The sequence below is a fragment of the Pinus tabuliformis genome, chromosome 2_1 (assembly GCF_031772625.1).
Source record: "Pinus tabuliformis cultivar Carrire ecotype Pingquan chromosome 2_1, CPIR1, whole genome shotgun sequence".
NCBI lineage: Eukaryota > Viridiplantae > Streptophyta > Pinopsida > Pinales > Pinaceae > Pinus > Pinus tabuliformis.
Window position 1 is genome coordinate 974,605,533 of NC_142299.1, and position 72,089 is coordinate 974,677,621.

The following is a 72,089-nucleotide window of genomic DNA, read 5'->3' on the forward strand; positions in this document are numbered from 1 at the left end:
CCAAAATGACATAAAATCCAGATTTCTCCACAAACCAGATGCCACAAAGGAATGAAAAAACAATACACAAGTACATTCATTCCAACCCAAACATCTTTTAACTGTACATTTGTTCTAACCCAAACATTAAGTGCAATTACATCTTTTAATTGTAAGTGTTATAGAACAACGAATCGGAAAATGAATTTCACAAATTAATGCAGTCATTGCATTTAAAGTATCTATCTAAGAAGTTCAAATGTGAAATATCTACATATTATCGCAGACTCTATTCCAAAAAATACATAAATTGTAGTCCTTCTACTGGCCACTACATATACCAAGCTCGGCCAATCGGATATACCAATTCAAGTCCTTCCCCACCTTGCCAGGAAAAAGAAAAAAAAAAGGTGGATAACCACAAGTATTTTCCATTTACCCAGGTTCATTGACGAATAAGCATGCAGCTCTGCGAACATGTTTATATCGGACCTGCTAGGTGTCTCAGACCCTTCGCTCTCGAAGAATAGTAGGCATTATCATACGGTTCACTATCGAGATGTGTGAATTGGGTCGCGGAAGGAAAGTATCTTATAGTAGGGTGGTTATTCTTCTGGCTTGTATGAGATAACGTGGCTTAGAGAAGCATGGGAGTGACTTACGAAAGGGTACGTATTCATTCCCTCTGAAGATGAGCAGGTCATTTATGTGCTCTATTTATGAGGTTGTTGAGGGATAGGAGTGACGGTATCATTTCAGTCCACACCCCGAAATGTTCTCTGTTTAGCTGGCAGGCGCGCATCAAATTACTACCTATCTCGTCTCGCCCACACCTCCCTAAGACAATCTCCTTGTCGTTTGGGGAAGCTTTTTTTACGGGAAGAAAGAAATCGGAAGGATGTCTTTGTCTCTTCTCCCCTCTATTATGTTCCACTTCGCTAACGAACTAAGATGCTGATAGGTATGACTGATAGGGGCCTGCTGCTGAACCTGTGTATGCCTGCTGAGAGGTCCCCGCTGCTGACCCGCCTTTCCCATGACTGAGGGAGGCACGCGCATACCCATAACTCCGCTACGCCTAGGTATATCTATGTCATTACTGATTCATTCATGCGCATACCAAAGGCGAAGCTACATAAGGTTGGTCGAGCGATGGCGGCCTTTTCCTTCTCGACCCAAGGAAAGAAATAAGCGAACCTGAGCTCGCCCCGGCAGATCGGCCTTCCCTTCCTTTTCGACTTGCCTCCATTCTTCGAACTGCTAATATACCCGAAGGTACGGGCAGTCTGGCAAGCGGGCGTGGGATTACCCTTTCTTTGGTGCAGAAAGAGAAAACATAACTCCATAGAGCATTAGACAAAGTGTTTATTTAACGTATTAACTCATACGATTTCGGTCATTAGCCAGGTATCTAAGCTGCGGGTGAATCTACTGCATCCGGGCCTCTAACACTGATGCCGGGTGATCAATTAGATCATTCACTGATTTCATATAAAAACCATACTTCGCCTTCCAACCCGTCAATAGGAGTGGGTGTGAGGCCAGGCTTCGCCTTCCAACCCGGTAAGTAAGGGTGTTAATATCCATCCTTACTCTCCCTTTGGTCGAGCAACGATATCTGTCTCTCCCGACTCTCCCTTTGGTTGGATTGTGTCTTAGGACCCATAGCCCAAAAGAGAGTAGCTTCTCGCTTCCTCACGAATGGATTGAAGGCCAAGTCCGACAAGTACGGCCGGGGCTTATGAGCAAACTGCCAAGTACGGTCGGGGATTATGCCTTACAAAATGCCTAAGACAAACCCCACTTCCACGTTGCCTGGCTTTCTTCCTTACACGTTACCTATCTGGCTTCCAGACTGTTACGCGTACCCTGGCTTTTATACTGTCTGCTTCCCTACTTACGTTCCCTCTACTTCCCTGGCTGGGGCTGTCTGGCTTTATCTCCCATTCCCCTGGCTTTGGCTCCCATTTCCCTCGGATGGCTATACCTCGGATGGCTATACCTTACGCCTGGCTGGCTTGCTTTACCTTCCCGAGTGAGGTAAGTTAGTGGCTTGTTCCTGACTGCGGACTGCTTACTTACACATTTATAGAACGTTGCCTTACACGTTGCCTGGCTCACCCTCTTCCATGTTCTTACTTCCAACCTATTCCAACCCTCTTACACCCTATTACTTCCACGTTACCCGGTTGGCCTCCTTACACGCTATCTTACACGTTACCTGGACGGCGGTATTTACCATCATACCCCGGAGAGCGGTCCTTCCCATTGTTACTCAGATGGCGGGATTTCACTGTCTTATCCGGCTGTCTTTCCCATTGTTTCCCGGATTGATCGATCGAGCGATGGATTTAGTTATGGATTTATTGATGGCGGGAAGGGAAATGCCGGGCGGGATCGAACAGTCTTGGCTGGATGGCGGTAGTGCCCAGTAGTCACCGGCTGTATTGACCATTGTTCCCCGGATGGATGGCGGTAGTGCCCAGTAGTCACCGGATTGATGCATGGATGGATCGATGGAGCGATGGAGCGATGGAGGTCCTTCCCATCGTTGTTACCCGGATGGCGGGATGCGATTGAACAGTCACCCGGCTGGCGGATCGATGCATGGATGGAGCAATGGCAATGAAAGGAATCTCAAAAGCCTATGAATGAACGAATTAGTGAATGAATCAGCGATGCTCTAATATCGTAAGTGAATGAATCAGCGATGGTGGTATAATCTCATATATAATGAATGACCAACGGATACGGCTAAAGTCGAGGGGTTGAACGTCAAGTGCCTTAGCGAACACGCCGCCCACAAGTGTTGTACGGCTAGTATGACTCTGGATGGGCAACGCCAGGTTTCATTAGTGAAATTCCCACTTTTAAGCCAGCCATTGAAGTTCCTGTCAGTCAGTTAGTCAGCCAGAAAGAAAGCTAGAAAGAAAGCCAGCCATCCAGCCAGGGCTAAAAGGTCTAGGTCGTATGGTAAGTAACTACTATCAGGTGTAGGCAGTCAATAGCTGAATCTCGGATCATGCTTCAGACCAATCATTCTTGCACTATTTGTGGTGTTTATGGGCTAATTGCTCTCTTCTCCCAGAATTGCTTCAGTTAAAGGAAGCAACTGACCAAGCTAGGGCCCGATAGGGTCAACCTGGTACCCAACCGGCTCCCCCACCTGTAAACCAACTAACTGTTTTAATAAACCCTTTTCCATCACAAGGCCTAGTGAGTACGTCCGAGAACCAATCTTCAGGCCAATCGTCCAATAATCATCCTCCTGGACATTCCAATCAAATTTGATGTTTGGACTCCACCAAAGTGAACCTTGTGACTCACAGTCGACAATATGGGCTAATAGCTGAGCTAATGCCAACTGATACCAACAACTCTCCACCCATTAGTAGTGGCCCCTTGAAGATACCGTGACCTAAGGTTGATCTACCCCCTAAGGTACCGAAGATCCCTTTACGTCATACCGCTCAGAATTCGCATGCAAGAGCCACTCATCAATACAGCATAGTAGATGATCTAGCTCAGTCCCCTACCGCTATGTCATCCTTAGAGGTCCTTCAAACCTGCCCATCACAGAGGAAGGCCTTACTATCTTCTTTGGGGTTTGTCGATCCTTCGGATGACAGAATGATTACCTTTTATATCGATAACACAACACCTCACCTTCCACCTTCTGTTGCATTCCAAATTCTGGTCACAATAAAGAACGTCATTGTTCATCGGTGCATCATTGATGAGGGAGCATCCACATGTGTTATGTCTGCCAATGTTTGGAAAACACTTTGATCTCCTGAGTTAGTGCCATCTACAATTACCCTTCGAGCGTATGATGGCCATCCCTCTCAACCATAGGGACTATATCAAAATGTCCCCATCGAACGGTAAGACCATTCTTGTCGATGTTGAGGTCATAGATGCCCCATTGGACTACAACATCCTCCTCGGACGTAGTTACATGTATGCTATGCAGGCGGTTGATTCCTCAGTCTTCTGCATGATTCTTTTTCCACATAACGGGAAGATCACAACCGTTGATCAGATGACTTATTATTACCCGAAGTATCATCTCAATCCAAACAACGTCTTGCCTACTATTGAGGGAAGCCAACCCATTTCCTCTCTTACAGGAATAGGCCCTAGAGTCTTCAAAGACTCCACTTTACTTCGCACATATTATGGTCCTCCTCTTGTAGTGTCGATACCGAGCACATCCAACATGTGTATGGTGATATCATCCCAGAAACTGGTAGATCCTGTGCCTACCTCAATAGGTGCATCATCATCTCAACCATCAGGAATGCCCACCGCTCCAGTTTCATCCATCCCATCATGGGGAGGTGTTCCAGTTCTAGGGTCTCCCTCTTCTCAAATCCCGTTCTATTTGATTTAGAAGTGAGTGGGTGGGCCGTTCCGAACTACCGGTGCTAAAGCGTAATTACATATATAGAAAGAATGACAAGCAGCATTGTCGATAGCCTCTTTTCTTTCCTCAATCCCATCCATAAATAAAGGCCAACTCTTCCCAAATCAATAAGGCCTTTATCACAACCCTAGTTTTCAGGAGTGGGCGTATTTTGGGTTTTAGGAGGCTTTCAAGACGCTTTCTTCAATCCTCGAGGGAAGAAATAGAAGGCTTTCCTTGGCCTGGCTAGTTACTTTGAATACGAGCATGTCATTAGTGACTTTGAGGGGAAGAAATATAGGGCCGGAAAGCCCGTCACTGAAGCGCTATTTTGCCCCCGTCCCGTCACAAGAGCGAGCTCGGTGTGGTGTTGTAAAACCGAAATCGCGTATATAATATAACACCGTAACATCTATCTGGGTTCTCCATCCCCTCCATCAGGCAAGCCGGAGAGGACCCTTCAAGCCCTTCATTCAATGCCTTAGTTCACGAAGTATTATCCCGGATTACTGAACTAGAGCCTTACTGTAAGTATTTACCCCCAACGCCCAATAGGGCCTTTCAAGGCCTTATTTATCGATTCATCCCTGACGGCAAAGCCTTACTTAAACGTGAACCCCTTATTCCCCTCAAACTAACCCCGCCCGACGGGGGACTTAATAATCTGGGTTTATTCGTCTCTAAAACCAATAAAACCAATTTGTTTGGTAGGTAAGATAGGGAACTTGCTTGTGATGCTGAGTGCCAAACTCGAAACTTTACAAGCTTAGAGCGGGTGGAGCATGATATAGAGGAGCTACCCCTGCGGCCCAACCTGCACAAACACATATGCTGTCGATCCAGCTCTTCCTATTGAACACCGAGTGGGAAAGGGGTAACCGGCATGCCCTACAACCTATATCAATTTACTAGTATCCCATACTCCTATCTGTCCCAACCATTCTATACTTTACCGAAATGCAACTTTGGCGATTCACTCATATAAGTTCATTTTGGTGAGGCGGAGTAACGTGAAAAAGTCGAATGCAACCGGTCGAAAACTAGAAAGGAGAAGGGGGTCCGCTCCCTCGCCTTGAATGCGGCCAAAGCCTACTCATGATATTCTTTGAATAGAGATGAATAAAATGGGGTTGGCTGGAAGTGTATCAGCTCGGGGAAAGGAGGCCAGGGGATAGAAAGGAATAGATAGTATATGTTAGCCCGGGAAAATAGATGGATAGTGGATACCACTTAGTGGGTGGGGCTAATGATCCGATTTCCAGTCCGTCTCTTTCTGTTGGTCGGGCTCTCCCCCTAGCTCGTTGGTTCCCAGGGAGCCAGGGAGCCGTAGCAGGGAAGCAGCAAATGGAATAGAATGAGTAAGCGAATGAGCTAGAGCATAATAACGTATATTCTCTTTTATATATGGTGACATCATAACAGAGACGCCCAAGGTTACTTATTTGGTAAGGGGGTCGAACCGAAACAAAGAAGGGTCTCTTGAAGCCCAATTATTTCATACGTACAGAAGTTATTCCCTCTTGTAAAAGGCATAGTTAGTTGGCTGAATCGAAAGGGATAAATAGGCGGTCTAAATATTGTATCTACCTCAATCTTACGGGCAGCTATCGTTATTGAAGTTAGGGTGTAGAGCCAAGGTAGAACCATTGAACTATTGAACCAACAACCGGAAGAGCATAAGAATGAGAAAAGCAACGGTACACCCGGGAAAATATTACCGATCTTAGTGCCGGAGTGGAACATCATATCTCCGCGGTTAGATCCTCCAAGCTTTATTCCTCAATTGCTATACCGATACTTAGCTTTGAGATCATAGTGCCCGACCACTAGAATAAAGCTCCTTATGTTCTCCGTTTATCCTCCCAATGCATCCCAGGATTTCCTCCCGATCGGCACTTAACCATCCCATCCCGTTTGACCCCTAACCAAGCCTAACAGAGAGCATTTACTACACCTTAGAGTACGCTCATCAAAGTGACTGCTTCCAATCATTAGTGCATGCTTCCTCCATAGCTGGGATAGGATGAGGGGAGAAAGCCAAAGTTGAAGGTTGTTGTTTCATGCCATCCAATCCCAATCCCAATGCCGGGTCTCTAGTTGTACCTCCAAAGCGCTTCATGAAGGTAAGTGTCATAAACGAAGCATATCCTGGGTGGCTCTGTCTGGCTGAGCATATCTCCTTCCTAGCAGTCTGAAGCCTGTCCATCCAACCAACGTTTTCTAATGGACCATAATTCAAGAAAGCCATCCCGCAGTTCAACGATTCAACAATCTAAGCTAAAGGTAACCCCTCCCCTCTTGGTTGGCTACTCAACTATCCCGTAGGAGCATGGGAAGCTCCGATAAGTCCTCGGCTAATCCATCCATCAATCTGGTGCTTATAAGAGAAGGTCATGTAATATAAGTTCATGAGTTGGGCAGCATTCCTCCATCCATCATCCATCCATTATTCAAGATCAGGCGGATGTAGTGAATGGATAGAATAAGACAAGGTAGTCAGCAGTGAAAACGATCAAAGAGTGAGCTGTCTGTCAAACTTCCTTTCATAAAGTAAGCTTATAAAGGTAATATGACTGATCTCAAAGTGCAAGTGCAAAACCCCAAATAGTGTATACTGAGAAACGACTGGTCATAGTGCCAACCCGAGCTCATGAATGCTCCGTATGGAGGGAGGCATGCTAGTCTTAATGATTACAATGATCATGGAGAAAATGAAAAAATTAACAAAGAGGAATCTACTCCAACAAGCTCAAAAACCTTGTAATATAATTAAAATAGGCATTGAACATCTTAGGAATAATTTTTATAATATGGAAGAAATGGTTATACCAACTTGTGGATTTTTCTCTTTTTATAAATTGTAGCACTTCAAATTCATTAATATAGAAAAGTTACATAGCTATTAGTTTCATATTCAAAAAGAACCTAGCATTCCATACATCAACAAATATGGAGATAGAGCAATAAAGAAGCTCCTCAAGATGGCAAGTTACAAAAGGACAACTTGGATCCATATGATATAAAATCAAGAAGACAACAGACTAAACCTGACCACAACCAAAACCATTTCCAAAATGACATAAAATCCAAATTTCTCCACAAACCAGATGCCACAAAAGAATGAAACAGCAATACACAAGTACATTCGTTCCAACCCAAACATATTTTAATTGTACATTGTTTCCAACCCAAACATATTTTAATTGTACATTCATTCCAACCCAAACATTTAGTGTAATTACATATTTTAACTGTAAGTGTTATAGAATAAGGAATTTGTTAGCCTTTCCTTACATTTACTGAACTACTATACGACTTCTCACCTTTAGAGCTAGACATTTCGGCCCTGGAACACTTACTATATTTAGCTATTAGTTTCATATTCACAAAGAAACTAGCATTCCATACATCAACAGATATGGAGACAGAGCAATAAAGAAGCTCCTCAAGATGGCAAGATATAAAAGGACAACTTAGATCCATCTTATATAAACTCAAGAAGACAACAGACTAAATCTGACCAGAACCAAAACCATTTCCAAAATGACATAAAATCCAGATTTCTCCACAAACCAGATGCCACAAAGGAATGAAACAACAATACATAAGTACATTTGTTCCAACCCAAACATATTTTAACTGTACATTCGTTCCAACCCAAACATTAAGTGCAATTACATCTTTTAACTGTAAGTGTTATAAAAGAAGGAATTCTTTACCCTTGCCTTACATTTACTGAACTACTATACAACTTCTCACCTTCAGAGCTAGACATGTCGGCCCTAGAACACTTACTATATTTAGCCCTTAGGAGGTACTACTATTAACTACTCTTCTCTTAGAAGCACCAGATTGGGTGGGGGTTTGTCAGAAATCGTAACAGAGAAAGCATAAATCGTAACAGAGCAAGCAAAAATCATAATAGAGGAAGAAAATGTAGAAACCATGCAACAAGAGTTAATTTCCCAGCAAATTCAAGTGTTGAAAAACACAACAGTGCAACAAGAGCTAAATTACAAAATTCCCAACAACAATTTTAAGTGTTGAAAGACACAGTGGCTGATAAGATTTAGAATCCTACCAAAGAGCCGCAGAAGCCACCACCATGTCCAAACGTCCCTAGACCTCGCCATACCTCTTCTGCGATAGCTAAACAAATTACCTGTAACCAAAACTTGTAAGCACATGAAAAAATTAGCATTTGTGCAAAAACCTACAAAATAATTACATCAAATTCGAAATAAAACACATGAATTTGCAGATTTACCTTCATGGACCTCGAAACCTGCATGTCGACCACTGAACTGATTAGAGTCGTTCACTGGCTCCTTTCCAAACAACAGGCCACGAGGATGAAACAACAACCAAGTTATTTGTAAACCCCCGACGGTATAGAATGAACAACAACATCGGCAGTGTTAAACCCCACTAGAAACAGGGAAAGAAATGACACCCTAAACCTTAAACAAGAAATGGACCACTGCAAACAGCAATGCGAGGTATGGTAAAGCAACCACACCATAAACCCTAAAGGAGAAACAAACCACTCCCAACAACCTCCCCTGATCAGTAGCTCCAGAATGGCAGAAAAGGTGAACTAGTACTAGAGCTGAGAGGAGCCATTGTTAGCGGAGCACATCGCCCACATGCTAGACCCAAATGAAATAACACAAGACAACAAAAACATGCCACAAAGCACGGGGAATGAAACCCTAAACAACATATTACCTGTTGACTTAAATGCACCCAACCGAGTTACTCAACATCCGTCATACGACATTGCATGTGTCTCCACATCGACATCTTAGATGGATGGGAGGGCGCAAAGTTAATGGCGTCCCTCCCATATTCCCTTTATTCTTGAACTATAAATTTGTTCTTTTTTGTCCCAACCTATGACAATTAACAAATTACATAAGTTATCATCGTATGGTCGCTAATCCACATCATTGACAGAACGATGTGTCATGAATTCACGTGTCATGAATTATTAAAAATTGGCTTCTCGTGAATTGTTAAATCTTTCTTAATGTTTACGCTTCATTTGTTTAGGCTTCCTCAAATTGAGGTTAAATGATTTAATAAATAGCTATTAAAATAATTAAATGCTTAGTAAATATGAATACACATACTTGTTTTATCTTATATTTTCAAAATTTTCGAAATATATAAAATTAATTAAACAATATTATTATTATAATAAAAAATATTATACAAATATATATATATATATATATATATATATATTTAAAGAAATTTACCAATGATAAAGAATTTTAATTTATAAATAAGTTTGAATCAATATCATAGTTTACTAGATGCTTCAAAAACCATAACTCGGATTCATAAGACACATTTTCATAACATTTTTGTAACTAATCAATTTAATTAAAAAATAAAATAAAAACAAATATACTTTTCACATAAATCTCAATTTTCTATTTCTAACTATCCCTAAAAATATTCTACAATATTTAAATCTTGCTATTTACCTAATAATTATTAAAAACCTTACCTAATAATTATTAAAAACAAGTGAATAATTAAAATTGTATTCTCAAATAAACATAATTTATAAATTAGTAAATATCTCATTTTTCTATTTACTAATTAATAAGTCACTCGATTTGATTAACCATATAATTATATAATTATTTGTGTCTACTTTTAAACCCTTTTCCAAAATGGAGAGAGATCGTATTCCAAAATAAACATAATTTACAAATTAATAAATATCTCTTTTTTTAATTACTAATTAATAAGTCACTCACTCGATTTGATTAATCATATGATTATTTGTTTTTACTTTTAAATTCACTTGTGGATAAGTAAGCTTCATCAGATATGCTTTGTTTAAAACTAGCCTAGATCCATCTTAACACCAGATCTATCAAGCCCCAAAAGGGATCAAATCTCTCGAGGTGCAAACCTATTTTTTGAGTGCAAAACTTGAGGAAAGGTTTGCACCTCGAAAGATTTGATCCCTCTCGGCATTTGATAGATCTGGTGTTAAGATGGATCTAGGCTGGTTTCATTCGTGTGCGGTCATACAAAATTGGTTGAACATTTAATTATTTTGATCATTTTAAATATGCTAAATATGTCTAAGATTAATTTGGTCAATTTAATTTTAAATTTGCTTAGTTACCTCAATTTTTTGAGATAAGAGAGACTATGATGAAAAATGATGAAATACAAATTTTGAGTGCAAAGTGTCAATGTAATAATTTTGATAGATATAAAATGTGAATACTAAGAATATAGTCAATTACAAACAATCTTCATTGCAATCAATCTAAAATTATTTTCTTCTACTGTTCCTATTGTCACACCTATTAGTTTTTCCATTTTCTCTATTTTCTTCTACTGTTCCTATTGTCACACCTATTAGTTTTTCCATTTTCTCTATTTTCTTGTACTGTTCCTATTGTCACACCTATTAGTTTTTCCATTTTCTCATATAGATCATATGAAAAGAGTAGTTGGAATCATAGACCATTCAAATATTTAACTCGAGCTACTATAGTAAACAACATACCTTCTCTCTCTATTTCTCTCCAATATTAATAGTAGTTTTCTCGAAATTCAATGTGACTTATGGAGTGTTAAACCCCAGATAATTTTCAATGGTAGTTATTTTCTATTATCGGGTTTGAATGGAAAGTAATTAACAATTTTCCCTCTCTCTCTTCACTCCCTCTCCACCTTTCTCCCTCTATGTCTTTCTTCCCCTTCCAACTCCATCTCTCTCTCTCTCTCCTCTCTCTCAAGTCCTCTCTCTTTTTCCTTCCTTTCTCTCCCCTTCTCTCCCACCTCCCTCTGTCTCTCCCCCCATCATACACACACTCTCTATCCACCCTCCCCCCATCATATACACACTCTCTATCCACCCTCCAACTCTGTCACTATCTCCCTCCCTCCCTCCTTCTCTCTCTCCTCCTCTCTCCCCCCTCCATATCTATGTCTCATTGTCTCTCTCTTCCCCTTCTTTCACCATCTTTATCCTCTCCTTTTATCTCTCTTCCCTCGTCTCTTATTTCCCTCGTTCCATCTTCATCTCTTCCTTGTCACTCCCTCTCTTCCCCCCTCCAAATCCATCTCTCTCCCTCCCTCTCTCCCCCTCCTCTCTCTCTTCATTTCTCTCTTACTATGTCTCTCTCCCACACTCTATTCCCCCTTCCGTCTCACTCACTTTCTTAAATATGATCCCATTGTATTGTATTTAAGAAAGTAGCTAAATTAATAGAAAACATAATTGGTTGTAAAATATTAAACCTATATTTTGGATCAATCATGTTAAAGAAAATACAATAATAAAAAAATTAAAAGAATCATGCACTATCTTTCCTCTATCATTGTTAATCACTTTGCTTTCTCATCACTTGGATCCTTGGTTAAGATGCATCTATCATAGTTCTTTATAATATTATTTATATTATATAAATTTCACATATGTATATATAAAAGTATTCTCAGTTTTAATTTATTAAAACCTCCATTTAATCTCTATGAAAATAATTTAAAAATGTTATAAAATTAAATTGAAATAAAATATTTGTAAAATAATTTTATTTTGAAATAAGTTATTGGTTTTGGGCATGTGGTATTGATAAGGCATGGTATTGTCCCATGGTATTGTAACAATTAAAAGCCTAAATCCAAAAAATAATAATCCAAAGTCTAGATGGCCCATGGTATTGATAAACCATGGTAGTAGCCCATGGTATTATAATTTTCTTCCCTCCTCTCCCTCTCTCTTTCTCTTGTGGGTATTGACCCATGGTATTGTAAAATAATCTACTTAAAAGTTAATAATATCCATGGTAAATATTCATGATTAAAAATCTTGTCATATTGTAAATATTAAGCCCATGGGTAATAAAGACCGGTTTTTTGAAGCTTTTTGGTGTAGTTTGTGAAAAATCGATATAGTGAATTAACATAAAAAGTAAATCATTTTAAAATTAAATAGAAATCACATAACTGAAAACCTGAATGCAACGCAATATAAATGTACTTGGTTATTATTATTATAGAAATCACAACCTAAAACCTGAACGCCGCCAAATTTACCTGGTTATTGAATCCTCCTCTTCCTTTACTTAATTTTATTTGTTATTCAATGAATAAGCTAACCACACATTTTTTTATTTTAATTATTATTATTATTATTTTTTAAATAACATGGCCGACACATATTTTTTTAATATTTTTTAACGTAACATTACGTTAAATGACAAGATTTCCCTCATAACTTTTTAAATATTTTTTAATGTAACTTTAAGTTACATTACGTGACAACATCTAACATTACACATATCTTCAGCATATACAATATATATTAGCCCACACATATATAGTAATGTTACACATATCTTTCAACATATACAATATATATTAGCCGACACATATATAGTAATGTTACACATATCTTTCAACATATACAATATATATTAGCCGTCACATATTTTTTTTAAATATTTTTTAATGTAACATTACATTACGTGACAAGATCTCCCTCATATTTTTAAATATTTTTTAATGTAACATTAAGTTACGTGACAATATCTCCCTCAAGTTGTAGACTGCCTCTTGGATTAATAAAATTTTTGTTTTAAAATATTTTTGTCTCAAACTATTTTTTCTGAAATATAAATTTTTGCAACATATTTTTGTCTCAAAACAATTCAATTGATATTAAAAATTAATGAAAAAAAATTACAATTAAAAAAATTCTTTAAAAAAATTATTAAAATGCCCTTTGTGGAGTAGTGTTATTTCATTATTAAATTTTTATTGCATATTAGGTTTCATCCGTGTACCTTTGGTGGAGGCGAGTCAAATAAAAGCTTGGCCGCAACTGCACTTGCGACCAACACAAATAGCTTGCGACCAACACAAATAAAATAGAGAATTCCAAAGTAAACATAATTTATAAATTAATAAATATCTTGTTAATTCATGTAAGCAAAAAAAAATTATAAGGGTGATAATTAGAACATACAGCGATCTCGGCCGTGAGATTGTCATAACCAGATCCTCCTGAAGCAAAGCTTACACCGGTTACCATGTCTTGGGAAGTTAGCGTAGGGTCTAAATATGGCGGCAATGTCTCTTTCAGTCTCAATGCTGCAGCTGTACATGTACCAGCAAAAATATATTTATTGTAAAAAACCAATATTCATATGTAATGTATTTGGGTATTCATGAACTTACCCACAAAATCCGTTGTTAGTCTTCCATTGGAAAACCTTCCGGTGGACTTGTGGTCGATGAAATCCCTCCCATAAGGAGGAAAGTTGCTCTTCGTCATTGTTACGAGATAGTCGTTGTTGCCCGCTTCCACGGTTGAATCCCCGAAAACAAAGAGAGCCGGGAACACTGGCGAGCGTGTTGTTTCATTTGACTCAATGAAAGAAATGCCGCAGAGGAGGAGAAAGCAAGGGAAGAGCGCGAATGACTTGACAAGAAACGCCAATGCCATTGTTGTCGGTTTAGTAGAGACCGGCAAGCAAACCACTAAGAGTGAAGTGGGGAAATGGAATGGATATCAATTGCCAATGAAATTCAATTTATAGGGCGCAGCAAACATTGATAACAAGAAATCCCTTTCCATCATCCACGAAACCTGCAGTCTGCCAGCCTCGATAGTCAGACTTGCCATGCCTAATCAATTCGAATGGTCCGAAAAAGTGGGACCAATTCAATGTGATGTAGATTTTGCACAGGCCAAAATTTGTGGGATCTCAAATTAAAGCAATAGTCCAAAAGAATAAAACCTTAAGATGGAAATCGTTGTGTTCAGCGTGCGTGCAGGGTAAGAACGAACACGGTGGTTCCACGACGACTCATGAATAATTGAAATAAAGGGTCGGAAAGTAGTCACAGTTTGAAATGAAGGCTTCTTAGATAGTGGCAGATGAAAAGTAGCCACGCTTTCATCACCCTTAAAATTTTACCAAATTATCTTAAATGAAGTGGGCCACTTTCCATATTTGGTTAAGATACGCGTTGAAGAATAGACGAAAGAACACATTGGTTCTACCGATACCTGTAGGGTAATTGCAACACACGTCTCCTTTTCCTTTTAGAGAGTGGTTGGCGGAAAGTAGAAACGGTCACGTTTAAAGTTTTGCCAAATATATATTAAATGAAAGGCCACCTTTTTTATTCGGTTTAGATTACGTTTATCCCGTTACTTCCTATAGGGTAGTTTTATTATAAAATTGTAAAAATAATTAAGTGTATAGGTGGGATTTAACACTTACCAAATATTTTGAGCAATGGTTGAGATTTATATTAAATCATCATGTTGTGTATTTTTCACTTATTTGGAATTCAGCCTTGGAATTTGCCGGCACCTGCACACCAACAAACACTGAAGGCCTTCGAATGGTTGATCCGAATGTGTGCTCCATAGTCGCATCTTCCCACAGGAGATGCCTCATCAAACAGTCTCATGGGGAACTTGTCCTCGAGATCAAGAATACATTTCATAGGATAGACTTGGGAAACCAAGGGCCTATCTCCATGAAGTAAGAGACAATCCAGATGCAAGACTATTGGAGACAATCTCCCATTGACCTCTTTTGGAATGGGTAAGTCCTCAAGTTTCCTTGTTGCATATTATAGCAGTGTATTGAAGTTGCAGAGGTGAAAATGGCTAGAAAACAACAAAGTGAAGTTTTTATTAACACTTTGGCCAAAATTAGTGATACCCAAGTACCTAATGTTGATATATTCCCTGTTAGAACCAAATTAAAACCTAATGTTGAACCTAGCAGCTTAGATAATTACCTATTAAATACTTGTTTACATAGCGCAGTTTTACTGCTAGTAAATTTCAACCGTGACATAATTTTGATTCTAGCCAATCATTACGACTCATATTCCCACATTATTGTCCATCCTATGGATGGATGTACTTTCTTAGAAATTTCCGACGAAATTGTAGCTAAAATGTTGAAATTACCTACATCACAGAAGAACATTAGTGAGAAAGAACTAAGTGAGGATTTCATAACCTAGGCTGAAGGAGAAAAAATAACCTTTCTGCAAGTCCTGGTTGAAAACCCCAGTTAAATATCAAAGTTTGAATATCCACTACCTACTAGGTTACTCAAACCATTATTCCAGGTCATGATCTCATGACTAGATATCGTATTTGGGTGCCTTGGTGATTGTACGATGGACGAATTCACTTTCATGTTTTTGGCAGAGGTAACGACAAACCATAAGGAAATAAGGATTAATTTCCCAAGATATTTGGCTCAAACTTACATTTACAACTAATTACTATTCAAATCTTAGACCTATTCATATATTTTACGCATCTCAAGCATTTGGCCTTGTTTTGCAATCCTGATTATTTTATCAGCACAAGATTAATGACATGAATAAAATATCTAATTCATACTTGTCTCTAGTTGTGATTCTTACTAAGTAAAGGAGTCTGTTCCTAGAAGTTAGGATATATTTCCTATACTGGTGTGTGGTTGAGGTATTCTCTCAACCAACATATTGTGTGTGCATGTATATATGTAATTGCATTTGATTAATGAAGATATAGACATTATCACTTTTTATCATGGCATCAGAGCCACTGAGGGCCTGGCCCCTCCTGCAGTGAGGAAAATAAAAAATTTAACGAGTGTTTTGTTTGTTTTTCCATTGTTGGTTTGCCCATCATTTTGTTGATGCTATGTAGATGGAGCTAGAAAGAGGGTGATATATCTATAGGATCAAGTCGCCAGGCGTCGAGAGCAGTCATGCTTCGGGAGCAGTGAAGAGCCCCGATGTGACTGTGAATTATAGATCTGTTTTTTTTCCTAACCCGGAGTGACATGCGACTTGGCCTGGATGCATTCAAAAAACTCTGATTACATTGGATCTCATTTGGTGGATCGGCTCTTGGTAATCGATGAGCATGATTGCAGATCCGAAGCCTGGCCACTGAGGAGGGCTCGATGATCTGCCTAGGCAGACTTCCGTGGGCATTGTTGCTTATGCGTGTGTGTGGAGCCACAGAGATGGTGAACGGTGGTGTGTTGGATGATCGAGTGTAATTTTCTGGAAGGGGATTGGAACCTGTGGCGTCCTAAACACATCGAGTTGCAGAGGCGGAGCAATGGCGGGCTCTGTAACTGCTACCCCCTGCCATCAGCCAGCGACCATTTATTTTTACGGTCGAGCTTCAAGCCCGATTTCAGAAGGCTGCCAACAAGAGTTAAGCTGGGAAGGCTCCGGTTTAAAGTCTATGTCTCGCTCGCTGAAGGCGACAGAGTAATGGCGGACAATGAAAAAGACAATCCTGACAAAACGTTCATTGATTACGTTGGCAACGGAGGAGTGTGGAACTTTGTGAAAATGACCATCCCATAGGTCCAGAAGGTCTCATTGTCGTATCCTATCTCCCTCTCCTACATTTTTCTCTGCTCCTAGGAAGGATCTCGGTTCCCTTCCCTCTATACTCTGCTCTGCCTTCTGAGATTGTAACGATGGGAATGGGAATTCTAGTGCATTTTCCAACCATTTTGTTGTTGATTATCGTTAGAGCTTGTCTGGTTTATGGGCGAATCCTGGGTGTTTATCAGCCTGGGCCTTGGAATGAAGCACATGCAACTTTCTATGGTGGAAGCGATGCCTCGGGCACCATGGGGAGTGCTTGTGGATATGGGTAACCCTTCGATTTTGGTCACTGCCACCAATTTCTGCCCTCCCAACTATGCTCTGCCTAACGACAATGGTGGCTGGTGCAATCCTCCTCGACCCCATTTGCGAATTAATGATGCAGGCATGTGCAAAGGTAGAGAGGATATCCAGCTTCAAAGGCATGATATTTCTGCGGGAAGAATTAGGAAAAGCCATTTTTTTATTCACTCATATTATGTGTTGGTGATTTTTCATTAATGCATAGTCAATTTTAGATCATGGCTTGTGCTTTGTTTCATATTATTTTGAAGGAGAATATCTCTTGGAAGTTTGTACACATATTGAGATTAGTGACCTCAATATGCAGTCATGTTGTTAGAATTCGCTACTCTAACTGATGACAGGTAAAGCATAGAGATCCAAGACCAGTATATCCAAGACTCAAAAGTACAAAGTCCATATGGAAATATTCAAACGAGAAAGCAGTCCAGCATATGAATGGTGTGGTATATCCAGCATAAGTGATTAAAAAATGATGGACACTCAAATTTTCTTGAGTAGTTTGTCTGAGTTTGTAGAATAGACTCATGATTGTGATAAAGTGTGAGTCACACATTGTAATCATAGCAAATCTACATTTCATATTTTTTTGTTTTTTTGGACAGTCGTGGTCCCTAAAAAATGCTTTATGTACCTAGTATCTTCTTAAGCTTGGAGTATACTGTCAGGCCAGGCAATAACTCCTCCAAGTAAAAATGATTCGTATATCTCATTCCTTCAGGTAGGTCTTCATTATATACATGAGGGAGAGACTGTTCACTTCATCTCCTGATGACTGTTCATATTACTTATTTATTTATTTACATTATATTCACCCAATCCCGATGATTAGGTGTCAACATTCCCCCCTTTACTCTGAAGAGATGTTGGTGAGTCCAAGCATCATTTTGAATTGCTCAAGCTTTTCTCTTCCAAGTGCTTTGGTGAAGATGTCTGCAATTTGCTCATTAGTGGAACAATGACGGAGATGGATTGTTTTGGCCTCAACATGATGTCGAATCAGATGATATTTAGTATTGATGTGCTTCGTTCGATCATGGAACTTTGGGTTCTTGGCCAACTTTATTGCAGAGGTATTGTCAATCATGAGTGGAGTTGATTGTACTTGTTTTACCTGCAAATCTTCAAGAATTTTCCTAAGCCACACAATTTCTTTTGTTGCTTCAGCTGCTGCCACATATTATGCTTCTGTTGTGGAATCTGCTGGAACTGATTGTTTGCGTGATCTCCAAGAGACAACTCCTGATCCAAGACTCATAACATATCCTGAAGTAGATACCCCAGTTTCTTTGTCTCCATCGAAGTCTGAATCAGAGTATCAAATCAAACTGAAGTCCTCCACCTGTGTATACTTGATTCTAAAGTCTTGAGTTCCCTTCAAGTACCTTAGAACTCTTTCTGCAGAAGACCAATGTCCCTCACAAGGCTTTTGTATAAACCTCGAGAGGATTCCAACAACAAACAAAATGTCTAGTCTGGTAGTAGTTAGGTAGTTGAGACTTCCTACAAGCTGTCTATACTTTGTTGCATTCTCAAATTCTTTTCCTTCAATAGATGTGAGCTTTAAGTTTTGTTCCATTGGAGTAGCAAGAGGATTGCATTCTGTCATGCCAAACCTGCTCAACAGATCTCCAATGTATTTCTTTTGAGAAAGAAATGTGGACTTCGGATGTTGGGTTACTTCAATACCAAGATAGTAATGAACATAGCCCAAATCAATCATTTCAAAACTTTTCTCCAATTCCTTCTTTATGGATGCAATGTAGCTTTCATTATTCCCTGTCATCAAAAGATCATCTACATATGCTACAAGATATACAACTGTTTTGCCAACTTTCTTGACAAATAAAGTTGCATCATCAAGATCATAATGTTTGAAATTGAGTTTCAGAAGATGCTCAGTTAGTTTTTCATACCAGGCTCACGGTGCTTGTTTGAGGCCATACAAGGACTTCACAAGTTTGCATACTTTATGTTCATGTCCTTTCACAGCAAATCCTTTAGGTTGGGACATAAAAACATTCTCTTTTAGATCTCCATTCAAGAAAGCAGTTTTTACATCCATTTGATGGACTTTCCAACTGTTCTGAGCTGCTAGGGCAAAGAGTGTCCAGATGGTAGCCCATTTTGCTGTGGGGGCAAAAGTCTCCTCATAATCGACCCCTTCCTTCTGTGAAAAACCTTTTTCCACAAGCCTAGCTTTGTGCTTGTCAAGTGAGCCATCAGCTTTATACTTGTTCTTGTAGACCCACTTGCAGCCAATTGGTTTGGTTCCTAATGGAGGATCAACCAGCATCCAAGTGTCGTTCTTTATGAGGGCATCATATTCCTTTTGCATTGCTTTTTTCCATTCATCATGAGAAGCAGTTTCTTTGAAGGAAGTTGGTTCAAAATCTGTAGAAAAGTTCAATTCACAATCATTAGAAACATCCATATTAACAGGTGAATTAGAGTCATCTACATCACCTCCATTTTTCCAGTTTGAATTTCTAGTTCCTGTCTTTCCAACCTCATCAATTATGAACACTTTCAAGTGTCTTTGTCAGCCACTTTGGGGGACCTTTCTCAGATGGTCCAGGCTATTCCATTGATTGAGTTGGGACTAAATCAAGATTGAGTCTCCCAATTCTATCAATCACATCACTTAAAGCATCATCCGTTGTTGGAGTTTCATGCAGGGGAGAGTGTTCTTCAGAAGAAGATTCCACATGTTGATCTAGTATAGGAATCCCCCCTTCAAGATGTGGAATCTGATTATCAAATTCTTGAAATGATTTTGCTTTTGCGAATCTATCCAAGCAATCAAGTTGCCGCTCAACAACTTTGTCAGTTTTAGATGATTCAAGAAAAATTACATCTCTAGATACAACAAACTTCTTATTTACTTCACCATAGAGACGGTATGCTTTGGAGGTGTTTGAATACCCCAGGAAGATACATTTACGACTTCTAGCACCAAGTTTGTTTCTATGTACCTTTGGTATCAAGGCATAACAGGTGGAACCAAAGACCCTGAGATGCTTTACCGAAGGAACATGTCCATACCACATTTCATATGGAGTCTTGTTTCTAATAGCATTAGATGGACATCTATTCTTTATATATGCAGCACATAGAACAACATCAGCCCAAAACATTATCTTTACATTTTTGAAGAAGAGCATGGATCGTACCATATTTAAGATTGTCCTATTCATTCTTTCAGCTACACCATTATGTTGGGGATTATAAGGCACAGTTGTTTGATGTTTGATCCCATGTTGGCGAAGATAGTTTTCAAATTCATTTGATGTGTATTGTTTTCATTATCAGTGCGAATAGACCCAATATAAGATTGTGCGTCATTTTCAATCCATTTATGAAATTTCTTGAATGTTTGAAAAGAATCAGATTTGTTCTTCAATAAATAAACCCAACACATTCTGGTGTAGTCATCAATAAATGTCATGATATATTTATTTCCATTTGCAAAAGGAACAGGCATTGGACCACATAAATCTGAATGAATGAGTTAAAGTTTTCTATGTGCTCTTGAATGTGAATCATGAAAAGACTATTTACTATGCTTTCCTAGAATGCAAGCATCACATTGCTTAAGTTTCCTAGGAATTGTAGGCAAACTAGAAACACCATTTTTCTTCAACAAGTGGAGGCTGTCATAGTTCAAATGTCCAAATCTACCATGCCATAATAAACTTGATGGAAGTGTACCTTCTTCATAATGAGAATTGTATGAGAAATGTTGTGCACGAGCAGAGGTACCTTGCAGCTTGATAAGCATTTCCTCTTCTATTCCCCTCATGACAAGTGAGTGGTCAGATGCTTTTCTTACCTCAAGCTTGCCATCAAGCATATGAATGGAGTGACCTTGCTGGCGGATGTGAACCAAGGACAACAAGTTTCTCTTGAGCTGTGGGAGATATAGAACATGATGCAGAAGAAAGTCTGGAAGACCAGGCAGTTTAAGCCTGATTGTGCTAGCCCTGATGGCTTGATTTTTGATTGGTCTGCAAAGTATACTGCTCCATCAACATTGTTAGTAAATTCTTCAAAAAAATATTTTCTATAAGTCATGTGGCAGGTTGATCCTGAATCAAGCAACCAATCATTTTTCCAAGAAGCAATTGAAGCATTAAATAAATCTTCATTTACTCCAATATTACATTGTGCCACAACATAGTGAGTGGATTCAGGTGCTTTACCTTTTTTTGTATCATCAGTTTTACCTTTCTGTCGGTTTCTTTGCTGCTCAATTTGTCCCGTGGTAGCATGCATGTAGAGGCATCATGTGATCCATTTCTTTTGCAGCGTATGCAATGCAAATCTACCTTTTCTCCTTGAGAGTCTCTGCCTCCCCTACCCATGAAATCTCTTCTACCACTTCTATTCTCTCTGTGTGCAAGAAGAGTTGTCTTCTTTTCCAAACCCTTCTCTTTTTCAACAAACTTCTCCATCATAAAAATTTGAACTGAGCCCAAAAATAATTACAATATTCGTAGCAAAACACTAATAATAATTTGCTATGACTTTACAAAAAATGGAATCAACTGCAAGCTCTCAATATTCATATATCATGCAATATATATTTCACATATTATACCATGGCATGTCATCATAAAACAAACAACATAAGCCCTAATGCCATCACCACATATCTTTCACTATCATTCAGTTGGAAAGCATCGGTCTATTTACTACAGCTCAAAGGGTCTAGATACTTGTTGTAGCCATAGTTACCCACCAACCATTAAAATAAAACACGACAATTAGAAGAGGAACTGCAGCGACTCGCCCCAGTGTCAACACATTCGGCAATGTAAGAAACTTGGGCGCCGAAGAAATCGGATTGCATTTATCGCCATTCTCAAGACCAGCATTTCTTCATCTTGATGTTTCACTCATCATCGAGATTGTCCCAGCAAATGAACGCGAGGGGCATGAAGGGAGATTCCGTGTCGTTCTTTACCAATTTTGTGCCACGTCTCTCCAAAACACTACTACCGGTGTTGCAGAACTCAGACTGGGCAAACCGGTGGCAGCGATCAACATATGGGCAGCGTTCATGACAAAACAGTTCAACGCAGTATGAGAGCAGCATACCAAAACAATTCAACGCACGGAGCAGCGTAACAATTCAACGCACCTTGACCCCTTTGTTATGTGTTCCCTATATCAAGTTGTGGAATAAAAGTAGAAACTCGTATCTGCTTGATAAATAAGTCTTCGATTAATGAGGGAATTAGGGAGTAACATATCTCATAGTTAATGGATGAAAGTTCATTAAAAGAACCAGTAAAAAGTAGACTCGGTTAGTGCATTCCAGTGGATGGTTGTTCCTTTATAGACATCGAATAAACAAGGTAAAATTACACTGGATTTATAATGATATCTTCATTAAGAGGACACAGTGGAAATGTTGATAATAAGCTTAAAATTCTTTTAGATTAAAATCAATAACTTGAGGAATAAATAGAAAGTCAAAAAACAATAGAGGAAATAACTTGATCAAAAGTTCAAGAGATCAAACATAAAGATGAATTCATTGAAGTAGTTCAGTCACTATTGAAAGAAAATAAAGGATAATTATAGTCCTTGCATAATCATATAGAAAGCATAAAATCGGGGAAAGCTATTCTTATTGAGGTCAAAAACAAAGTATGGGAAATAATTAATGAATAATCCACAGGATAGGGCCTTATGTCAACATCCTTCTCTAATGTGTTGGAGTTATTATGTCTAATGATAATATTGATATGAAGAAAATAAACTCTTATAGTGGATGGGAGGTTGAAGGAAATAAATCAGATAATTTAACCTAATCCATTATTTTGTTTTCACTAATTTTATATAATATATACATAGTTAACATTAAAATACTTTATCTAAAATGTTAATACATGCACCTACATATACACATATTGAATTATTTTTGTTATTAATATATATTTTTTTAAATATTACATAATTCCTTATTAAATATTGGAAGAACTACAAATCTCCTCACACAACCTTGTATTTGAATTAGTAGATTTGAATCATTTTATTAACAAAACTTTATGGATAAATTTAAAAAAAAAAACAAAATTTTGATTTTTGATATAATTATAATTAAATTTAAACCAAAAATTTTAGAAATAATAGAATGTTTTGAGAATTACAAATCTCATGTTAATGAAAATTAGAAATTTTATGGTCAAATTCCTTTTCTCTTTTTTAATCAATTTTTTTTTAAGTTATGTTTTTTCCTTTGAAGTCCTTTTTAATCAATTTTTTTTAAATTATGTTTTTTTTAAATTATAATGTAAAATTGTTAAAATTTATACCATCTATAAATTAATTAATTCCAAATTTACAAATAAAATTACAATTTAAAAACAAAACATTACAATCTCATGAAAATCTATTACCTAATTTAGAAGAAAAATTCCAAATAAGTAAAGCGTTAAACCCAGCCCATTCCATTCTCTTAAGTTTCAAAAAAAGCATTAACGCAATAAGCACTTCGCCCATCCCATCCTCTGACATGACAATCTCATCCAAAATGTATTACCCAATTTAAAAGAAAAATTCCAAATAATTAAAGCGTTAAACCCATCCCATTCCATTCTCTTAACTTCAAAAAAAAATCGTTAACGCAATAACCACTTCGCCCATCCCATTCTCTTACTCTTTCACGATTAAGATGAGAATTAATCGCGATAAACACTTCGCCCATCTCATTCTCCCATTCTTTCAACATTAACCTAAAAATATTCTCTTTATTCTTGAACTATAATGTTGTTCTATCCTACGACAATTAACAAAGTACGCACGTCATCATCGTATGGTCGCTAATCCACGTCATTGGCAGAACGATCTGTCATGAATTCGCGTGATTGGCATTACTTTTTCTCATGAATTATTAAAATTTTCTTATTTTTTAAGCTTCATTGGTTTAAGTTTCCTCAAATTGAGGTTAAGTGATTTAATAAATAGCTTTGTATAGATAATCTTCGGCAAAATCACATAACCAATCTTTTGTCGACGCGTTTCGAACCAACCATTGTGGTTCATCGTCAGGACAAGTTGAAGAACCAATCCGGATTAGCTTATACACTAGATCAGATTTCAACTTAGTAACCTGCAGGCGTGACCGCAGTGTATCAGCTAATCCGGATTGGTTCTTCAACTTGTCCTGATGATGAACCACACTGGTTGGTTCGAAACGCGTCGACAAAAGATTGGTTATGTGATTTTGCCGAAGATTATCTATACAATGTTATGGATCACAGAAGTCTAAATTCCTTATTAATAAATAGCTATTAAAATAATTAAATACTTAATAAATATGAATACACATACCCACTCATATTTTCAAAATCTAAAAAATATATAAAATTAATTACACTATATTATGATGATAATAAAAAAATATTATACAAATTATAATTATATATATATATATTTACGCCCTAAGGCGTTTTCCTGTGGGAAGAACTCCTTTGCTGCCCACTTCTCCTCACTATGCATCATTCGATCTTTCATTAGACGATTAAATTATACTCATTCGTTGATTTGAGATAAGTCGACATGTGGCAGTTGTGACTTGCTAAAAACTTGTGAACGCTGGTTTCTTGATAGACCGATGACGATTGTAACTGGCTAGAGAGTTGCGAAGGCTCGTTTCTTGAGAGAACCGGTCTATTTCCAATAGGTTGTTATTTCTAACAAACTTTGAAGCTCATGCTGGGAGCAAGAATCATCGACCTTCTGCAAATGTCATTTTGGAAGATGGAAGATATTTACTACAATCCCAGATGCATGTATTGCACCTCAAGATGTCAAAATTCCTCCTCCTGCCTCCCATACGTGGTAAGCAACTCAAATTCTTAAAGTTTTCTATTTTCACTTTCATATAAATACTCTTTGGGTGTCGAGGGAGGTAGTTATGGCAAAAAAACGCTTTGTGATCAACAGTTGCGAGTCAAATTCTGTGAAACACTACGGTGTTTTTATTATCATCTGATTTGTAGAGGGTTACAACAAAGAGAGTCGAGGGATTTCGAAAATTCTTAGGGTTTCTTCTAGGGTTTTCACAACAGCCGCGAAGTGGAAAGGAGTTTTGATTTTTTTTTCTTGGAACGAACTATTATGGCAGCCGACAGGCATGTAGGCAATCGCGACCACGAGTACGACAAAGACCGGGGCTCGGACCAAGAAATTATGAGGCGGAGGGATTCTCATTATGTGAACAAAATCGACAATCATAAATGGAGAAGGAGTCAAGAAGAGGATCGAGATAGGGACAGGAACTGGGAGGCCAATAGGAACATGAACCGCTCATGAGACTACAGGTCTAAGGTTAAGCTTACAGATAGTAGGGATAAGGATCAACAACTCGATAGGGATCGAAATGGGAGCTACTACTCTGGTTACCATTCGTCACCCTCTCGGGGTTATAGAGATAGCCGCAGTAAAGGGAGCCATGCCACCAAGGATGCGGATAGAGAGCCCAATGAGGTCTCTAGCGGGAGTGCTTCTGAGTATGGCTAATGGCTTGGTAGGCAAGCCTCCCTAGAGATTTGTATCAAAGGGATCTAATGTCTTTAACCAGATTTCTCCTAGTGACTCTAGAGGTAGGCACTCACATGGGTCTGGATAAAAAAGGACTAACCACTTCCTTCACGCATCAAGGGTGTGAAGATTATGTTTCTCCACTCTCAGCCGAATTCCAACTCCTCACTCTCGGGGAAATGGAAGTGATGCCAAAGAAGAGGATATTTTTCCAATGGAAAAACTCTAATCTACATCGTCAGATGATGAGAGGGAACCTGTACAATTGCCGGATAGTCTGAATCTTGAATATGAGGAAGAGGCTTTGCAGCCTCATGACATTTCACAGAGAAACATTTCAAGGAGGCAGAATGGAAAGACCAAGAAGATTGTGAATTAGATGTGGTATTATTGAAGGATCTAGCTAGTGGATTGGAGGATGCAATGACCTCTTCAGTGAGGAAAGGAATATCTAGTGACATGTCACTTTATTTAGGCATTCATGGAATACCTCTATAGCTCAACATGTTAGGGTACATATCATCTGAATCATGGGAGTCTCCTGCAAAAGGAGAAACCTTTGATGTTGAATATACTCCCATAAAAATGAAAATGCATCTCCTTACTGTAGGATGGATATTTGAGTTCATATCTCATAGGGGGTGTCATGATGTTCATTATATCTCCACTACATGTCAAAATTATTATTCTCTTTGAAGTCTATTGGAGAGTTTAGTGGAGGTCTTTTTTCCTATCTTTTTGGTGGACTTAGAAGAAAATCTCCTTATAAGAAAGGAAATTTATGGTCACTTTGGGATAGTCATATTCTGGATGATCTTGATGATATTGAACCCCAGCTAACACATAAAAAAATAAAATAATGACATTCAAAGAGCTAGAAAAAGAACAAGCATAGGTACCCCTTTTTCTAGCCAATGAAGCAGATTGCATTGAGAAAATTTTGTCTGAGTCTCCAACCAAGGAGGCAGACTGGAAAGACCAAGAAGATTGTGAATTTGATGGGATATTATTGAAGGATTTAGTGAGTGGATTGGAGGATGCAATGACGTCTTCAATGAGGAAAGGAATATCTAGTGACATGTCACTTTATTTAGGAATTCATGGAAAACCTGTACAGTTGAACAGGTTAGGGTGCATATCAGCTGAATCATGGGAGTCTCATGCAAAAGGAGAAACCTTTGATGTTGAATATTTTCCTCGAGCAGCCCTTAACTATAATCTTAATTTGGACAAGGCTGTAAAGAAATAAACTCACATAAAAGAGAAAATGCATCTCCTTTTGAGTTCAAATCTCGTAGGGGGTGTCATGATGTTCATTATATCTCCCCTACAGGTCAGAATTATTATTCTCTTTTACAAGCATGTTTGGCATGGAAGCAACAACAAAAGATTCAGGGAGTAATAGATGGAAATCATGATGATAATGTGGAGGGGATAACAAGTCAAGAAAATTCTTTTGGGGGTGTTTCTTCATTTCCTCCTCTGCAGAAAACTCAGGCATGGACTGCAAGAAACATGTCTTCAAATGTTGTATGTCCAAAGAGGTCAAGGAGAGTCTATAGTTCTAGGGAAGTAGTAAAACATGAAAACAACAATAATGAAATTGTTGAGGATGCTTTGAAAACTAACACAGGACTAAAGAAATGAGTATTTAGGAGACAAAAGATGCATAATTGTGTCAATAAGAGGATACATGTTTAAGAGGAAATGTTTCCTCTTACAGAAAAATCTACTAGGGTAAAGGAATATACCTTTGAATCAGAGAGATTTTACCAGAAAAATGTGATGAGAAGTGCAAGTGCACAAGGACCGAAACTCAAAAAGTCAAGGCAAGGTCTATTAGCAATTTCTGCAATTGGTAGTAGAAAGCATAAAGTTGGTTTATAAGATTTGCTTGAAGGTTAGAAACATAAGAAAGGAAGACCATGCCCCCTTGTGAAAATGAAATGTTGATAATGCATGGAAGTGGTTGATAAGATGCACAAATTGTCTTAGAGCCCTAGAAATAAAAAATCAACTGCACAGTGTGATCATGTTGACAATGGATGGAAACCAAAATCCTTGGTGCATGGAAACCAAAAGCCAAATATAAAATATCGTGCGATCATATTGACAATGCATGGAAACCAAAAGCTTAGGTGCATGGAAACCAAAAGCCTTGTGTGTCAGTATATATATATATATATATATATATATATATATATATATATATATATATATATATATATATATTACATTAGCATCATAAGATGATATATAACAGGAAACATGAAGCTGCACGCCAAAAAAATCTGAAAACTTTCCAAAAAGCATACAAATTAACAAAAAGAGTTTGTTATCATGTGACAATTGGAGACAAAAAGAACTTTAAATCAAGATGGATGTAAAAGACTTGCATAGATCTTCCTATTTGATATGCAATATATAATCAGTTATGTGAATTCACATCATTTGAGGGAGATATAAACGAGAAAGATTCAGTTTTCAAAAGTGAGGAATGATATTAAGCAATTGAAATAAACATAGATATACTTGTTGTAGAATTTAATCAGATAGGCTAATTCACATCATTTGAGGAAGATATAAAACAAAAATATTCAATTTTCAAAAGTGAGGAACGGTATTAAGAAATTGAAATAAACATAGGTATAGTTGTTGTAGAATTAATTGGGGAGGAATTTAAGTTACACACAATCATTATCGTTGATATAATTTCCAGGGGCCCTATTGCAATAGAAAGTTACAGTAAAACATTACAGCCATCGAAAAAGGACTTAAAAAAAACAGAGTTGGGCATAATGATACAAACAACTGACATGAAATATGATTTAGGAAAGACAATTGATTCGAGACTATATTGTAAGTATGGCCGAGAATTTTACAAAAAGACCTTTATATCAGAGAAAAAAGATTATAAAACTAGATAGCCCAAAAGGATATTGTGGTTGCGTATAAGCAAGGGGTTGTGTGTTTGGGCCTTCAGCTTTACCCGTTCAAAGTCATTTGCTAATATTTTAGTGGGAAATAAGTGCATAAAATTTTCAACCCCTTCTTGCTTCCAGAATTAAGATTCTAAATGCTGATAATTTCTAAAAAGATTAATGTTTTCTAGACAAAGGGCATAAAACAAAACTAAAGTTGCAAGTACAATATTGAAACTACTAAGCTTTCCCTCAATTGACATATTGCAACTCAAATCAATAGGATAGCTAAAAAGGAGTTTACTTTACTTTTAACACCATGCTAATTATCTCATTGAAATTGTAACATATCACATCTTTCTTCATCTATACTCTTTCTCCATATGTTATTGCCTTAAAGCATTCCTTTGCAACATTAGTGCAATTGCTAGTTAAATAAAGATTTAGATTTTTAATCTATAAATAAATTTGAACCAAGATCATAACTTACTAAATGCTTGAAAACACATAACATTTTTATAACTAATCAATTTAAAAAAAATAAAAACATATATACTTTTCACATAAATCTCAATTTTTTTTAATTTTTAACTACGGCAAAAAAAAAAAAAAAAAATATCTAAATTTTTAAATCCTTACTATTCACCTTAATAATTATTAAAAACCTACCTAATAATTATTAAAAAGACAAGTGAATAATTATTAAATTATTTTTAACTACTGCTAAAAAAATTCTACAATTTTTAAATCCTTACTATTTACCTTAATAATTATTAAAAACCTACCTAATAATTATTAAAAACACAAGTGAATAATTATTAAAAACATTATTCGAAGAGAGAGGGGTCGCATTCCAAAGTAAACATAATTTATAAATTAATAAATATCTTTTTTTTTTAATTACTAATTAGTAAGTCACTCACTCGACTTGATTAACCATATGATTATTTGTCGGTGCTTTTAAATGTACTTGTGGAGCGGTAAGCTTGATCGGATATGCTTTGTTTAAAATCCGCACTAATCAACTAGGGTTTTTAAAATAAGCGTGGCAGATCTCGATCAATTGCAAGTTTAGCAATTATTTCATAAGCTTTTTCTGTTGGATGAATGGCATCCCGGAATACATATTTTGAGGCATCAGAGCAAGTGAGGGGAGTATTCTTATTACAGAGAGGACCCATCTCTATCAATCCCGTTCCACAGCATCCTCTTCCGGATACCTCAAACCCTGTAACCACCCCAATACATTTATGTAATATCAATATACAGTGAATAAGATATCACTTACTAACAAATGGCGAAAGGCCAAACTCTGACAGAACTTACCGTATTTTCGAGGATTGTATACCATATCAGATACCACTTGGTAGAGATCCCTATAAACAATCTTCAGACCAAGAAGAGGATGCATCAAACTCGTGAAAACTGATTTTAGTTTTTCATTGTAACCAACGGCCACCTGGTTCTCTTCTTCTAAGCATTTTCCGATTCTTCTGTTTATGAATTGCTTTACATTTAAAGTTCTGACTAGAGGCAAGCAACCCATTGGAGGAAGTCCAACGAACAATAGTTTGCGAGCACCCTCTTTGTATATATTATGTTACACAATCCATCAAAACTCATCATTTTAATCACTTCTCTTGGAACGTGTTGGAGAGAATCTTACTAAATACCCCTCCATGTCTCCCGTCACATGATGCGGTGAGTGTTAAAGTATAAATTATTTAAGAACATGATAAATCGATCGTTTTGGTTAGTTCTCATTTTGCCATACATGACTCCATGGATAGTATATCAGTTACTCCTCAAAACGGAACATAGTTTAGCATATTTGCATGAATAGAAGAAACAAAGAAAGTACATGAAAAATAGCACCTACCTCGATGAAACTGTTGACTTCTTTAAGTAGAAAGTCCTGATACTGTTCAACGTTCATTTGTGCCTTTCGAATTTGCAGCGTAAAGTAGGTGACTACAAAGTCGTTAGTTCCCATGCTACATATGAACAGAGCATTTCTTATAATGTCTGATGCATTTTTTTCTCCAACCACATTGGTGAACTATATAGTTCAGTATCAAATACCTCAACTTATTGGAATTCATGTAAGAAAAAAAGAAATTATAAGGGTGATAATTAGAACATACAGCGATCTCGGCCGTGAGATTGTCATAACCAGATCCAGCTGAAGCAAAGCTTACACCGGTTACCATGTCTTGGGAAGTTAGCGTAGGGTCTAAATATGGCGGCAATGTCTCTTTCAGTCCCAATGCTGCAGCTGTACATGTACCAGCAAAAAATACATTTATTGTAAAAAACCAGCATTCATATGTAATACATTTGGGTATTCATGAACTTACCCATAAAATCCGTTGTCAGTCTTCCATTGGAAAACCTTCCGGTGGACTTCTGGTCGATGAAATCCCTCCCATAAGGAGGAAAGTTGCTCTTCGTCATTGTTACGAGATAGTCGTTGTTGGCCGCGTCCACGGTTGAATCCCCGAAAACAAAGGGTGCCGGGAACACTGGTGAGGGTGTTGTTTCATTTGACTCAATGAAAGAAATGCAGCAGACGAGGAAAAAGCAAGGGAAGAGCGCGAATGACTTGACAAGAAACGCCAATGCCATTGTTGTGGGTTTAGTAGACACTGGCAAGCAAACCACTAAGAGTGAAGTGGGGAAATGGAATGGATATCAATTGCCAATCAAATTTAATTTATAGGGCGCAGCAAACATTGATAACAAGAAATCCTTTTCCATCATCCACGAAAGCTGCAGTCTGGCAGCCTCGATAATCAGACTTGCCAGGCCTAATCAATTCGAATAGTCCGAAAAAGTGTGACCAATTCAATGTGATGTAGATTTTGCACAGGCCAAAATTTGCGGGATCTCAAATTAAAGCAATAGTCCAAAAGAATAGAACCAACTTCTGACAGAGCGTCCACCAAATGTATGGTGGACTTTCTTGAGATGGAAATCGTTGTGTTCAGCGGGCGTGCAGGGTAAGAACGAACACGGTGGTTCCACGACGACTCATGAATAGTTGAAATAAAGGGTCGGAAAGTAGCCATAGTTTGAAATGAAGGCTTCTTAGATGGTGACAGAGGAAAAGTAACACGCTTTCATCACCCTTAAAATTTTACCAAATTATCTTAAATGAAGGGGGCCACTTTCCATATTTGGTTAAGATACGCGTTGAAGAATAGACGAAAGAACACATTGGTTCCACCGATACCTGTAGGGTAATTGCAACAAACGTCTCCTTTTCCTTTTAGAGAGTGGTAGGCGGAAAGTAAAAACGGTCACGTTTAAAGTTTTGCCAAATATATATTAAATTAAGGGCTACCTTTTTTATTCGGTTTAGATTACGTTTATTCTGTTACTTCCTATAGGGGAGTTTTATTATAAAATTGTAAAAATAATTAATTGTATAGGTGGGATTTAACATTTACCAAATATTTTGAGTAATGGTTGAGATTTATATTAAATCATCATGTTGTGTATTTTTCACTTTTCTTTTTTAAGATTAAATTCGTCTCTCACCATTTGTCTTGTTTCATTTTCTCTTTCTTAACCGCACTTTGCTTTTTACTAAGTCATTTCAATTTCACTTTATCCGTTTGTTATTGTTGTCTTTCTCCTCTGAATTATTCTCTCCATTGTTGTTCAATTTGTAAATGTGTTAGAAACCCTGCATAGATGAATCTAGCTAGTAACTTAAAAGACAAACAGAGAGCATGTGCGTGTGCGTTGAAGCATCAGCAAGCCAAATAAAACCTAAGAATGCAAATGGGATTTTATATTATTCCTCTACACACCAAATAATTTACAACACATTTATAATTGGGTTGTAAATATGATGGCAAACCAGTGAATAATGAAATCTTAAACAAGTCTCTTATTTTAATATGAAAATTCCATAAAAAAGTGAATAGTAAAAGTACCTAACTTCACACCACATATGAAACCTCGTCCATTGTAAGTTAACTGAGAAGAAAAACTGACTTCTCCAAGCATGAGTAAAATACAAACCATGGAAAATAAAATTGAAAAATAGCTAAAGCAGAAAAAAAATAGCCACTATAATAAAATAAATAAGAATTGACAGATGGAATAGTGGATAATTAATCTTGGTGCTAACCTTAAATATGTGAAGTCACTACAAGATTTGTTCAAAACCAAAGACATTCAAATCCTAAAATTAAAGGAAAATCTAAAAATACCAAATATTTCCCATGTTCAAGCTCCTAAATTGCAAGCAATATAAAAACAAAATGTTCAACTCCTACAGTAGATTCTTGAAATGATTAATCATATTGAATTATATGAGCAATAGATTGAGGTTCTAAGGAAGGATAAAATTGAACATATATGCAAAAGATATTCATCTTCTCAACCTTCAATACTAATAGACCCATCTAAAGAGTTAGCTAAGATATTGTTAGATTTGAGCCTCAAGAGATTGAGGTTGAGAATTTGTAGAGAATAATATCTATTAAAAATGATAAGTTAGATATTTTTAAAGAGAAAATAATGCAAAAACCTAGAATTATAATTGAATTTCATAAGACTAAAATTAAATTGCAAGGACAATTAGAAAAGATATAGGGAAAATATAATTATAAAATTTTTCAACTCTAAATTTTGGGACAAATTAAAATCCCTTAGAGTTAATGACTACAATGATCATGGAGAAAATTAAAATATTGGCAAAAAGGAATCCGCTCCAACAAGCTCAAAAAACTTGTAAAGTAATTAAAAGAAGCATCGAACATTTTAGGAATAAGTTCAATAATATGGGAGAAATGGTTATACCAACTTGTGGATTTTTCTCTTTTTATAAACTATAGAACTTGAAATTGATTAATATAGAAAAGTTACATACCTATTAGTTTCATATTCACAAAGAACCTAGCATTCCATACATCAAAAAATATGGAGACAGAGCAAAAAAGAAGCTCCTCAAGATGGAAAGATACAATAGGAGTCTAGGACAACTTAGATCCATCTAATATAAACTCAAGAAGACAACAGACTAAATATAACCATGTAAATATAAACCATTTCCAGAATGACATAAAATCTAGATTTCTCCACAAACTAGACGCCAAAAAGGAATGAAACAACAATACACAAGTACATTCATTCCAACCCAAACATAGTATAACTGTACATTCATTGCAACCCAAACATTTAGCGAAATTACATCTTTTAATTGTAAGTGTTATAGAAGAAGGAATCGAAAATGAATTTCACAGACTAATGCAGTCACTACATTTAAATTATTTGTCTAAGATGTTCGAATGTGAAATATTGCATATTAACGCAGACTCTATTCCAAACAATACATAAATTGCAGTCCTTCTACTGGCCACTGCATATGTTACCAAATTTTGGGACAAATTAAAATCCCTTAGAGTTAATGCTTACAATGATCATGGAGAAAATTAAAAAATTAACAAAGAGGAATCCATTCAAACAAGCTCAGAAAAATTGTAATGTAATTAAAAGAAGCATTGAACATTTTAGGAATAAGTTCAATAATATGGGAGAAATGATTATACCAACTTGTGATTTTTCTCTTTTTATAAACTGTAGCACTTGAAATTCATTAATATAGAAAAGTTACATAGCTATTAGTTTCATATTCTCAAAGAACCTAGCATTTCATTCATCAACAAATACGAAGCGAGATCAATAAAGAAGCTCCTCAAGTTGGAAACATACAAAAGGACAACTTAGATCCATTTGATATAAATTCAAGAAGACAACAAACTAAACCTAAACATAACCAAAACCATTTCCAAAATGACATAAAATCCAGATTTCTCCACAAACCAGATGCCACAAAGGAATGAAAAAACAATACACAAGTACATTCATTCCAACCCAAACATCTTTTAATTGTACATTTGTTCTAACCCAAACATTAAGTGCAATTACATCTTTTAATTGTAAGTGTTATAGAACAACGAATCGGAAAATGAATTTCACAAATTAATGCAGTCATTGCATTTAAAGTATCTATCTAAGAAGTTCAAATGTGAAATATCTACATATTATCGCAGACTCTATTCCAAAAAATACATAAATTGTAGTCCTTCTACTGGCCACTACATATACCAAGCTCGGCCAATCGGATATACCAATTCAAGTCCTTCCCCACCTTGCCAGGAAAAAGAAAAAAAAAGGTGGATAACCACAAGTATTTTCCATTTACCCAGGTGCATTGACGAATAAGCATGCAGCTCTGCGAACATGTTTATATCGGACCTGCTAGGTGTCTCAGACCCTTCGCTCTCGAAGAATAGTAGGCATTATCATACGGTTCACTATCGAGATGTGTGAATTGGGTCGCGGAAGGAAAGTATCTTATAGTAGGGCGGTTATTCTTCTGGCTTGTATGAGATAACGTGGCTTAGAGAAGCATGGGAGTGACTTACGAAAGGGTACGTATTCATTCCCTCTGAAGATGAGCAGGTCATTTATGTGCTCTATTTATGAGGTTGTCGAGGGATAGGAGTGACGGTATCATTTCAGTCCACACCCCGAAATATTCTCTGTTTAGCTGGCAGGCGCGCATCAAATTACTACCTATCTCGTCTCGCCCACACCTCCCTGAGACAATCTCCTTGTCGTTTGGGGAAGCTTTTTTTACGGGAAGAAAGAAATCGGAAGGATGTCTTTGTCTCTTCTCCCCTCTATTATGTTCCACTTCGCTAACGAACTAAGCTGCTGATAGGTATGACTGATAGGGGCCTGCTGCTGAACCTGTGTATGCCTGCTGAGAGGTCCCCGCTGCTGACCCGCCTTTCCCATGACTGAGGGAGGCACGCGCATACCCATAACTCCGCTACGCCTAGGTATATCTATGTCATTACTGATTCATTCATGCGCATACCAAAGGCGAAGCTACATAAGGTTGGTCGAGCGATGGCGGCCTTTTCCTTCTCGACCCAAGGAAAGAAATAAGCGAACCTGAGCTCGCCCCGGCAGATCGGCCTTCCCTTCCTTTTCGACTTGCCTCCATTCTTCGAACTGCTAATATACCCGAAGGTACGGGCAGTCTGGCAAGCGGGCGTGGGATTACCCTTTCTTTGGTGCAGAAAGAGAAAACATAACTCCATAGAGCATTAGACAAAGTGTTTATTTAACGTATTAACTCATACGATTTCGGTCATTAGCCAGGTATCTAAGCTGCGGGTGAATCTACTGCATCCGGGCCTCTAACACTGATGCCGGGTGATCAATTAGATCATTCACTGATTTCATATAAAAACCATACTTCGCCTTCCAACCCGTCAATAGGAGTGGGTGTGAGGTCAGGCTTCGCCTTCCAACCCGGTAAGTAAGGGTGTTAATATCCATCCTTACTCTCCCTTTGGTCGAGCAACGATATCTGTCTCTCCCGACTCTCCCTTTGGTTGGATTGTGTCTTAGGACCCATAGCCCAAAAGAGAGTAGCTTCTCGCTTCCTCACGAATGGATTGAAGGCCAAGTCCGACAAGTACGGCCGGGGCTTATGAGCAAACTGCCAAGTACGGTCGGGGATTATGCCTTACAAAATGCCTAAGACAAACCCCACTTCCACGTTGCCTGGCTTTCTTCCTTACACGTTACCTATCTGGCTTCCAGACTGTTACGCGTACCCTGGCTTTTATACTGTCTGCTTCCCTACTTACGTTCCCTCTACTTCCCTGGCTGGGGCTGTCTGGCTTTATCTCCCATTCCCCTGGCTTTGGCTCCCATTTCCCTCGGATGGCTATACCTCGGATGGCTATACCTTACGCCTGGCTGGCTTGCTTTACCTTCCCGAGTGAGGTAAGTTAGTGGCTTGTTCCTGACTGCGGACTGCTTACTTACACATTTATAGAACGTTGCCTTACACGTTGCCTGGCTCACCCTCTTCCATGTTCTTACTTCCAACCTATTCCAACCCTCTTACACCCTATTACTTCCACGTTACCCGGTTGGCCTCCTTACACGCTATCTTACACGTTACCTGGACGGCGGTATTTACCATCATACCCGGAGAGCGGTCCTTCCCATTGTTACTCAGATGGCGGGATTTCACTGTCTTATCCGGCTGTCTTTCCCATTGTTTCCCGGATTGATCGATCGAGCGATGGATTTAGTTATGGATTTATTGATGGCGGGAAGGGAAATGCCGGGCGGGATCGAACAGTCTTGGCTGGATGGCGGTAGTGCCCAGTAGTCACCGACTGTATTGACCATTGTTCCCCGGATGGATGGCGGTAGTGCCCAGTAGTCACCGGATTGATGCATGGATGGATCGATGGAGCGATGGAGCGATGGAGGTCCTTCCCATCGTTGTTACCCGGATGGCGGGATGCGATTGAACAGTCACCCGGCTGGCGGATCGATGCATGGATGGAGCAATGGCAATGAAAGGAATCTCAAAAGCCTATGAATGAACGAATTAGTGAATGAATCAGCGATGCTCTAATATCGTAAGTGAATGAATCAGCGATGGTGGTATAATCTCATATATAATGAATGACCAACGGATACGGCTAAAGTCGAGGGGTTGAACGTCAAGTGCCTTAGCGAACACGCCGCCCACAAGTGTTGTACGGCTAGTATGACTCTGGATGGGCAACGCCAGGTTTCATTAGTGAAATTCCCACTTTTAAGCCAGCCATTGAAGTTCCTGTCAGTCAGTTAGTCAGCCAGAAAGAAAGCTAGAAAGAAAGCCAGCCATCCAGCCAGGGCTAAAAGGTCTAGGTCGTATGGTAAGTAACTACTATCAGGTGTAGGCAGTCAATAGCTGAATCTCGGATCATGCTTCAGACCAATCATTCTTGCACTATTTGTGGTGTTTATGGGCTAATTGCTCTCTTCTCCCAGAATTGCTTCAGTTAAAGGAAGCAACTGACCAAGCTAGGGCCCGATAGGGTCAACCTGGTACCCAACCGGCTCCCCCACCTGTAAACCAACTAACTGTTTTAATAAACCCTTTTCCATCACAAGGCCTAGTGAGTACGTCCGAGAACCAATCTTCAGGCCAATCGTCCAATAATCATCCTCCTGGACATTCCAATCAAATTTGATGTTTGGACTCCACCAAAGTGAACCTTGTGACTCACAGTCGACAATATGGGCTAATAGCTGAGCTAATGCCAACTGATACCAACAACTCTCCACCCATTAGTAGTGGCCCCTTGAAGATACCGTGACCTAAGGTTGATCTACCCCCTAAGGTACCGAAGATCCCTTTACGTCATACCGCTCAGAATTCGCATGCAAGAGCCACTCATCAATACAGCATAGTAGATGATCTAGCTCAGTCCCCTACCGCTATGTCATCCTTAGAGGTCCTTCAAACCTGCCCATCACAGTGGAAGGCCTTACTATCTTCTTTGGGGTTTGTCGATCCTTCGGATGACAAAATGATTACCTTTTATATCGATAACACAACACCTCACCTTCCACCTTCTGTTGCATTCCAAATTCTGGTCACAATAAAGAACGTCATTGTTCATCGGTGCATCATTGATGAGGGAGCATCCACATGTGTTATGTCTGCCAATGTTTGGAAAACACTTTGATCTCCTGAGTTAGTGCCATCTACAATTACCCTTCGAGCGTATGATGGCCATCCCTCTCAACCATAGGGACTATATCAAAATGTCCCCATCGAACGGTAAGACCATTCTTGCCGATGTTGAGGTCATAGATGCCCCATTGGACTACAACATCCTCCTCGGACGTAGTTACATGTATGCTATGCAGGCGGTTGATTCCTCAGTCTTCTGCATGATTCTTTTTCCACATAACGGGAAGATCACAACCGTTGATCAGATGACTTATTATTACCCGAAGTATCATCTCAATCCAAACAACGTCTTGCCTACTATTGAGGGAAGCCAACCCATTTCCTCTCTTACAGGAATAGGCCCTAGAGTCTTCAAAGACTCCACTTTACTTCGCACATATTATGGTCCTCCTCTTGTAGTGTCGATACCGAGCACATCCAACATGTGTATGGTGATATCATCCCAGAAACTGGTAGATCCTGTGCCTACCTCAATAGGTGCATCATCATCTCAACCATCAGGAATGCCCACCGCTCCAGTTTCATCCATCCCATCATGGGGAGGTGTTCCAGTTCTAGGGTCTCCCTCTTCTCAAATCCCGTTCTATTTGATTTAGAAGTGAGTGGGTGGGCCGTTCCGAACTACCGGTGCTAAAGCGTAATTACATATATAGAAAGAATGACAAGCAGCATTGTCGATAGCCTCTTTTCTTTCCTCAATCCCATCCATAAATAAAGGCCAACTCTTCCCAAATCAATAAGGCCTTTATCACAACCCTAGTTTTCAGGAGTGGGCGTATTTTGGGTTTTAGGAGGCTTTCAAGACGCTTTCTTCAATCCTCGAGGGAAGAAATAGAAGGCTTTCCTTGGCCTGGCTAGTTACTTTGAATACGAGCATGTCATTAGTGACTTTGAGGGGAAGAAATATAGGGCCGGAAAGCCCGTCACTGAAGCGCTATTTTGCCCCCGTCCCGTCACAAGAGCGAGCTCGGTATGGTGTTGTAAAACCAAAATCGCGTATATAATATAACACCGTAACATCTATCTGGGTTCTCCATCCCCTCCATCAGGCAAGCCGGAGAGGACCCTTCAAGCCCTTCATTCAATGCCTTAGTTCACGAAGTATTATCCCGGATTACTAAACTAGAGCCTTACTGTAAGTATTTACCCCCAACGCCCAATAGGGCCTTTCAATGCCTTATTTATCGATTCATCCCTGACGGCAAAGCCTTACTTAAACGTGAACCCCTTATTCCCCTCAAACTAACCCCGCTCGACGGGGGAATTAATAATCTGGGTTTATTCGTCTCTAAAACCAATAAAACCAATTTGTTTGGTAGGTAAGATAGGGAGCTTGCTTGTGATGCTGAGTGCCAAACTCGAAACTTTACAAGCTTAGAGCGTGTGGAGCATGATATAGAGGAGCTACCCCTGCGGCCCAACCTGCACAAACACATATGCTGTCGATCCAGCTCTTCCTATTGAACACCGAGTGGGAAAGGGGTAACCGGCATGCCCTACAACCTATATCAATTTACTAGTATCCCATACTCCTATCTGTCCCAACCATTCTATACTTTACCGAAATGCAACTTTGGCGATTCACTCATATAAGTTCATTTTGGTGAGGCGGAGTAACGTGAAAAAGTCGAATGCAACCGGTCGAAAACTAGAAAGGAGAAGGGGGTCCGCTCCCTCGCCTTGAATGCGGCCAAAGCCTACTCATGATATTCTTTGAATAGAGATGAATAAAATGGGGTTGGCTGGAAGTGTATCAGCTCGGGGAAAGGAGGCCAGGGGATAGAAAGGAATAGATAGTATATGTTAGCCCGGGAAAATAGATGGATAGTGGATACCACTTAGTGGGTGGGGCTAATGATCCGATTTCCAGTCCGTCTCTTTCTGTTGGTCGGGCTCTCCCCCTAGCTCGTTGGTTCCCAGGGAGCCAGGGAGCCGTAGCAGGGAAGCAGCAAATGGAATAGAATGAGTAAGCGAATGAGCTAGAGCATAATAACGTATATTCTCTTTTATATATGGTGACATCATAACAGAGACGCCCAAGGTTACTTATTTGGTAAGGGGGTCGAACCGAAACAAAGAAGGGTCTCTTGAAGCCCAATTATTTCATACGTACAGAAGTTATTCCCTCTTGTAAAAGGCATAGTTAGTTGGCTGAATCGAAAGGGATAAATAGGCGGTCTAAATATTGTATCTACCTCAATCTTACGGGCAGCTATCGTTATTGAAGTTAGGGTGTAGAGCCAAGGTAGAACCATTGAACTATTGAACCAACAACCGGAAGAGCATAAGAATGAGAAAAGCAACGGTACACCCGGGAAAATATTACCGATCTTAGTGCCGGAGTGGAACATCATATCTCCGCGGTTAGATCCTCCAAGCTTTATTCCTCAATTGCTATACCGATACTTAGCTTTGAGATCATAGTGCCCGACCACTAGAATAAAGCTCCTTATGTTCTCCGTTTATCCTCCCAATGCATCCCAGGATTTCCTCCCGATCGGCACTTAACCATCCCATCCCGTTTGACCCCTAACCAAGCCTAACAGAGAGCATTTACTACACCTTAGAGTACGCTCATCAAAGTGACTGCTTCCAATCATTAGTGCATGCTTCCTCCATAGCTGGGATAGGATGAGGGGAGAAAGCCAAAGTTGAAGGTTGTTGTTTCATGCCATCCAATCCCAATCCCAATGCCGGGTCTCTAGTTGTACCTCCAAAGCGCTTCATGAAGGTAAGTGTCATAAACGAAGCATATCCTGGGTGGCTCTGTCTGGCTGAGCATATCTCCTTCCTAGCAGTCTGAAGCCTGTCCATCCAACCAACGTTTTCTAATGGACCATAATTCAAGAAAGCCATCCCGCAGTTCAACGATTCAACAATCTAAGCTAAAGGTAACCCCTCCCCTCTTGGTTGGCTACTCAACTATCCCGTAGGAGCATGGGAAGCTCCGATAAGTCCTCGGCTAATCCATCCATCAATCTGGTGCTTATAAGAGAAGGTCATGTAATATAAGTTCATGAGTTGGGCAGCATTCCTCCATCCATCATCCATCCATTATTTAAGATCAGGCGGATGTAGTGAATGGATAGAATAAGACAAGGTAGTCAGCAGTGAAAACGATCAAAGAGTGAGCTGTCTGTCAAACTTCCTTTCATAAAGTAAGCTTATAAAGGTAATATGACTGATCTCAAAGTGCAAGTGCAAAACCCCAAATAGTGTATACTGAGAAACGACTGGTCATAGTGCCAACCCGAGCTCATGAATGCTCCGTATGGAGGGAGGCATGCTAGTCTTAATGATTACAATGATCATGGAGAAAATGAAAAAATTAACAAAGAGGAATCTACTCCAACAAGCTCAAAAACCTTGTAATATAATTAAAATAGGCATTGAACATCTTAGGAATAATTTTTATAATATGGAAGAAATGGTTATACCAACTTGTGGATTTTTCTCTTTTTATAAATTGTAGCACTTCAAATTCATTAATATAGAAAAGTTACATAGCTATTAGTTTCATATTCAAAAAGAACCTAGCATTCCATACATCAACAAATATGGAGATAGAGCAATAAAGAAGCTCCTCAAGATGGCAAGTTACAAAAGGACAACTTGGATCCATATGATATAAAATCAAGAAGACAACAGACTAAACCTGACCACAACCAAAACCATTTCCAAAATGACATAAAATCCAAATTTCTCCACAAACCAGATGCCACAAAAGAATGAAACAGCAATACACAAGTACATTCGTTCCAACCCAAACATATTTTAATTGTACATTGTTTCCAACCCAAACATATTTTAATTGTACATTCATTCCAACCCAAACATTTAGTGTAATTACATATTTTAACTGTAAGTGTTATAGAATAAGGAATTTGTTAGCCTTTCCTTACATTTACTGAACTACTATACGACTTCTCACCTTTAGAGCTAGACATTTCGGCCCTGGAACACTTACTATATTTAGCTATTAGTTTCATATTCACAAAGAAACTAGCATTCCATACATCAACAGATATGGAGAGAGAGCAATAAAAAAGCTCCTCAAGATGGCAAGATATAAAAGGACAACTTAGATCCATCTTATATAAACTCAAGAAGACAACACACTAAATCTGACCAGAACCAAAACCATTTCCAAAATGACATAAAATCCAGATTTCTCCACAAAGCAGATGCCACAAAGGAATGAAACAACAATATATAAGTAAATTTGTTCCAACCCAAACATATTTTAACTGTACATTCGTTCCAACCCAAACATTATGTGCAATTACATCTTTTAACTGTAAGTGTTATAAAAGAAGGAATTCTTTACCCTTGCCTTACATTTACTGAACTATTATACAACTTCTCATCTTTAGAGCTAGACATGTCTTCCCTAGAACACTTACTATATTTAGCCCTTAGGAGGTACTTCTATTAAGTACCCTTCTCTTAGAAGCACCGGATTGGGTGGGGGTTTTTCAGAAATTGTAACAGAGAAAACATAAATCGTAGCAGAGCAAGCATAAATCATAACAGAGGAAGAAAATGAAGAAACCATGCAACAAGAGCTAATTTCCTAGCAAATTAAAGTTTGGAAAAACACAACAGTGCAACAAGACCTAAATTACAAAAATCCCAACAACAATTTTAAGTGTTGAAAGACACAGTGGCTGATAAGATTTAGAATCCTACCAAAGAGCCGCAGAAGCCACCACCATGTCCAAACGTCCCCTAGACCTCGCCATACCTCTTCTGCGATAGCTAAACAAATTACCTGTAACCAAAACTTGTAAGCACATGAAAAAATTAGCATTTGTGCAAAAACCTACAAAATAATTACATCAAATTCGAAATAAAACACATGAATCTGCAGATTTACCTTCATGGACCTCGAAACTTGCATGTCGACCACTGAACTGATTAGAGTCGTTCACTGGCTCCTTTCCAAACAACAGGCCACGAGGATGAAACAACAACCAAGTTATTTGTAAACCCCCGACGGTATAGAATGAACAACAACATCGGCAGTGTTAAACCCCACTAGAAACAGGGAAAGAAATGACACCCTAAACCTTAAACAAGAAATGGACCACTGCAAACAGCAATGCGAGGTATGGTAAAGCAACCACACCATAAACCCTAAAGGAGAAACAAACCACTCCCAACAACCTCCCCTGATCAGTAGCTCCAGAATGGCAGAAAAGGTGAACTAGTACTAGAGCTGAGAGGAGCCATTGTTAGCGGAGCACATCGCCCACATGCTAGACCCAAATGAAATAACACAAGACAACAAAAACATGCCACAAAGCACGGGGAATGAAACCCTAAACAACATATTACCTGTTGACTTAAATGCACCCAACCGAGTTACTCAACATCCGTCATACGACATTGCATGTGTCTCCACATCGACATCTTAGATGGATGGGAGGGCGCAAAGTTAATGGCGTCCCTCCCATATTCCCTTTATTCTTGAACTATAAATTTGTTCTTTTTTGTCCCAACCTATGACAATTAACAAATTACATAAGTTATCATCGTATGGTCGCTAATCCACATCATTGACAGAACGATGTGTCATGAATTCACGTGTCATGAATTATTAAAAATTGGCTTCTCGTGAATTGTTAAATCTTTCTTAATGTTTACGCTTCATTTGTTTAGGCTTCCTCAAATTGAGGTTAAATGATTTAATAAATAGCTATTAAAATAATTAAATGCTTAGTAAATATGAATACACATACTTGTTTTATCTTATATTTTCAAAATTTTCGAAATATATAAAATTAATTAAACAATATTATTATTATAATAAAAAATATTATACAAATTATATATATATATATATATATATATATTTAAAGAAATTTACCAATGATAAAGAATTTTAATTTATAAATAAGTTTGAATCAATATCATAGTTTACTAGATGCTTCAAAAACCATAACTCGGATTCATAAGACACATTTTCATAACATTTTTGTAACTAATCAATTTAATTAAAAAATAAAATAAAAACAAATATACTTTTCACATAAATCTCAATTTTCTATTTCTAACTATCCCTAAAAATATTCTACAATATTTAAATCTTGCTATTTACCTAATAATTATTAAAAACCTTACCTAATAATTATTAAAAACAAGTGAATAATTAAAATTGTATTCTCAAATAAACATAATTTATAAATTAGTAAATATCTCATTTTTCTATTTACTAATTAATAAGTCACTCGATTTGATTAACCATATAATTATATAATTATTTGTGTCTACTTTTAAACCCTTTTCCAAAATGGAGAGAGATCGTATTCCAAAATAAACATAATTTACAAATTAATAAATATCTCTTTTTTTAATTACTAATTAATAAGTCACTCACTCGATTTGATTAATCATATGATTATTTGTTTTTACTTTTAAATTCACTTGTGGATAAGTAAGCTTCATCAGATATGCTTTGTTTAAAACTAGCCTAGATCCATCTTAACACCAGATCTATCAAGCCCCAAAAGGGATCAAATCTCTCGAGGTGCAAACCTATTTTTTGAGTGCAAAACTTGAGGAAAGGTTTGCACCTCGAAAGATTTGATCCCTCTCGGCATTTGATAGATCTGGTGTTAAGATGGATCTAGGCTGGTTTCATTCGTGTGCGGTCATACAAAATTGGTTGAACATTTAATTATTTTGATCATTTTAAATATGCTAAATATGTCTAAGATTAATTTGGTCAATTTAATTTTAAATTTGCTTAGTTACCTCAATTTTTTGAGATAAGAGAGACTATGATGAAAAATGATGAAATACAAATTTTGAGTGCAAAGTGTCAATGTAATAATTTTGATAGATATAAAATGTGAATACTAAGAATATAGTCAATTACAAACAATCTTCATTGCAATCAATCTAAAATTATTTTCTTCTACTGTTCCTATTGTCACACCTATTAGTTTTTCCATTTTCTCTATTTTCTTCTACTGTTCCTATTGTCACACCTATTAGTTTTTCCATTTTCTCTATTTTCTTGTACTGTTCCTATTGTCACACCTATTAGTTTTTCCATTTTCTCATATAGATCATATGAAAAGAGTAGTTGGAATCATAGACCATTCAAATATTTAACTCGAGCTACTATAGTAAACAACATACCTTCTCTCTCTATTTCTCTCCAATATTAATAGTAGTTTTCTCGAAATTCAATGTGACTTATGGAGTGTTAAACCCCAGATAATTTTCAATGGTAGTTATTTTCTATTATCGGGTTTGAATGGAAAGTAATTAACAATTTTCCCTCTCTCTCTTCACTCCCTCTCCACCTTTCTCCCTCTATGTCTTTCTTCCCCTTCCAACTCCATCTCTCTCTCTCTCTCCTCTCTCTCAAGTCCTCTCTCTTTTTCCTTCCTTTCTCTCCCCTTCTCTCCCACCTCCCTCTGTCTCTCCCCCCATCATACACACACTCTCTATCCACCCTCCCCCCATCATATACACACTCTCTATCCACCCTCCAACTCTGTCACTATCTCCCTCCCTCTCTCCTTCTCTCTCTCCTCCTCTCTCCCCCCTCCATATCTATGTCTCATTGTCTCTCTCTTCCCCTTCTTTCACCATCTTTATCCTCTCCTTTTATCTCTCTTCCCTCGTCTCTTATTTCCCTCGTTCCATCTTCATCTCTTCCTTGTCACTCCCTCTCTTCCCCCCTCCAAATCCATCTCTCTCCCTCCCTCTCTCCCCCTCCTCTCTCTCTTCCTTTCTCTCTTACTATGTCTCTCTCCCACACTCTATTCCCCCTTCCATCTCACTCTCTTTCTTAAATATGATCCCATTGTATTGTATTTAAGAAAGTATCTAAATTAATAGAAAACATAATTGGTTGTAAAATATTAAACCTATATTTTGGATCAATCATGTTAAAGAAAATACAATAATAAAAAAATTAAAAGAATCATGCACTATCTTTCCTCTATCATTGTTAATCACTTTGCTTTCTCATCACTTGGATCCTTGGTTAAGATGCATCTATCCTAGTTCTTTATAATATTATTTATATTATATAAATTTCACATATGTATATATAAAAGTATTCTCATTTTTAATTTATTAAAACCTCCATTTAATCTCTATGAAAATAATTTAAAAATGTTATAAAATTAAATTGAAATAAAATATTTGTAAAATAATTTTATTTTGAAATAAGTTATTGGTTTTGGGCATGTGGTATTGATAAGGCATGGTATTGTCCCATGGTATTGTAACAATTAAAAGCCTAAATCCAAAAAATAATAATCCAAAGTCTAGATGGCCCATGGTATTGATAAACCATGGTAGTAGCCCATGGTATTATAATTTTCTTCCCTCCTCTCCCTCTCTCTTTCTCTTGTGGGTATTGACCCATGGTATTGTAAAATAATCTACTTAAAAGTTAATAATATCCATGGTAAATATTCATGATTAAAAATCTTGTCATATTGTAAATATTAAGCCCATGGGTAATAAAGACCGGTTTTTTGAAGCTTTTTGGTGTAGTTTGTGAAAAATCGATATAGTGAATTAACATAAAAAGTAAATCATTTTAAAATTAAATAGAAATCACATAACTGAAAACCTGAATGCAACGCAATATAAATGTACTTGGTTATTATTATTATAGAAATCACAACCTAAAACCTGAACGCCGCCAAATTTACCTGGTTATTGAATCCTCCTCTTCCTTTACTTAATTTTATTTGTTATTCAATGAATAAGCTAACCACACATTTTTTTATTTTAATTATTATTATTATTATTTTTTAAATAACATGGCCGACACATATTTTTTTAATATTTTTTAACGTAACATTACGTTAAATGACAAGATTTCCCTCATAACTTTTTAAATATTTTTTAATGTAACTTTAAGTTACATTACGTGACAACATCTAACATTACACATATCTTCAGCATATACAATATATATTAGCCCACACATATATAGTAATGTTACACATATCTTTCAACATATACAATATATATTAGCCGACACATATATAGTAATGTTACACATATCTTTCAACATATACAATATATATTAGCCGTCACATATTTTTTTTAAATATTTTTTAATGTAACATTACATTACGTGACAAGATCTCCCTCATATTTTTAAATATTTTTTAATGTAACATTAAGTTACGTGACAATATCTCCCTCAAGTTGTAGACTGCCTCTTGGATTAATAAAATTTTTGTTTTAAAATATTTTTGTCTCAAACTATTTTTTCTGAAATATAAATTTTTGCAACATATTTTTGTCTCAAAACAATTCAATTGATATTAAAAATTAATGAAAAAAAATTACAATTAAAAAAATTCTTTAAAAAAATTATTAAAATGCCCTTTGTGGAGTAGTGTTATTTCATTATTAAATTTTTATTGCATATTAGGTTTCATCCGTGTACCTTTGGTGGAGGCGAGTCAAATAAAAGCTTGGCCGCAACTGCACTTGCGACCAACACAAATAGCTTGCGACCAACACAAATAAAATAGAGAATTCCAAAGTAAACATAATTTATAAATTAATAAATATCTTGTTAATTCATGTAAGCAAAAAAAAATTATAAGGGTGATAATTAGAACATACAGCGATCTCGGCCGTGAGATTGTCATAACCAGATCCTCCTGAAGCAAAGCTTACACCGGTTACCATGTCTTGGGAAGTTAGCGTAGGGTCTAAATATGGCGGCAATGTCTCTTTCAGTCTCAATGCTGCAGCTGTACATGTACCAGCAAAAATATATTTATTGTAAAAAACCAATATTCATATGTAATGTATTTGGGTATTCATGAACTTACCCACAAAATCCGTTGTTAGTCTTCCATTGGAAAACCTTCCGGTGGACTTGTGGTCGATGAAATCCCTCCCATAAGGAGGAAAGTTGCTCTTCGTCATTGTTACGAGATAGTCGTTGTTGCCCGCTTCCACGGTTGAATCCCCGAAAACAAAGAGAGCCGGGAACACTGGCGAGCGTGTTGTTTCATTTGACTCAATGAAAGAAATGCCGCAGAGGAGGAGAAAGCAAGGGAAGAGCGCGAATGACTTGACAAGAAACGCCAATGCCATTGTTGTCGGTTTAGTAGAGACCGGCAAGCAAACCACTAAGAGTGAAGTGGGGAAATGGAATGGATATCAATTGCCAATGAAATTCAATTTATAGGGCGCAGCAAACATTGATAACAAGAAATCCCTTTCCATCATCCACGAAACCTGCAGTCTGCCAGCCTCGATAGTCAGACTTGCCATGCCTAATCAATTCGAATGGTCCGAAAAAGTGGGACCAATTCAATGTGATGTAGATTTTGCACAGGCCAAAATTTGTGGGATCTCAAATTAAAGCAATAGTCCAAAAGAATAAAACCTTAAGATGGAAATCGTTGTGTTCAGCGTGCGTGCAGGGTAAGAACGAACACGGTGGTTCCACGACGACTCATGAATAATTGAAATAAAGGGTCGGAAAGTAGTCACAGTTTGAAATGAAGGCTTCTTAGATAGTGGCAGATGAAAAGTAGCCACGCTTTCATCACCCTTAAAATTTTACCAAATTATCTTAAATGAAGTGGGCCACTTTCCATATTTGGTTAAGATACGCGTTGAAGAATAGACGAAAGAACACATTGGTTCTACCGATACCTGTAGGGTAATTGCAACACACGTCTCCTTTTCCTTTTAGAGAGTGGTTGGCGGAAAGTAGAAACGGTCACGTTTAAAGTTTTGCCAAATATATATTAAATGAAAGGCCACCTTTTTTATTCGGTTTAGATTACGTTTATCCCGTTACTTCCTATAGGGTAGTTTTATTATAAAATTGTAAAAATAATTAAGTGTATAGGTGGGATTTAACACTTACCAAATATTTTGAGCAATGGTTGAGATTTATATTAAATCATCATGTTGTGTATTTTTCACTTATTTGGAATTCAGCCTTGGAATTTGCCGGCACCTGCACACCAACAAACACTGAAGGCCTTCGAATGGTTGATCCGAATGTGTGCTCCATAGTCGCATCTTCCCACAGGAGATGCCTCATCAAACAGTCTCATGGGGAACTTGTCCTCGAGATCAAGAATACATTTCATAGGATAGACTTGGGAAACCAAGGGCCTATCTCCATGAAGTAAGAGACAATCCAGATGCAAGACTATTGGAGACAATCTCCCATTGACCTCTTTTGGAATGGGTAAGTCCTCAAGTTTCCTTGTTGCATATTATAGCAGTGTATTGAAGTTGCAGAGGTGAAAATGGCTAGAAAACAACAAAGTGAAGTTTTTATTAACACTTTGGCCAAAATTAGTGATACCCAAGTACCTAATGTTGATATATTCCCTGTTAGAACCAAATTAAAACCTAATGTTGAACCTAGCAGCTTAGATAATTACCTATTAAATACTTGTTTACATAGCGCAGTTTTACTGCTAGTAAATTTCAACCGTGACATAATTTTGATTCTAGCCAATCATTACGACTCATATTCCCACATTATTGTCCATCCTATGGATGGATGTACTTTCTTAGAAATTTCCGACGAAATTGTAGCTAAAATGTTGAAATTACCTACATCACAGAAGAACATTAGTGAGAAAGAACTAAGTGAGGATTTCATAACCTAGGCTGAAGGAGAAAAAATAACCTTTCTGCAAGTCCTGGTTGAAAACCCCAGTTAAATATCAAAGTTTGAATATCCACTACCTACTAGGTTACTCAAACCATTATTCCAGGTCATGATCTCATGACTAGATATCGTATTTGGGTGCCTTGGTGATTGTACGATGGACGAATTCACTTTCATGTTTTTGGCAGAGGTAACGACAAACCATAAGGAAATAAGGATTAATTTCCCAAGATATTTGGCTCAAACTTACATTTACAACTAATTACTATTCAAATCTTAGACCTATTCATATATTTTACGCATCTCAAGCATTTGGCCTTGTTTTGCAATCCTGATTATTTTATCAGCACAAGATTAATGACATGAATAAAATATCTAATTCCTACTTGTCTCTAGTTGTGATTCTTACTAAGTAAAGGAGCCTGTTCCTATTAGTTAAGATATATTTCCTATAATGGTGTGTGGTTGAGATATTCTCTCAACCAACATATTGTGTGTGCATGTATATATGTAATTGCATTTGATTAATGAAGATATAGACATTATCAGTTTTTATCATGGCATCAGAGCCACTGAGGGCCTGGCCCCTCCTGCGGTGAGGAAAATAAAAAATTTAATGAGTGTTTTGTTTGTTTTTCCATTGTTGGTTTGCCCATCATTTTGTTGATGCTATGTAGATGGAGCTAGAAAGAGGGTGGTATATCTGTAGGATCGAGTCGCCAGGCGTCGAGAGCAGTCAGGCTTCGGGAGCAGTGAAGAGCCCCGATGTGACTGTGAATTATAGATCTGTTTTTTTTCCTGACCCGGAGTGACATGCGGCTTGGCCTGGATGCATTCAGAAAACTCTGATTGCATTGGATCTCGTTTGGTGGATCGGCTCTTGGTAATCGATGAGCGTGATTGCAGATCCGAAGCCTGGCCACTGAGGAGGGCTCGTTGATCTGCCTAGGCAGACTTCCGTGGGCATTGTTGCATATGCGTGTGTGTGGAGCCACAGAGATGGTGAACGGTGGTGTGTTGGATGATCGAGTGTAATTTTCTGGAAGGGGATTGGAACCTGTGGCGTCCTAAACACATCGAGTTGCAGAGGCGGAGCAATGGCGGGCTCTGTAACTGCTACCCCCTACCATCATCCAGCGACCATTTATTTTCACGGTCGAGCTTCAAGCCTGATTTCAGAAGGCCACCAACAAGCGTTAAGCTGGGAAGGCTCCGGTTTAAAGTCTATGTCTCTCTCGCTGAAGGCGACAAAGTAATGGCGGACAACGAAAAAGACAATCCTGATAAAATGTTCATTGATTACTTTGGCAACGGAGGAGTGTGGAACTTTGTGAAAATGACCATCCCACAGGTCTAGAAGGTCTCATTGTCGTATCCTATCTCCCTCTCCTACATTTTTCTCTGCTCCTAGGAAGGATCTCAGTTCCCTTCCCTCTATACTCTGCTCTGCCTTCTGAGATTGTAACGATAGGAATGGGAATTCTAGTGCATTTTCCGACCATTTTGTTGTTGATTATCGTTAGAGCTTGTCTGGTTTATGGGCGAATCCCGGGTGTTTATCAGCCTGGGCCTTGGAATGAAGCACATGCAACTCTTTATGGTGGAAGCGATGCCTCGGGCACCATGGGGAGTGCTTGTGGATATGGGTAACCCTTCGATTTTGGTCACTGCCACCAATTTTTGCCCTCCCAACTATGCTCTTCCTAATGACAATGGTGGCTGGTGCAATCCTCCTCGACCCCATTTGTGAATTAATGGCGCAGGCATGTGCAAAGGTAGAGAGGATATCCAGCTTCAAAGGCATGATATTTCTGCGGGAAGAATTAGGAAAAGCCATTTTTTTATTCACTCATATTATGTGTCGATGATTTTTCATTAATGCACAGTCAATTTTAGATCATGGCTTATGCTTTGTTTCATATTATTTTGAAGGAGAATATATCTTGGAAGTTTGTACACATAATGAGATTAGTGACCTCAATATGCAGTCATGTTGTTAGAATTCGCTACTCTAACTGATGATAGGTAAAGCATAGAGATCTAAGACCAGTATATCCAAGACTCAAAAGTACAAAGTCCATATGGAAATATTCAAACGAGAAAGCAGTCCAGCATATGAATGGTGTGGTATATCCAGCATAAGTGATTAAAAGATGATGGACACTCAAATTTTCTTGAGTAGTTTGTCTGAGTTTGTAGAATAGACTCATGATTGTGATAAAGTGTGAGTCACACATTGTAATCATAGCAAATCTACATTTCATATTTTTTTGTTTTTTTGGACAGTCGTGGTCCCTAAAAAATGCTTTATGTACCTAGTATCTTCTTAAGCTTGGAGTATACTGTCAGGCCAGGCAATAACTCCTCCAAGTAAAAATGATTCGTATATCTCATTCCTTCAGGTAGGTCTTCATTATATACATGAGGGAGAGACTGTTCACTTCATCTCCTGATGACTGTTCATATTACTTATTTATTTATTTACATTATATTCACCCAATACCGATGATTAGGTGTCAACATTCCCCCCTTTACTCTGAAGAGATGTTGGTGAGTCCAAGCATCATTTTGAATTGCTCAAGCTTTTCTCTTCCAAGTGCTTTGGTGAAGATGTCTGCAATTTGCTCATTAGTGGAACAATGACGGAGATGGATTGTTTTGGCCTCAACATGATGTCGAATCAGATGATATTTAGTATTGATGTGCTTCGTTCGATCATGGAACTTTGGGTTCTTGGCCAACTTTATTGCAGAGGTATTGTCAATCATGAGTGGAGTTGATTGTACTTGTTTTACCTGCAAATCTTCAAGAATTTTCCTAAGCCACACAATTTCTTTTGTTGCTTCAGCTGCTGCCACATATTATGCTTCTGTTGTGGTATCTGCTGGAACTGATTGTTTGCGTGATCTCCAAGAGACAATTCCTGATCCAACACTCATAACATATCCTGAAGTAGATACCCCAGTTTCTTTGTCTCCATCGAAGTCTGAATCAGAGTATCAAATCAAACTGAAGTCCTCCACCTGTGTATACTTGATTCTAAAGTCTTGAGTTCCCTTCAAGTACCTTAGAACTCTTTCTGCAGAAGACCAATGTCCCTCACAAGGCTTTTGTATAAACCTCGAGAGGATTCCAACAACAAACAAAATGTCTAGTCTGGTAGTAGTTAGGTAGTTGAGACTTCCTACAAGCTGTCTATACTTTGTTGCATTCTCAAATTCTTTTCCTTCAATAGATGTGAGCTTTAAGTTTTGTTCCATTGGAGTAGCAAGAGGATTGCATTCTGTCATGCCAAACCTGCTCAACAGATCTCCAATGTATTTCTTTTGAGAAAGAAATGTGGACTTCGGATGTTGGGTTACTTCAATACCAAGATAGTAATGAACATAGCCCAAATCAATCATTTCAAAACTTTTCTCCAATTCCTTCTTTATGGATGCAATGTAGCTTTCATTATTCCCTGTCATCAAAAGATCATCTACATATGCTACAAGATATACAACTGTTTTGCCAACTTTCTTGACAAATAAAGTTGCATCATCAAGATCATAATGTTTGAAATTGAGTTTCAGAAGATGCTCAGTTAGTTTTTCATACCAGGCTCACGGTGCTTGTTTGAGGCCATACAAGGACTTCACAAGTTTGCATACTTTATGTTCATGTCCTTTCACAGCAAATCCTTTAGGTTGGGACATAAAAACATTCTCTTTTAGATCTCCATTCAAGAAAGCAGTTTTTACATCCATTTGATGGACTTTCCAACTGTTCTGAGCTGCTAGGGCAAAGAGTGTCCAGATGGTAGCCCATTTTGCTGTGGGGGCAAAAGTCTCCTCATAATCGACCCCTTCCTTCTGTGAAAAACCTTTTTCCACAAGCCTAGCTTTGTGCTTGTCAAGTGAGCCATCAGCTTTATACTTGTTCTTGTAGACCCACTTGCAGCCAATTGGTTTGGTTCCTAATGGAGGATCAACCAGCATCCAAGTGTCGTTCTTTATGAGGGCATCATATTCCTTTTGCATTGCTTTTTTCCATTCATCATGAGAAGCAGTTTCTTTGAAGGAAGTTGGTTCAAAATCTGTAGAAAAGTTCAATTCACAATCATTAGAAACATCCATATTAACAGGTGAATTAGAGTCATCTACATCACCTCCATTTTTCCAGTTTGAATTTCTAGTTCCTGTCTTTCCAACCTCATCAATTATGAACACTTTCAAGTGTCTTTGTCAGCCACTTTGGGGGACCTTTCTCAGATGGTCCAGGCTACTCCATTGATTGAGTTGGGACTAAATCAAGATTGAGTCTCCCAATTCTATCAATCACATCACTTAAAGCATCATCCGTTGTTGGAGTTTCATGCAGGGGAGAGTGTTCTTCAGAAGAAGATTCCACATGTTGATCTAGTATAGGAATCCCCCCTTCAAGATGTGGAATCTGATTATCAAATTCTTGAAATGATTTTGCTTTTGCGAATCTATCCAAGCAATCAAGTTGCCGCTCAACAACATTGTCAGTTTTAGATGATTCAAGAAAAATTACATCTCTAGATACAACAAACTTCTTATTTACTTCATCATAGAGACGGTATGCTTTGGAGGTGTTTGAATACCCCAGGAAGATACATTTACGACTTCTAGCACCAAGTTTGTTTCTATGTACCTTTGGTATCAAGGCATAACAGGTGGAACCAAAGACCCTGAGATGCTTTACCGAAGGAACATGTCCATACCACATTTCATATGGAGTCTTGTTTCTAATAGCATTAGATGGACATCTATTCTTTATATATGCAGCACATAGAACAACATCAGCCCAAACATTATCTTTACATTTTTGAAGAAGAGCATGGATCGTACCATATTTAAGATTGTCCTATTCATTCTTTCAGCTACACCATTATGTTGGGGATTATAAGGCACAGTTGTTTGATGTTTGATCCCATGTTGGCGAAGATAGTTTTCAAATTCATTTGATGTGTATTGTTTTCATTATCAGTGCGAATAGACCCAATATAAGATTGTGCGTCATTTTCAATCCATTTATGAAATTTCTTGAATGTTTGAAAAGAATCAGATTTGTTCTTCAATAAATAAACCCAACACATTCTGGTGTAGTCATCAATAAATGTCATGATATATTTATTTCCATTTGCAAAAGGAACAGGCATTGGACCACATAAATCTGAATGAATGAGTTAAAGTTTTCTATGTGCTCTTGAATGTGAATCATGAAAAGACTTTTTACTATGCTTTCCTAGAATGCAAGCATCACATTGCTTAAGTTTCCTAGGAATTGTAGGCAAACTAGAAACACCATTTTTCTTCAACAAGTGGAGGCTGTCATAGTTCAAATGTCCAAATCTACCATGCCATAATAAACTTGATGGAAGTGTACCTTCTTCATAATGAGAATTGTATGAGAAATGTTGTGCACGAGCAGAGGTACCTTGCAGCTTGATAAGCATTTCCTCTTCTATTCCCCTCATGACAAGTGAGTGGTCAGATGCTTTTCTTACCTCAAGCTTGCCATCAAGCATATGAATGGAGTGACCTTGCTGGCGGATGTGAACCAAGGACAACAAGTTTCTCTTGAGCTGTGGGAGATATAGAACATGATGCAGAAGAAAGTCTGGAAGACCAGGCAGTTTAAGCCTGATTGTGCTAGCCCTGATGGCTTGATTTTTGATTGGTCTGCAAAGTATACTGCTCCATCAACATTGTTAGTAAATTCTTCAAAAAAATATTTTCTATAAGTCATGTGGCAGGTTGATCCTGAATCAAGCAACCAATCATTTTTCCAAGAAGCAATTGAAGCATTAAATAAATCTTCATTTACTCCAATATTACATTGTGCCACAACATAGTGAGTGGATTCAGGTGCTTTACCTTTTTTTGTATCATCAGTTTTACCTTTCTGTCGGTTTCTTTGCTGCTCAATTTGTCCCGTGGTAGCATGCATGTAGAGGCATCATGTGATCCATTTCTTTTGCAGCGTATGCAATGCAAATCTACCTTTTCTCCTTGAGAGTCTCTGCCTCCCCTACCCATGAAATCTCTTCTACCACTTCTATTCTCTCTGTGTGCAAGAAGAGTTGTTTCTTTTCCAAACCCTTCTCTTTTTCAACAAACTTCTCCATCATAAAAATTTGAACTGAGCCCAAAAATTATTACAATATTCGTAGCAAAACACAAATAATAATTTGCTATGACTTTACAAAAAAATGGAATCAACTGCAAGCTCTCAATATTCATATATCATGCAATATATATTTCACATATTATACCATGGCATGTCATCATAAAACAAACAACATAAGCCCTAATGCCATCACCACATATCTTTCACTATCATTCAGTTGGAAAGCATCGGTCTATTTACTACAGCTCAAAGGGTCTAGATACTTGTTGTAGCCATAGTTACCCACCAACCATTAAAATAAAACACGAAAATTAGAAGAGGAACTGCAGCGACTCGCCCCAGTGTCAACACATTCGGCAATGTAAGAAACTTGGGCGCCTAAGAAATCGGATTGCATTTATCGCCATTCTCAAGACTAGCATTTCTTCATATTGATGTTTCACTCATCATCGAGATTGTCCCAGCAAATGAATGCGAGGGGCATGAAGGGAGATTCCGTGTCGTTCTTTACCAATGTTGTGCCACGTATCTCCAAAACACTACCACCAGTGTTGCAGAACTCAGACTTGGCAAACCGGTGGCAGCAATCAACATATGGGCAGCGTTCATGACAAAACAGTTCAACGCATGGAGCAGCATACCAAAACAATTCAACGCACGGAGCAGCGTAACAATTCAACGCATGACATTTAGCAAAAAACTTCAAGGTAATACCAGCGTTATATGCCAAAAAAAAATTCAGACCAGTGTTTCTTACAATGCCAAAACAATTTTATAATACCAACATTCTTCAAAACAGGAGCAACGTACCAATTTATAATACCAGCGTTTCTTACAATGCTGAAACAACGTTATAACACCAACATTCTTCAATGGAGCAGCATTCTATAAATACTTATAGAAGGGAGTAGCGTTCAAATCAACAGTTCAACGCAGCGTTCCAGAGCATCATTCTTCAAACTTCAATTTACTCAACGTGCCAGCCTTCAGATTAAATTACATGTACCGTGTCCTTCTTGCATCATTATTTTTCTTTGACCTGAAAACATTTCGAGGTAGGAAATTTCACTGTGATGGCATTTACTGCAACATCGATGCAAGAAACAAAAATGACAGCCTCACGATGGCTCTTGAGGCCACACAGAAAGAAACTATTCCACCGAAACATCTTCAGACAATATTCCAGTTCTAAAGTTGTCCCTCTCGCAACGCTTTTTGAATTTAGGCAGTAAGAATAGTAGATAGACTGCGTAGTAGGCAGAGAGGACAGAGAGCACAGTAGACAGTGGACAGAGAGCTTAGTAGGCAGACTCCACAGGGGCAAAGGACAGAGAGCAGTAGGTAGAAGGGAGTTAGAACTATTTTGGGAACTTGGCTCTGATACCATGTCAGGCCGGGCAGTAACTCCTCAAATCAAAAATGATTCGTATATCTCATTCCTTCAGGTAGGTCTTCATTATATACATGAGGGAGAGACTATTCACTTCATCTCCCAATGACTGTTCATATTACTTATTTATTTATTTACATTATATTCACCCAATCCCAATGATTAGGTGTCAACATATACTAAAAGGGCATATGACTGTAAGACCTAGAGAGGCATGCATACCCCTTTGTTATGTGTTCCCTAGTGACATCAAGTTGTGGAATCAACCATTGTGTAGGTACGAGGGTGGCAGGTGTACTCGTATCTAAGCTTGATATGTAATCAAAGAATTGAGTCTTCGATTAATGGGGGAATTGAGAGATGTAACATATCTCATAGTGTAATGGACCAAGTGAAAGAAAGTTCATTAAGAGGTTGGATGAACCATGTATGTGAAGGACTTCCTAGTAGACTGGCGGTTGCAACGGTTGGGAACCCATGCATTCCAGTGGATGGTTGTTCCTTTATATGGACATCGACAATTGCATAAACAAGGTACAAGGTATAATTACGAGACTGGATCAGATGTAGATTTTGCAGATTGATATGGAGACAAGTACTCATTAAGGGGGAGTGTTGGAATATCTAATTCCTACTTGTCTCTAGTTGTGATTCTTACTAAGTAAAGGAGTCTGTTCCTAGTAGTTAGGATATATTTCCTACATTGGTGTGTGGTTGAGATATTCTCTCAACCAACAGATTGTGTGTGCATGTATATATGTATTTTCATTTGATTGATGAAGATATAGACATTATCAGAGTTTATCACCTTGGTGATTGTACGATGGACGAATTCACTTTCATGTGTTTGAGAGAGGTAATGAAAAACCATAAGGAAATAAGGATTAATTTCCCAAGATATTTGGCTCAAACCTACATTTACAACTATGTACTATTCAAATCTTAGACCTATTCATATATTTTATGCACCTCAAGCATTTGGCCTTGTTCTGTAATCCTGATTATTTTATCAGCACAAGATTAATGACATGAATAAAATATATACATGGGAATGCAATGGAAATCCACAGACGGTCTCGAGTATTATATCTAGGGAAAACATCAGGAAGTTATATGAGATATGCAAATTGTTTCTCTTTTTATCTTCAAACAAAATTGCTATAAAAATACTTGAAAGAATGCCAAAATATTCTAGGAAAATTCTAAATCTGATAAAGGAAAACAATATTGTGATTGGTATCTATTTGAGGATTATACCATTATCAGAATATATGGTTTTGAGGGACAAACTTATTGTCTTCCTAAATTCATTGATCATCTTTTTTTTCTTAGAAGTAGCTAGGCAAAGATTGCATGTTGATGAAAGTTCATTTCCTTTTCGAGAATTAAAAATCAACCATCGTAATGCCATTTGAAATCATGCTTTTAATTATTAAAATTAGATTTTCACAAGAAATTATTGAAAATGATTTGATGACATATGGTCTAGAAAAAATATCCTTCTTGGAAGTATGATCTATATCATATAATATCTAAATTGAGGAGAAAAGTAGGCCTATCATATAATGTGCATATATCAAATCTTGAGATTGAAAAATTGGCTAAAACAAATGTGTGGTCTAAAAATAATGAAAAACAAGAAAGTGTCCAAGTGGGCAAAGAAATATTAATCAAGGCATCACAAACGGAGATTGATTTAGTTGAAAAGAACTCATCTCATGCAGCAGAGAAACCCATATCAGCCATTCAACAAATACCATATATTCCAAAGGTGACATTCTCTGCTGACTCCAGCTATCAACAATCTTCATTAAAAAGAAAGGGGATCACAATGGATCATGATGAACCAGATCACGTGGTTAACGAAAAAAAATAATAACATGAAGATGTTACTATCTAAAAGCTTAGTGAAGAATTATTAGAACAAGTATAGTGTCTATTAAAGGAAATGCAAAACAAATATTATGTAGGTCTAGCTATGGTCATTGCCACTAGTGTAAACACAAAAAAGTTTGCAAAGACTAATGTTAAAAAAATGATGATGGTTCCACAAGGATAAAAGGTTGCATAAGAAGTTATATAAGAAGCAATGGATTTTAGTGCATGTTCCATTCATATCCACTATTAATTTTAGTAAAAACACCTTCTCTTTGGCCAAAACTCAAAGCTAGAACAAAGATTATCAGTTCTAAAACTGATATTAAACTTGATTTCAGACACGTGTCAGATATGGATATGGTGGAATGGCACAAACAAGAGAAGTGTTGGCTAGGAGATTAATAGATTCCACGGCTAATAATAAGAAATTACAAACTATTTTGACAAGAGTTGAAGATCAATTAAGCAATGCCAAAGTGGCTATGAAAAGTAAATAAAGTAAAATCAGAGATTTGGAGATAGAATAGTTAGTATGTTTGGTTTACCAAAAGATGGAATTGCCACCAAAAAGTTGTTGCAATCAAAGGACAAAGATATCAAAGACCTAAAGGAAACCTTAAAATTTCTTGACTATGAAGTGTCAAACTTGGTTGAAACATTCCGGTGTAAAGAAAATGAAGGAAAGAGATTATAAAAGTTGCAAAGAAAACTAACTATGAAGGAAGCTTGGTTGAAATATCTAAAAGAGAAAGTGGATAAATAAGCTAGAGAGTTTGATGAGAAAGAGAAAAAGTATCTTAGTAAAATAGATGAATATAAAATCACTGTTTATAATGATCTTCAAGAGGACACAGCTGGAAATGTTGATTTAGATAAGCTAAAATTCTTTTAGATTAAAATCAATGAACTTGAGGAATAAATAGAAAGTCAAAAACAATAGAGGAAATAACTTGATCAAAATTGGGTTCAAGAGATCAAACATAAAGATGAATTCATTGAAGTAGTTCAGTCACTATTGAAAGAAAATAAAGGATAATTATAGTCCTTGCATAATCATATAGAAAGCATAAAATCGGGGAAAGCTATTCTTATTGAGGTCAAAAACAAAGTATGGGAAATAATTAATGAAATAATCCACAGGATAGGGCCTTATGTCAACATCCTTCTCTAATGTGTTGGAGTTATTATGTCTAATGATAATATTGATATGAAGAAAATAACTCTTATAGTGGATGGGAGGTTGAAGGAAATAAATCAGATAATTGCTTGCCTAAATTCATTAGATGAAGAAACCATTAAAGTCTTCCATTTTCCTAGCACATATAAGTCTATTTTGTTAGCTTCATGAGTTGAAGAGAAGAAGAAAGGTGGGGAAGAAATGAATAATGAAGTCTACAAAGCTAGGAAGGTTATCATTGAATTGAAAGAAGAATGGGGTTACATTCAAAGATTCAAACTTCCATCTTTCTGGGAAAAATTTGTTTGCCTTGTAGTAGACAAACAATTTAAGGATGCCCTCAAGAAAAATCAAGAAGGTCATGGATACATTCTCTATAATGGTGAAGAAATTTTTCTTAGAGAGTTGGTGGTGAATTGTCTCTTTAGAGATTTTTAAGTGTTAGCTCTTCTAGGAAAAATGATTTAGTAGTTACCTCCTACTCCTTATAACCTCATTTGTGAACTTAGAGTGACTTAATTGAAGATCAAGAGACAACAATGGTTACTTCCAGCCAATTGGGATAAATCTATGAAGTTAAAGGGGTATTTTTCTCAAAATACAATCCTTTCCCTGACCACAAACGATATTGAAGTAGTCCCACCATTATAGTCTGTGATAAAAGAAATTGCAGGATCAAAGGAAGAAAAAGAAAATTTCACAGTCTTCCCAAGACCGAAAAAGAAAAACACACATTATGGAGGGATTGTCAACTAATAACATACCAAATGGGAAAACTAAAGTTTCCAAATAGTTTTCAAAAAAAAAAAAAAAATTCAACTAGTTTTTATTTCTAGGATTATGCAACGTAATTTATCATTAAATGGAAATTATCTAGACAATTGCTTAAAAATTTGTATGTAAAGTCCTCAATTTCATTTCGATGAGGTTGGTTTTTAAGGAAGGAAACTTATGTTTAAGTTGGTCTAACGCACATGTTGTAATCACTATGACTATGTGACTCATTTATATGAAATTTTGATTTATGATGTTTCTTCCAGTGTTTATGTTTTGATAATTTATATCTTGGTATATGTGAATAATTTAACCATTGACACAATCACTGATAAGTTTTTTCAAGTATTACTTGATTTATTTTCTTTCAAGATATACATTATCTAAAGGTTTTAAGTCATGCTATTTAACAAATTTGTTGTAGGGTGAAACATATCAACACATGGTGTTGAATGATTTCATTACACTTTTTATGATAAATATAGTTTCATATGAATGATGTATGTGTTATTTTACTTTTATGTTACTTTTTATTTTCATCTCTTTCCATTTTGTCATGTTATTTTACCATTATTTCATTTGACACATTATTAAGCTTTGTTGCATATTTGAGTTTACATTTAAGTCATTAATTGTATGAGAATTTGCATGCACAATTGTCCCAAGCGCAAAATAAAAAACCACTTAAATAGTCATGCACACAAACATTTAGGCAGTTCTTCAAAAACTAAAGAAATAATAACCATCCATGATCACAACAATAGAATGCCCAAACCATCAAGATTCTTTAATAGCAAACATTAGCTATACATTACATTTTTCAATAGAGTCAATCATACCATACATCCATGTAACCAACATACAAATCACAATCAAATGTTATAAATAGCATGCAATCCTATCCACATCAACTACAACACTTAGATTTAGAGCTTTGTTATAGCTCAAAAGATTTTAGCTAGGTCCAATGCTTTGTTAATTCAATGACGGGGCACCAACTTATTCTCAAAGGACTAGAGTTGAGACCTTTTTCCAAATTCCTTCAGTGATAGAGCCCATGCAATCCAAGTGTTGAGCCTAGAAGCTCCGATACCACTTTGTAAGATACCCCCTCCTATCCTCAACCCCAAGTAAGGTGTTGATGGTGCTGGAAGTTCACCAACATAAGGGGATATCCCCAGTATAAAGTCCCAAATAGACTCTAAACCATTTGGTGTGGGAGTCCCATCCTGGATGATGCCCTAGTTGCCATTATGTTAGGTTAATGATTTTCCTTTGCGAGAAATAATAACATATGAGAGAAATCAAAATTAATCTCGATATCTAGAAGTATGTTAGCTTTGTGAAACGTGAAAATATAATGGGAAGAAAAATACTTCCATGAAACAAAGTGAAAAGTGTGAGCCTTTATAAGAATAATATTAGTATGACTCTAATAAAGACACACACATAAAGAAAGAATCATTACTTAGTTGTAAAATAGTTTTCAATTAAGAAATGATCATGAAAGTATAGGGACAAACATTTTCATTAAGATTTTTAGTAAAGATAATGAAGTAGTTCATTCCTTTAATACATATAAACACAAACACATACCATAAATATTACAAGAAAAGTCTTACAATAAGTTGTGATACATGCACGAAAAGGTTGTCAGAATCTAGAGAGATTCTTATGATTATGTAGAAGAAATGAGATGCACCATTACATAGACATTTCACTTGTTCCAATAGTGGAACATGGAAGCCACAACTTGCTTCTCAAAAGAATAATCTCTCTCTCATATGCTAACTAGAGAATCCAAGGCTAAAAGTCCCTTTGTTTTATCCATGGGGGTTTATATATAATAAATGAGGTGACCTTTCACCTTCCATGTGACCCTTGAGCTCCCTCGTGACTCTTGGGCTTCCAAGTGACCCTTGGACTTCTTGGTGACTTTTCAACTTCTACAATAGTTTTCATTTTCTCCCTTTTCTAATTACAAAATTTATCCTTTTTTACAAAATGTGGCTAATATTTACAACATGAAAAATAAAATACATGTATTCTAAAATTTGGGGAAATTTTTGTTTGGCCACATTGACATGGAGTTCCTCTGTGATGTATTGGTACCACACTTTGTATTTCTTTGCTACACTTTTGAATTTTAGCGGTAAATCTAAATGATACCTTAGCTTACCCTCCAACACATTTATAAATATTTTTTTGGATCATATGTAGCTTAACTTTTTCAATGACATATTGCGGAACGATCTCCTTAGTTACCTCCAAGTCATATTTCCTATCTACTTTTTTTGTGACGTCCAAAAATGCTTTCAACTCTTGTCTGATAGTATCTCTGCATTTCAAATCTTCGATCATACCAACTGAGGGTACCTTCTTCATTCAAACCGTAGATTTCAAACCAGAATGTAATTTCATGTGGGCAGTCATAGTGTTGGCTATGTGGTTGTTGAGTTGATCATAATCTTGCATAAGCATCTTTGTCTCCACTCTATCCATTTCATATTCATATCTTCCTTTCTTTATCAATGTTCTTCATGCATTTAGGTACTTAGTGTTCCATTCCTGTATCACATCAAAAGCCATATGAGAAAATTTTATGAGCCTGAGTTTTTCTAGTAATTCCTTTTGGATCTCATATAGAGGCACAGTTTCCTTGTGCAGAATGATCATGTCTTCATAAACTTGCTTCATTGTGTCTTCCAATTGCTTGAGTTCTTTAGCTATAGTTGATTGTAGGCCTTCTCTAGAGTCTGTTGGAACTTGTGGAAGAAACCCTTTAATTTTCTTTGAGAAACATTCGATCTCCTGCTTTGCATCAACCAATTTTTTCTCCAATCTTTCATTCTTGTGCATAAGAAAATCAATATTTTTTTTGGTAGCTACTAAAAAGGATGCACCAATTGAAGAAAATTCCTTGGGATTGGTCTTTGTATTCAACATAATAACTCTTTCCATTTGAATATAAATTGGCCGATCTAGCTCATTTCGAAAGAACGTCTTTTTTTCTTGAATGATTTTTTTATTTAAGCTCATCAAATGTGAAATTGGAGATGTCCATAATTATATCTTCATCTAGAGGTGGAATCCCCAACTCACAGAAAGGAAGGTGCCGACCGGTTAGAGGAGTTGGAGACTGAATATTTTGGGGAGCTATGACTCGATCAATTTATGTTGTTTGTTTCTCCTCCTCTTTCTCATCTTCTATGATGAGTTCTTCTAGCTTTCTAATTATTTCGTCCTCTTCTTATTTATTCCTCTTTTCCTCCTCTAGTTGTAATCTTATTTTTTCTCTTCTTCCTTCTGCTTTTGGAGGACCTCCTCTTGTTATTTCTTTAGAGCTTCCTCCTCTTTATTTTTATTTAGTTCTTCTTCCCTCTTCTACATAGCCTCTTTCTTCTTCTGTTATTGCACTTTTTCTACCTATGCTCTTCTTCTAGTTTATTTTACTTTCCTCTTCAAAATTTTTCCTTATTTTTTCTTCTTGAATTCCCCCCTTGGTGATTTTGTCTTCTTTGAACTTCTTGCTCCTTTCCTCAACTTCTTATTCTTGTTTCCTTTTAAACTCAGTACAATTATAGGTGCCCATTTGTTCCTGGGTCCCTTTTTTTGACTTCTCTGAAACTTTTGTTGTATTAGAAGGGCCTACTTCCTCACTTGGTATTACTACTATAGAAGAATTTCTTGAAAATAGCAACAAGAAATGTTAAAAATAGAATCTAGAAATTCCAATTCAATTTGTCGTTGAATTAAATTGTGAATTAAAATTGTAATTTTGTTCTCATAGCAACTTGTAATAGTTAACTCAGTTAAGTTGGATTAGTTAACTTAGGACTTTCAAGTTGAAAGTATTTTGGAGGTCATGTATATGTTCTCCCTAAATTTTATGGGTCTAGTATGAGTTTGGATTGAGTTGTAATTAGATAACTCAATTTACTCAATTATGGTTAGTTAAATTAGTTCTAACTGTTTGTGGAACTAATAGAGGACTAATAGTCAGTTGGTGCACTGGTACATCCACAAGTGTTACTCCAATTAACTAAAGATTCACTCATGAGAAACTCATGCATGTTAATTTAGAGAAAGACCCAGTTGAGACTAGAGTCCAAGGATAATGTACTATCAGTTGTACAATTTAATGATTTGTAAATATCATGCATGCAATCAGTAAGAGGACCTAATTAGGATTTCACAATTTTGGAAGCATGAATTCCCTTTAAATACATGCTATTGATTCTAGGAATTGTGCAAGGAAATAAGGACTTGGAGGGCAATAAAATAGGCTAAGGTTTGGCTTGAGCTAGCTTGTGAGCAGAGAGTTGATTATACTTGTGCAGGAATTGTTCTAGTGAGAACAAGCTTTGTATTTTATTCTTAGATTTTTTATTAATGTAATATATATAGTAGGGGTTTTGAGCAGTGGCTTTCCCCAGAGAAATATTGTGTTATGTGCCATTGATGTTCTTTCTCTTCCTAATTATTGTTTTCATCAATCTATCAGTTTCTGCTAGTTGAAAGTAGAAGTAGATTCTTATCCCGTGCTTTAGTAAATTGCATGATCTTGTGAATCTACAGGAAATTTTACATAGCATGAGAGCTAATTACAGTACAGTAGAGGATATTTTCAAATTTTGATTTCAGGGTTACAAGTGAAATTCGAATTTGCAATACATACTCCAAGATCGATAGATCGCGTTCTACCATTTGCAACTCGAGTATGCCTTGGATGGAAGCTTGAATTACATAGCCTGGAAGGACAGAATGGAGTCCGTGTTGGAGGAAAATGGATTGAAGGAATTCATTTATCAAGACAATCCTAAGCCACCAGCATCGGATGCAAAATATCTATTCGAATGGAAGAAGTGTGTGGCAAGGGCGAGGCGGATAATCCTTAAGGGAGTTCGAGACCACATTGTCTCATGTCTTCATGGGAAGGAGACTCTGTATGCTATGTGGAAAGAATTGACAGACCTTTTCTAGAACAACAGTGACCATAAGAAGTTGGCACTAAAAGATAAACTTCAAAAAATCAAGATGGAGGCCTGCGAGTCAATTCCAAATTACCTAACCAAGTTCACTCATTGTCGAGATGAGCTTGTAAGTGTCAGAATCACTATTTCTGAGGATGATATGGTGAGTCTGTCTCTTCTAGGACTTCCCAAGAGTTGGCATATTTATTAGGACTCTATTAATGGGAGGGATAAGATACCGGATTGGGAATGACTGTAGTAGTATTTGGTACAAGAGGAGTTTTGACGGAACACCAGAGATGGGACCTCTTCTAAGGAAGTGGAAGAGGAATTTTCCTTAGCGAGTAAGAAAAAGAAAGCCAAGGGAAATAATTCCTATGGCGCGGCGAATGACAAGAATATGTACTTGTCAGAAGTCAGGTGTTTTCACTGTCACGAGCACGGGAACTATGCCACGAATTTCCCAGAGAAGAAAGCAGGCAAGAAGGAGGTTGTAGTAGTTGTAGGAGGTGAAGCTCTAGCTTCACAATTCGAACTTGATTTCACTCTCATTGCATGAATGGATAGCATTTTCATGGGAGGAGTGTGGTATCTTGACGACGATGCCTCATTCCATATGATAGGGAATATAGATCTCTTTAGTGATTTTGAGGAGAAAGACCTCAAGCAGAGTATAGAGCTTGGAGATGACGGGAGGTATAGAGCTACTGAGATCAGTACAGTTACCTTTCAAAGGGGTCTGGCTCCCTTCCCAGGATCACAAATGTGATGTATTTTACAGGACTAAACAATAATCTCGTTTCAGTCGCAGTATTGGAATACCATGGCTATGATGTGTTTTTTAGTAAGGGAAAGGTTTTCCTTAGACACATCACCACGAGATAGGGGAAACAGATCGGTTCACAGGTCAAGAGCCTGTATGATATTTAGGTACAAGATGCATGCAAAGCCTTGAGGAGAAAGGAAAAGGTTAGATACTTTGTGGTTGAGAGGGAGAGTGAATTACCTCTCAGCATGTAGTCCCAGAAGAAGCCTCAGAATCAATATCAGACAATTGTGGAGTAGTCACAATTGGAGAAGCAGAGAGGAGATCGAGTGGAGGCATCCACTCAAGCAGAGACCTCTAGTTGGGGGAAATTTCGAGCTAAGTAGGCACAACGAGCACATGCAGCCATACCTCCAGGTGTGAGGTGGGGCGATGTGAAGTGATAGTCCCAAGAGGGTTGAAATTTGGTAGGGTCCATTGAGAAGTTTTATCTCATGGATCCTACCTTTCTACGAGAGCCAAAAGTACATAGTAGCGGGAGGAATCAATGGCGATTGGTGCAGTCAAAGATCAGAGTGACATAGGCTAGGGTAGTTAGATACTAAAGAGCACAAAGAAGGGTTGGAAATAGTGTAGGGAGGCAAAGTTAGCAGAAGTGCATAGTTTTCACTCGACATAGGAAATAACAATTAGATACTTTGATGATAGATGCATCATATTGATTCAGGTTGGATGTTTTTTTGTTTTCTGGAGTTGTTGTAGCAACAACATTAGAGGGACGTGTTGCATGCAGAACATTCCAGAGGTTTTAGGATTGGGATCGATTTGAATTCCTTTCTTGTTGAGAGGGAGTATTGAAAATAACAACAAGAAATGTTAAAAATAGAATCCATAAATTCTAAGTTAATTTGCCCTTGAATTAAATTGTGAATTAAAATTGTAATTCTTTTCTCATAGCAACTTGTAATAGTTAACTCAGTTAAGTTGACTTAGTTAACTTAGGAATTTCGAGTTGCAAGTCTTTTGGAAGTCATGTATATGTTCTCCCTAAATTTTAGGGGTCCAGTATGAGTTTAGATTGAGTTGTAATTAGATAACTCAGTTTACTGAGTGATGGTACGTTAAATTAGTTCAAACTATTTGTGGAACTAATAGAGGACTAACAATGAGTTGGTGCACTGGTTCATCCACAAGTGTTACTCCAATTAACTAAAGATTCCCTCATGAGAAACTCATGCATGTAAGCTCAGAGAAAGACCCAGTTGAGACTCGAGTGCAAGGATATTGTACTATCATTTGTATGTTTTACTAATTTGTAAATATCATGCATGCCATCAAGAAGAGGGTCTAATTAGGATTGCACAATTTTTGAAGAATTAATTCCCTTTAAATGCATTCTATTCATCCTAGGATTTGTGAAAGGAAATAAGGGCGTGGAGGGAAACCAAATAGGCTAATGTTTGGCTTGAGCTAGCTTGTGAGCAGAGAGTTGATTATACTTGTGTAGGAATTGTTCTATTGAGAACAAGATTTGTATTTTCTTCGCATGTTTATGATTAATGCAATATAGATAGTAGGGGTTTTGAGCAGTGGCTTTCCCTAGATAAATATCGTGTTATGTGCCATTGATGATTTTCCTCTTGCTGATTATTGTTTTCATCGATCTATTGGCTTCCATTGGTTGAAAGTAGAAGTAGATTCTTGTCTCGTGCTTTAATGAATTGCATGGGCTTGTGAATCTACAGGAAATTCTACAGAATTGTAATGGTTCTTAATATTTCCCTCATCCTCATAGGAGACTGGGGAATATGGCCATGTGAATATCAACTTTGCATAACGTTGTGTGCATATAATTCTGGGTTCATATCGATGGTAACCCGTCTGACCAATATGAGGCGATCAAGTTTTGTGGTTTCCGCCTCATCCACCTTCAAATTTTTCCGTTCATATGACCTTGTTTGCAACGAGAGGATGGGCCATGGTGACTTCTTTGATTTCTGCAATGTCCCCGACAATCTTGTACAAAGTTGGTTGTTGACTTCTTCCATGAGTACTTTATCTATTACAAACAACGACATGAGAGGAAGAGCTTTATAAGCTCTGAATACCCTAATGAATGTGCCCTGAGGTGACGTGGAACTTTCTGCAACATTATTTATAGCCTCTTTGGCATTGTCTGTCATGCAAGGTGTCTCGACACTAAATACCAGATGATATAATATTGAGATGAATTGCTAATTGATCTTTACATACATGCCTCAATAACTGGTATCCCACAATACCTTCCAATATATGTGCACAAGGGGTTGTTCTCTACTCCAGTTCCACTCTAAACTTGCAAAATTGTTTTTAGAACATATCCCATCCAGAGAATAGAATGACATATAGAACTGTCAGGCGGAAAGAGTCGATTGTGCGGACACAACCAACCTCCCTAGGAGCCTAAGACTCTCTAGTGACAAACAAGACAAACAAGAGCAATCCTTCTCTAAACATGCATTTACTACATAAGAAATCAAGTGTTTAGATCCTACCTGTAGTCCAACGCTGTTGTAGCAGTCCAGCTTCGCTGATCCGGATGAGCTCCTCCTTCACTTTGAAACCTGCATACACTAACAATCAAACGATTAAATAGCACTTGATAATCTCATAAAATAAAACATATTTAACACATAGACCAAGGAGTACATGAAACAACTCATAAATAACAAGTTATTGAGAAGAATGGACTCATTTGCATTAATAGGTAACAAAAGGAACAAATACAACCTGAGCCTTGGTGTTGTGCAAGTCCCTCCCAGGGTCCATCAAGAGTTCTCCTTTACTTTGACAAAGCTCACCCACTTCCAAATAGAACAAGCAAAGATGGCAATCTCTCCTCACAAGCTTCTAAATGGGAGTCCTAATTCCTGTAGCATTTACCCTTAGAAATGTATAGCTTTCAACCTCCCTTCCTTCTGGCCCAATGCCTGTATTTATAGTGCTCAAGAGGAGGTTAATCAGGTCCACCATCAATGGGATAATCCCCTCTTTGGATGGGATAGCTCCCCTATTGATGGGATAAGTTCCTCTTTGGTAGGAGTGCATGAACCATCTGGAGGCGCTCAATACACGTCGAACATCCTTCTAGAATGCTCTAGAAATGACCACAAGTGACTTCTTAAAGATGAAACTTGCGCATTTTAACCTTTTCAGGGGGACGCACTTGCACCTTTACATACAGAGCGTCCAAAGACGCAGCTTTTGTGAACATTGGGTGCGTCCCCGCAGGTAAGGTTGAGAGAACCTGCGTCCCCAGAGATAAATACATTTAGAAAGACTTTCTCTCTTTTTTGGAGTTTGACATGGAGAGCAGAGGCATAAGACTTGCCTAAGAGGGTAGCATGACTGTTGATTGAGCCATACTAACTGTAAATAGTCATGGTGACATTTTTTAGTGTAACAGATTGCCCCCTAAAGTGCAAAGCCTGAAATAGATTAGGGTTTTGTATTATCTAGGAAGGGTGAAGCGCTTTATCATTTCAAGGATTATCTCGTGGAGAGCCTGGTCAGAACCTGCAATTTTCAACACAAAATACATGTATAATATTATATCATCACTGAGGTAGGCATTCCCATACTCAGATTAAAACTTTAACTAACAGACTAACTACTCTGATACAGGAATGATCTTGCAGTACATCATAATCATAGACTTTTGTAGACACAGTATGGGCGCAGCCATCTGTTTGTGATTAGTCTACTTAGATCATGAATACAAAACTCCTCGCAGCCTGGATGGTGGAAACTAGATCCAGGGTCTTCATTTCTACTTCCCGAATTGGTACGATTCTAGCCATGCGAATAAATGAGTTGATGTCGAACATGGTAGAAACCACTTGATTACCAGTCGATGATGTAAACTGTTAACAAGCGTGAGAGAGACCACCAGTAATGTCAATGGTTCTCAAAGTACCCAGTACAAGCCATGAGATGTGAATGAATGAGTTGATGTCGAACATTTCACGGAATCCTTTGATCGAAAGTCAATGATGTAAACTGACGTCAAAGGCGAGAAACCTGCCATTGATGCATGCAGACTTCAAGGTACTGACGATCTCTAAGTCATCTCTCTAGATAATGTGCTGATGTCGATAGAAAGCGACTCGTTGCAGGCAAGCCTGCAACACGAAATCATTGTTCAAGTTGAAGAAATGTTGCTGTAAGGACTGACTCAGGGATGGTCAAACGGATGACAAGTATTTTGCAGATGAAAGTTTTGCTTGCAGACCTCTTGAACACATAACGACACGACAGATGGCTTGGTGATGAATAATTCAAAGTTAATCCCCGGAACCCGGTTAAAGACTTTCAAAGTGGCTTGATCAACTGTGAGGTAAGGATTTCCCAACCCAGGTGAATGAAAAAGTGTCGTGTTCAAGAGTGGTAATAAAGTTTCTTCTGAGACAAAAGGTAACAAATAGGCTCATTCTTCTCTCTTTTCCCCCACCATTTCTGGCAAGTAACTCTTTATTTTTAACAAGCTTGAGGAGGATAACATATGCTTGGTTATAAGCTCATCCTTTGGATGAGTCCAACCTAGTTTTGATTCGAACCCTAGGAAGGAGTGGTTCGTTCCTGTTTGTAATTGAACAGGTCCTTTACTGTGAAATGTTTAACAAGCGCAGTATAGGAGAAACTCGGCGTTTTTCAATTTTAGAGAGTCTGAAAAACTTAAGAAGACTCCAAGTTGAACTTTTTCGTAGATTTGTGTCCTTCAAGCCCGAAAAAGTATAAAATAATACCTGGGGGAACCGCTTGATCTTGCGACCAAGGAGTACTTTCATAATTAGTGTCACTGACCTGAAAAGTAAAAAGCGATCAAGGACACGTCGTTTTATTTCCGTATTGAGTTTGAAACGACAAAAACCCGGCAATCTTTTCCTGATTTTACGGTCAGAAAAGAGCTATAAGGGGACCGTCTTTTAATTCCGTTTTAACGAGTGTAAAAGAAACGCTCGGCAATCTTTTCATTTTTTAGGAGTCAGAAAAGGGCTTAAAAGATGACTCTGATATTTTGGTTCGTGAAAAATGACAATTTTCCCTCTAAGTCCCTTTGTCCTGCACAAAAGCAACACATTACTCATACCTGTTTAAGATAGGCAAAAATACATCGAAAAACATCTTTCCGTGGTGAAAAATGAACAAATTCATCCAAAAAACCTATAAAAAGACT

At 37.5% G+C, this 72,089-nt stretch overlaps 3 protein-coding genes across 3 annotated transcripts; all 3 read right to left on the minus strand.

The window, feature by feature from the left end:
- Nucleotides 1-8,453: 8,453 nt before the first annotated feature.
- On the minus strand, nt 8,454-13,868 carry LOC149203885 (GDSL esterase/lipase At1g06990-like). The gene is made up of 4 exons (XM_089402019.1): nt 13,601-13,868; nt 13,389-13,519; nt 13,207-13,269; nt 8,454-8,546 (listed from the first exon to the last, which is right to left on the minus strand). Exons 1-4 carry the CDS (start codon nt 13,866-13,868, stop codon nt 8,454-8,456), a joined length of 555 nt encoding a protein of 184 aa, XP_089258145.1.
- Nucleotides 13,869-29,603: 15,735 nt separating this feature from the next.
- On the minus strand, nt 29,604-31,194 carry LOC149203886 (GDSL esterase/lipase At2g42990-like). Its single transcript, XM_089402020.1, has 5 exons — nt 30,927-31,194; nt 30,714-30,844; nt 30,449-30,628; nt 29,896-30,076; nt 29,604-29,797 (listed from the first exon to the last, which is right to left on the minus strand). Exons 1-5 carry the CDS (start codon nt 31,192-31,194, stop codon nt 29,604-29,606), a joined length of 954 nt encoding a protein of 317 aa, XP_089258146.1.
- An 11,634-nt stretch (nt 31,195-42,828) lies between these two features.
- LOC149203887 (GDSL esterase/lipase At1g06990-like) lies at nt 42,829-48,235 on the minus strand. Its single transcript, XM_089402021.1, has 5 exons — nt 47,968-48,235; nt 47,756-47,886; nt 47,574-47,636; nt 43,020-43,080; nt 42,829-42,914 (listed from the first exon to the last, which is right to left on the minus strand). Exons 1-5 carry the CDS (start codon nt 48,233-48,235, stop codon nt 42,829-42,831), a joined length of 609 nt encoding a protein of 202 aa, XP_089258147.1.
- Nucleotides 48,236-72,089: the final 23,854 nt, after the last annotated feature.

Excerpts from the sequence above, each read along its gene's own strand:
- LOC149203885 (XM_089402019.1), bottom strand. The coding sequence starts at position 13,868 with ATGGCATTGGCGTTTCTTGTCAAGTCATTCGCGCTCTTCCCTTGCTTT. Across the intron at positions 13,520-13,600 it reads ACTAACAACGGATTTTGTGG|CTGCAGCATTGAGACTGAAA; the intron begins GTAAGTTCATGA and ends GTACATGTACAG. Across the intron at positions 13,270-13,388 it reads ATCTCACGGCCGAGATCGCT|CTATTTGTGTTGGTCGCAAG; the intron begins GTATGTTCTAAT and ends GTTGGTCGCAAG.
- LOC149203886 (XM_089402020.1), bottom strand. The coding sequence starts at position 31,194 with ATGGCATTGGCGTTTCTTGTCAAGTCATTCGCGCTCTTCCCTTGCTTT. Across the intron at positions 30,845-30,926 it reads ACTGACAACGGATTTTATGG|CTGCAGCATTGGGACTGAAA; the intron begins GTAAGTTCATGA and ends GTACATGTACAG. Across the intron at positions 30,077-30,448 it reads AAGTCAACAGTTTCATCGAG|CAATTCATAAACAGAAGAAT; the intron begins GTAGGTGCTATT and ends TTAAATGTAAAG.
- LOC149203887 (XM_089402021.1), bottom strand. The coding sequence starts at position 48,235 with ATGGCATTGGCGTTTCTTGTCAAGTCATTCGCGCTCTTCCCTTGCTTT. Across the intron at positions 47,887-47,967 it reads ACTAACAACGGATTTTGTGG|CTGCAGCATTGAGACTGAAA; the intron begins GTAAGTTCATGA and ends GTACATGTACAG. Across the intron at positions 42,915-43,019 it reads AAGTTTCGAGGTCCATGAAG|GTAATTTGTTTAGCTATCGC; the intron begins GTAAATCTGCAG and ends TTTTGGTTACAG.